Source organism: Abrus precatorius, unplaced genomic scaffold, assembly GCF_003935025.1.
Source record: "Abrus precatorius isolate BTA unplaced genomic scaffold, Abrus_2018 Scaffold6, whole genome shotgun sequence".
Lineage (NCBI taxonomy): Eukaryota > Viridiplantae > Streptophyta > Magnoliopsida > Fabales > Fabaceae > Abrus > Abrus precatorius.
Genome location: NW_020874406.1, coordinates 16,288,203 through 16,355,425, shown reverse-complemented (window position 1 = coordinate 16,355,425; position 67,223 = coordinate 16,288,203). Strand labels below are relative to the sequence as shown.

The window sequence follows — 67,223 nt, the reverse complement described above, 5'->3', positions numbered from 1 at the left end:
AATATATATATATATATATATATATTAATTAATTGAAAATATTTAGTATGTAACTGTATAAAGAATAGTTCAAGAAAAAAAAACTTAATTATTGTGAAAATATAAATCATTATTTTTATTTAAATAAACAAATTCAAACATAAGTGCACATGAGTTTTTAAGTATCTACGTAATCATTAACTATCTTTAATCTTAACTATTTATATATAATTATATAATTTAAAATTCTCATTATCATAAGATAAAAAATGTTATCACTAAATGAATTTTCAATATATGTATGTGAACGTGTGTGGAGGGCAAGGTTGACAGGGAAAAGTTGTTGCATGTAAACGTATTAACCTAGCAAACTTGGTTTCAATGTGGCGGTGGCAAAAGAAGAAAAGATTTGAAGGCATCACAGTATTTATGTACTTGTATTATGTGCCATTAATCAACAAACTAGGAATGTACTTTGCAAATGAAAGGAATCAAAGCCAAGCACGCAAAGGAGATTGTAATTTAATCAATTAATAATTATTTTACATACATCACACTCTCTTATTTTCTTCTGTATGCTATGTCACTAGCCACCATTAAAAACCTTCAACACCCCAATTTGAAAATATTGAGATTGTTGAATGAATATAATTGTCTGGTCTTCAGTCGCATACAGGCATTCAATGCGGTTTCAGTGTACTCTGTCACTGTCCGGTGTCCACGTGAATACGCACCACACCAAACCCCGTTTTTTCCTGTCGCATTTATAAAAGATAAAGATACCAGAGTTCGTACTAATTAAGAAAATAATAAAACTTCATCTGTTTTATACTAAAACAAATATTGGTGTTTAGGATTTTTGTTACAAAATCAAACAATAGTAAATATTTAATTATTGAAATTATTTTATCAAAACATCTTTATCATTCGTTTATCTGTATCATTCTTTTTATAGGTATTTAAAAAAATTGTATTATGAGATACTTTTAATGTTTATGAAGTATTTATTATTATTATTTAATCGATGACTTAATAGAAATTAATTTTAATAAATGTAAATATTGATAACAATGCCAGGTCAGTGTCAGGTTAATGATAGTAGATGATGATAAAATTATAATGTTAGGCTGCTTCTATTTTTATTTATATGTTTTTAATTTGTATGAAAATTAATGTAATATTAATTGTTATTTGATATAAAAAAAAATTGTCCAAATAAAATATTCAATTTTTATTGCCAAATACAGTAAGAAAATATATTAGCAAGATTTTATGCGAATTGCAATATTCAATGGTTAAAAATCATCCAATAACATTTAGGTTTTAACAAAATTTTGCTCTTTATTAAAAATTTATTATGTATTATTGAGTACACGTTAGAAAAATATAAAATATTACTTAAGTAATACAAGTGTTAAAAGAGGACTCACTAACAACAGTTAACTTGAGAAGCTTATTAATTATTTTTAACAAACTGATTTTATTATTTTATCTTTTCATTGTAAATATGTTTCCATCACCAACAGTGTCAAACAATATTGTTTTTTATCGATTAACTTTTAATTTTTTAATATAACATTGGAGTCTATTTGATTTTAATGTTAAGTCATTTGTTGATATTCAACAATGCAAACTTCACCTATCAAATATTTAATTATTGTCATAAAAGATATATTAAAATATTTATATTAATTAAAAAACATAGCTAAAATATTATTTTATAAAGTTTAACCAAATATTTTTCTTATGAAATAGCTTTTATAAATGACACAGATCCATTTATTGGTCGAGCAAGTTTAATTCATGATCATTTTAATTTAAAATATCAAGATTTGACATTTTATTTTCGAGAAAAATTGTTAAAGATATATATTTTTTTCAAAATGAATTTAAACTCGTATCGTCTTAACGATATATTCACTCATTCAGTGATATTTAATATATATTAGAAGAACAACTTTAACGTAATTTCTTAAGCAATTAAAAAAATGATTGACCCGTGTTGGAAATATTGTTTTCATAAGCACAATCTCTTAAATATTAGAAGTAAGAAAAGAGTAACAAAGGCATAAAACTACTCATTGTTTCTTAATTAACCTTGGGGTCACTGCATTGTATTACTTCGCACATATAATATTAATAACAAGTTATTTAATATTTAATTATAAAAACAATAATAATATAATAAATATAATTATAAATAAAAACTGCAAGAAGCACTATTTTATTTAGGTGTTTGTTAATGTGCTTCGAAACTTGAGAAGGTATTAAATATTCTCTTTAAATTATATTAAAATATTAAAAAATATTTATATTTTTTAAAAATATATTATTAATTTTATTATTAAAATAAAAAATTATAATTATTTTATATATATAAAAATATAAAATATTTTATTATTTTTCAGAATATTGTAGAATTTACCTTTAATTTATATACATTATTTGTGAAATAAACAACGCTGACGAATGACGATGGATAATTTGATTTATCCGCCGTTCAAGTTAGACCATTGGCGGCGCTGTCACAATGCCGGAAATCAAACAAATAAGGTGTTTCCTGCTTCTTGGGCCCGCCCAGTGAGTATGGTCCATTTGATCAAACGTCCACATCCGTTAGATTGCATCAAACGGTCCACCTGATGCATCAATAGGGCACCAGAGCCCATAAGACTGGGCCAGTTGGTCCTTCACTTGGGCCCATACATTTTGGAGGCACAAAAAGGTCGCCGAAAGCGTTGTTCCTTCGTCATCTTGCGTTTGCTTTGGTTTGACGCAGTGAATTACACGACGGAAAGAAGTAAAAGAAGTATAAAAGAAGATAATTGTTATGATAAAAAAAAATAAGTTTAATAAATGTTTTAATCTTATAAATATTAAAATATTTTATAATAAATTTTTATAAAATTTTTTGTCAAAATTTAATCTTAAAAAATTAATAAATTAAAATTTAATTTTTTATTGTTAATTTTTCTTTATAACGTATCCTACTACGTCATTTATTTTATAATACTTTATTATTAAAATAAATATTTATAAAAATATTTTTAACATATTTGTAAAGAAAGCCTTGTTCGTCGTCCTCAACCTCCTCTTCCAAAGCACCCGCGTGAACGTTCCTCTTCCATCACCCACTCACTCTTTCTTTTTTATTTTTTTACTCTTAAACGACAATAGCCACAACAAAAGATAATCAGAGAACGCTCAGCATTTCATGGACCCTAACATTGTCAATATTTCTCCCCCACTTCACTACCTTTCACAATTTGATGATTAGAAAAAGGCACTTTGTTCCCATCCATTCAAAAGTTTTAAATTTCTTTCGAATTCATGGATGTTTCATTTAATCGTAGTGTTGATTGTCTAATCAACATTTTATTGCTAGATCTTTATAACTGGCTAAATCATTAATTTGGGACAATGTTAGATGCAAAATTATTTAAAAAAAAGGTTTGGAGTTGGGAGGAGATGGATGGAAGAGGGATTTAGGAAAATTTTTGGGATTGAGAGAGGGGAGGACAAGGGAAGGTGGATGGGAGAAGGGGTTAGAGATGGAGGTTGGGAGGAGGTGGTGCTCCCGAGGAGGAGGTTAAGGGTGGGGCTCGAGAAGGAAGAAGAATTTTTTTACAAATATGTAAAATATATTTAAATTTTTTTTATAAATATTAATTTTAAATAATAAAATATTATAAAATAAATTATGTAGCATGACGTGTAACAGTGATAAACTGATTTTTTATTTGTTAACTCAATACTTAAGATAAAAGATTGAAAACAGAGATTAAATTTTAATTTTTTAAGAACTAAATTATAACAAAAAAATTTATAAGAGCTCTAAATATTTATAAGAATAAAAAATATAATTAAAATTAAAAAATTAAAAAAAATAAGAATATTACATAAACTTATTTTATAAATAATATAAGAATTATAATGACAATAGAAATATTGTTTATATTGCCATCTAATTGTATATTATCACAAAAATTTATAATTTATGTATTAATTAATATAAAAGTTATATTTATGCTCTATTTTAATTATTTGGTGATATACAAAAATGTATATTGACAATATATCAAAATTAAATTTATAATATAATTTTTTTTATAGTTTAGGGTGTGTTTGGATTGATTATTTTTCTTGATCATGTGAAAAAAAAGTTTTAAAAAATGCTATTCACCATTATTTGATAAGTTTTAAAAAATGACTTATGATATTTTATTAATTCTTTTATAGAAAGAGCAATTTGTTTAAGATAAGCAAACTTTTAAAAATTATTATTAAAATTTATAAATTCATAAATTTGTTTTTTTATTTTATCATTGATAATTTAACATTTTAAATGTAAAACTAACTATTATACTTATTATGTATAGTTTTTTGAAATTTACCATGGAAAAATTAATTATTTTCTACAATTTAGACATAATTAATTGCTTCAAAACTTACATATCCAAATATAAAACTTATTTCATATAAATAATTTTCACAGTAATTAATTATAAATACAATAAATTATTAAAACAATATATTATTCTATAATTAATTCAAACACACATTTAGATTTATAGTGACGAGTATTTTAAAAGATTTTGATTTCAAAATTAAAATATAACTTCAGAAACTTCGTAGATGAATTTCGGTCAAGGTCCATTTCACAGTGACATAATAGTGGCCTGGTAATGATCGGCTATATGAGCCCAATTGATGTGCAGCGGAGTAAAAAAAGATCAGAGTGTGGTTGCATTTTCACCATCTAGTTTTTCAGAATTTATTTTTGAAAATGAATAATAACTTATAAAATTTTATTTTTAGAATATATATAAAAAAGAACAATGTAGTTAACAAAAGAGTAAAAACTGTCACAGAGCCTAATTACTCCAGTTCAGATTTATAGAATGGGCTCGCTCTTCCACACAAACCCAAACGGGCCTTGTAACCAAACTAAATAGTACCAAATTTTTCGTAATTAACTCATTTGTTTTATTGATCGAAAGAGAAAATGCTGTCTTGAGAAACAAGAAACAAAGGGCAGAAAATGCTCTATGCTGTGCATGGCTCCAAGATTCACCAAAATTCTCTAGAAAATTAAGTTCATTTAAACTCAAGTCCTCACCAAAATACAAAAGTCATGCACTATTAGGAATATTCGCTTCATTGTTTTACAATATTTGCTTATGTATTGCGTTCCTAATTAAGAAGAGTTTTTCTGGGGTTTCATTTTACATTTTAGATTATTGCTGGACCAAAAAGAAGGGAGATTGCAGAATATAGCTAGCTAGTCTGCGCTTGCGATTACGTATTGATTCGATGATATTTTAAACTCGCTCCAAAAGGATTTTGTGTATATTCTTCAGTAATGAATTAAACTAATGAAATGGAACTTGAGTGTACTGTACATAGTCACAATTCATGTTTTGATTAACTATGTACTGTGCGCAGAAAAGACTAAAAATATGGTCTATTAAAAATTTCTAGCCAGATAGGACGTAGGAATTAGGAAACATTATTTAAGCATTCCTAGAATTCCGCTAAGAACTGGGCTAAGACATTTTACCTTATCGTGATTATGAGCACTTTTGTCCTTCATACTTAGCAATTCTGAAAAAATTAGATGAATGAGGAAAACCGAAGTATATATATCATATCAGACCAATAACAAGACAACAAAAGCTGTCAAGACCCTTGACATATGCTCAGTGCCTCAAGAATCTGGTAAAGTAATCAATAATATTCAGATTAATACTGAGATATTTGCTTAAGATATGTTATTATTAGTATGTCCAAAAAATGCTAAAGTGAAAAAGTTGTCAAATGAACAGATAAAAAGGCAATTTTAGGAATAGTGTCCTTTTCAAGAGAGAAAAAGCGTGCGTGTGTGTGTGTTGTGTGCTTTTTTAACTGTATATTTAATCAAACCAAAGTAACCATACAGCATGCTGCAACTTGCAACTTTTATAAGATGAAGCACGAGTGTTTGTCCCCGTGTACAACCAAACCCTATAAAAAGTAGAAAAGGGTTGTGTTTTGAGAAATCTACAAAACAACTAGCTTTGCACTTTGAATTAGCGAAAACGGGTGTCACCTGTGGGGTCGGATTCCACAGGTGTTTGGCTTTGGCTTAAACTACCATAACGGCCGTCACAAGAAGAAGGAAAAGGTATCTATTTAGTACCACCTGTATTACTGGTTAGGTTGTGGCCTCTCACCTCTCACCTTCAACGTCAACTGGAATCATCACTTGCATGTCTTGTTCGTCAGGCCTAATTGTTGATGTTGAGTCTGGAAATATACTCTTGGCTTAATATTTAGAGTTTTTTCCTGAGATAAAATTTTGTTATATGCTCATGAATTTTTAGACTAAAAATTATACTTTAATTCACATTAATCAATTATATATATATATATATATAATTCTAAATAAACAGTTTATTTAAATAAATTATTACATTTTTTTATACACCTCATTTGGATCATGAATTAATTTGTTTATATTAAAAATTAAAATATTGTAATTTATAAAAAAATATTAGATATTTCTGACATATACAAATCATACCATTTGATAGCTTAAGAGTTAAAATAAAATTAATTAATTAGTTTTTAATTTTAATAATATAATTAAATTAATTATTTATATTATTTTCCTAAACAGGTAAATAAAAATGAAGATTTAATAGATCCATATATACATGCAAACATTAATTTAATTCAAATCAATAAAGCTTAGAAATAAAAAATAGTTTGGGAGATATAAAAGCAACGTTGTAAAAAGTCTCTGTGCACGAGTATGGAATCTTTAATCTTATATAGTAGCTGCCAAGTTATCTCTATGTACTCTTAATTGGTTAAAAATCATTATTAATTGATGAATATATTCCAATCTCAGCTGCTGGTGTATATGAACGTAGCCATCTTCACGCACTGTGCAGGGATGTGATCCATGATTCCGATAGAATCGCAGCGCCAATTCATACCAAAAACAATGAAAACTGATAGAAGGATAGAGTTGTTGACTTTGATAGTTTGCTTCTGTCACTCATGAAATTTCTTTTTGCCTTTATTTTCTTTTTCCTGATGTTCGCCTTTCACTTGCACGATTATATTCAAGAAGGAAACGAAAACATTACTTACTTGTTTTCCTTTTTTCTTTTAATGAAATTCTAAAAGAAAATAAACGCATTTCCTTAAACTTACTTATATATTCACTATTCTTTAATTAAAATTTTGTTCCGATAACTCACAAAAACTTTTATACTAAAAATTAATATAAATCATTAAAATAAAACTTTAATTAAAGAATTATATCAAAAACACTTAGTGTTTACCTAAGAGTTGTTTTATATTTTAATTATATGTCACTTTTTAGTTAAAGAGTGGAAAATGACCAATAAAGACACGTTATTTCAATTCGTAGGATTAGAGATGAAAATAAATCAAATTAAATTAGACTTTATTAGTTTTAAGCTTAACTTAACTCTTGAATTTAGAGTCTAAATCTATTTTATTTACTTGATATGACAATTTTTAAGGTCTAACTAGCATTTTTACAAGTCTTGTGACTGATTTCATTTAAAAAATTATTTTATTAAAAAAAATTTAAATAGGTTAAAAAATTGCCTTTAAATAAGTTAATATATTTAAATTTAATTATATAAACTAATCATCTTAGATATTTAAATAAAATAAATATATAATATTTAAATATACACTAATAACAATAATAATAAGCCAGATTATTAAATCTAAAAAACCTGAAACTTAACTTTTTAAAATAAATAAGTTTTTTTACTGTTAATATAACTTATTTAATAAACAAATCTTGCCTGATCTAACTCCAAAATAAGCCAGGCCATAGATCCTGACATGCAGACTAACCTATTTCCACTCTTATTAATTACAAGACAGGTAATGGCTGTAATGGACGCTTCATTCCTGAATTTAAATTGTCTTTGTATCTAGAGAGCCAAAAAGAACTGCCACACAAACAGATTGGATGCATGATGAAAAGATCGATCAATTATAAACATTGAAATGAAATCCAGTGTGATACATTAACTAGATATAGATGTAAGAGAAAAACATTTCTCAAACTAACCTAACTGTTTTTCTCTCTTCATCTGAGCTGGTACATAGTTCATCAGCTATAAATAAAATGCTGCATTTCATAGTGTATTCATGATTTTCTAAGTGTATATGTACGTTCATGTGTATAGGGCACCGAGATTTGCCGTAGTCAAAATCATTGCGGTGAATAATCTAATACAACATAAATAAATCATTGGATATATTTACACTCATTCATCCAACATTTAATGTTGTGTATCATATCATTGAATGTAATAAATGCGTCTTAATTTGACTGCAGGAAATCTGGGTCCATGTTAAGAAACTAGAAAGCCTTGCTAGTTATATTAATTGTTGATGGAATGACCAACACCTGGACTATGACCAGGGGAAGTGGGCCTAAAATCGTCTGCTTCGTAATCTACTCGCCTTTTTTGTTCTTGATGTGTATCACTGCTTCCACGATCACCAACACCATCAATTATTACAACATTTCTGATGTTTTCACCATAATTTGAGCACCCTTTGCACAACCGAGACCTAAAATTCCTCCCTTCAACATAGAGATCTTGCTGATGGTATAAAATAAAACACAAGAGGATAACACATGCAACAACTTGGAGGTTAGTTCTTGCCATGATCAATTTAATGTAATTCGAAGAGAGAATTGAAGTAGGGTGTGCCAACTATTGCAACAAAGGGGAAGAGGGAAGTTGTTGGCCGGTACCGAAAGCGCTTACATCTATGTTGATATTTATATGAGTTTAAGAACAAAAATGAATTGGTCGTCCTGGAATCAGTTCCAAGACATACATTGTGAGCATATGGATGTGCTCTTTATATTGAGTTTTATTTTCTTATTCCCTTTCTTCCTCATATAACTTAGTTAAAATAAGATTATTATTTTTTATGTGTCTCTCCCTAAAAAGAATGAATATGGTATAGTTATTTAGTTTTCGACCATAGCATGTGATGTCTTTCACTCCTGATCGTTGGGAAAAGATTCCGAGGAGACATCCTATGAACAATAGTGGATGGCGTGTATTGACTGTTGAAGCCCAACCTATCGACTAATAAAAGGTCGTGGTATCTCATTTGCTTTGTCTGATTGCATTATTCTTTCTGTCTGTCTATCTGCTAAGAAAAACTATATATTCATATACAAAAAATATAATAATGTATATCATATAAATAAGAAAGATATTTTAAAAACATGAGATAAAATGAATAATATGAACAAAATTATGTATATTATTGTATAATTTTATTGTATAAGCCATTGACTTATTATGCTTACACTAATAATATATACAATATTAGTGTAAGTACTGATCTATTATGTTATTATTAGCATAAATTTTATAATAACTATATTAATCAATCAATTTTTATCCTACATATATACTCTACCAACATGAGCTGGCCAATCAATTAACTTCTGATATATGAATTATTTTACTGTTGAAAAACATTTAAGAAATTAGTCACTTTGGGCTATTAATTATTCATGTAAGTTTAAAATGTAAATGAAACTAAAATATGTATATTTTTAAAAAGGTATTGAGTTGAAGCTTGTAGAGAATTTTTTAACGAAATCATATTAAGATTGGGAAAATTATTTCCTAATTTGTTTTTACAGAATTTATCTCCAAGAAGCTAACGGCATATAAGTTAATGAATTGAAATAATGCTATTAAAAATGTTAAGTAGAAAAGAGCAGTATTTTGAAAACTTAAAATCATCAACTTAACAGTTTTTTTTTAAAATAATTAGAATTGTTTTAAAAAATAATTTGATATGAGTAATAAAAATATTACTTTGGCTACGTACGGATGTTATTTACTCTTTCCTTTGTGTTAGTAGTTCAGCATATATATAAGGATAAAGATGTATTTATACTAGTGTAAGTCTACAAACTCTTACATTCAATTTGAACATTTCATTTAGCTTACATTTAACAGTCGGTGAAGTAATAAATTATAACTCATTAGATTTAAGTTAAATGAAAAGTTTAGATTAAGTGTAAGAGCTTTTAGACTTACGCTAGATGCAAGTTTTCTTACATTAGCGTAAGTCTAAAAATTCTTACACTCGATCTGAACTTTTCATTTAACTTACATCTAAGGGTTAGTAAAGTAATAAATTATAATCTATTAGATATAAGTTAAATAAAAAACTCAGATTAAGTGTAAAATTTTTTAAACTTATACTAATGTGAGAATATCTTTTTTCACATATATATCATCGACGCCTGTATGGGGCAGAATTTAGTCTAAAAACTCTTACACTTGATCTAAGCTTTTTATTTAACTTACATGTAATGAGTTATAATTTATTATTTTACTGTTAGATGTAAGTTAAATAAAATACTCAAATTGAGTGTAAGAGTTTTTAAACTTATATTAGTGTGAGAAGATCTATCTTATATATATATATGTGTGTGTGTGTGTGGCGGGATCTTCTTACATCAGTGTAAGTCTAAAAACTCTTACACTCAATCTGAACTTTTTATTTAACTTAAATCTAACAGTTTATAATTTATTACTTTACTAGCCGTTAAAGTTAAATAAAAGGCTCAGATTGGGTGTAAGAATTTTTAGACTTACATCGGTGTAAGAAGATACTTCTCTCCCCCCTCTCTCTCTCTCTCTCTATATATATATATATATATATATATATATATATATATAATTGCATTTTTATGTACATGCTTAAAGTTTTTGGAGACCCGCGTTCTACCGAACTAAACTAAGAGTGTTTTATTCTCATAAATTATTTTATATGATCCCTTATTATTGCTAATATGATAAATGATATCATATAATAAGTAATAGTTAGTGATAGGGATGACATGATTTTATTTTACTAATTTTTAAATGTAAGTTAAATAAAATGTTTAAATTAAGTGTAAATTTTTTTATTATTTAATATATAACTGCATTTTTTCCCGTACGTGCTTAAATTTTTTTATACACGGGCGAAAGCTCAAGTTCTAAATGGCTACTTTTGGATTGTGATTCTCAGAAACGGAAAACTCACTGCATCAACTCCAATTTTAATCTTAATTATTTATTGTAATATTTATTATTTTTTAAATGAAAAATAATTTATTTCAATCACTAAAATCTTTTCTAATAATAATAATGTCGCTGTTGAAGATCACTGTGTTCTGTGGGGAATGGAGTAGAAATAATGTAATCCGCTGCTACTTAACACAAAGTAGGCTTTGAAAACTATTATAATAGCTCTACCAATTAATTGTTTTTGCTTAACACAAAGGTTGCGACCTATTATAATAGCTCGACCGGTGAATTACTTTTGCTTGCTCGTGTGAAAATTAATGCTTTTGCCTTTAATGTATTTGATTATCCTTTTGTTATGTCTTGAACAATGTATTTAATGTAATTGGGTTGAATATTCCCTGAGTAAATTTTTGTCTGCCTATTATATATATATATATATATATGCATGGTGGTATGCACGTATATATTTATTAGTTCAATGTGGACTCAAAACAGTGACTTTTTCCCATCATACAATTGAAGGGTTGCTTCTAAACATTTTTGAAAGGGTACTTATTCTGTCACTGCCTCCGTCCGCATGCCCCATCCCACCAACGATTCTATTTCTAAATTAATTCATTTGGTTTAGGGTACTTATGTTTGATGATAAGTTAATAATATTATTATTTTTTAAATGAATGCACATTTATATATTATGTACGTGTGACTACCATTCATTTTTGGTTTAATTTCAGAGTCCAAATACCCAAATAAATAAATTAATTAATAAAAGCAAGAGAAAAACGAAAAATCAAAGATTCCCTTGCCTTCTAAAATAAATAACTTATAAAGAACGAAGTGGATCCTCTGATCAGTTTTAGTGATCATGTGTTTTTAATTACCCGCATGCATATGAAATTGCTTTAGAATATTGCATCAGATTGCCCTCCTGTTCATCTAGTTCTGCACTGAGTACTTGTTTGTGTTAATTTTTAGGCTTAAACAAGTTTTTCGTGTGGGTACACACACACGCAAGTAAATGAATAAAAAATTATGTACAATATTAATTATTTGATATTAATATAATTTAAGTGTATTTTTTTTATATTTGGCCATTTGCTTTAATTGAAGAGTATATATATATATATAGCGATTTGTGATTGATGGCACATAAGTCATTCGATGAGTGTGGTTTTTTTTGTCAACTTTTAAATTGTGTTACGTAATTATTACTTTGTTCTGTTATTGAACTGTTCTACACTCTTCGTAGCTGGAAAGAACAGGCCTACAACGAATTAAACTTGAAAGTTAGTACATCGAATTGAGAAACATATACCCTGTCAAACATATTCTGTTGATGAAATGGTTTCCAAGCTAGCTGTGTGGCATATTCTTATCGTGACCTAGCCTAGGTAAATGAAACCATGTGGATCAACTTGTACAGAAAAGGATACTTTTTGCAACTTGTTTTAATTACGATTTTCTTAATATGTGATTAAAGAAACATATAATGATAACTCATGTATTGTTAAAAATTATAGTATTTAATATTATTAAATCTTGAATTCAATGATATCATTTAATTTTTAGCAAAAATTATTATACATAAACTTTTATTATATGTTATTGTATACATATTAAAAAAATTAGTTAATATATATTCACGTCATTGATTCAGTTTTTTTACTACATTAGTTAGCATATATGTTACGTCATGAATATCATAATCCAAAGAAAATATAGTAGAACGTAGTATCAATTTAGTCCATAAAAAAAAAATGGAAAATGGACCTCAACATTCATCAGTTGGAAACAAATGCTATGTTACAGAATACTAAATGTATTCTAAAGTCTTCTAGAGTATTCTTAGCATTCTATAATGTAGCATTTGCTTCCAGCTGATGAATGTGAAGGTCCATCTTCAGAATTTTTTGTGGGTTGAATTTATACTATGTTCTTTTATCCTCCTATAAGTTGGAAGTAGGAATATGTTGACAAGCTTCAACTTAGATAGATTGAGATTAAATAACTTAGGAGGAAGGGCTTTAGTATCTGTCAACTGATTTGTTGAAGAAATAAGAAGGAGACGCATTAGGCCCTTTTGTAATTTCTCTTGGACAAGATGGCAATCGATCTCAAGATGTTTGGTCCATTCATGGAAGACTGAGTTAGCAGCGATGTGAAGTGCGCTCTGATTATCAAAGTATAAAACAAACTGCCGCATGCTAGGAATGTGTAGGTCACAAAGAAGATAAGTGAGCCATTGTAGCTCACAAGTTGCAGAAGCGAGTGCCCTGTACTCAACTTCAGAAGAAGAACAAACGGTGGGTTGCTTCTTAGTCCGCCATGAGATCAAAGAGTTGCCAAGAAAAAAATAGTATCCAAAAACATAACGTCATGAATTCAAATAGAACATTGTGAATCAACATGTGTTTAAGAAAAATATCTTTTAAGAATAAAAATATTTTTCTAAAAATTAGAGGAGTCGTCACCAAAGTTTATTTTAAGAAAACCTTGGAAAAACTTAAAAAATAATATGATCTTTTAAACCAAAAATGAGTTCGAGAATCATTTACGTGTAAGGGAGGTATTAACACCTTACAACGTCCATTTAAAAAAGGTTACCTTAAATTAATTGTGCAAATTATCTTTATTTTGAAAAATATTTATTTAATCCCTAAACAATAATTATTTGTTATTTTCATTTTAGAAGAAGAAAAATTATTGAGATATTGTTTGGGTATCTTAACAAAGAAAAAATTTATTTTGAAAATTGTTTTGACTCGACTGTTCGATTCTCGCTCCTACGTATCTCTTAGTGCAATAGAGAACTTAAAGTCACGTAGTTCTACCTATAAATTATGAAGTTGGTTAATTAAAAGTAAATTTAGTAAAAAAAATTATTTTGAGATTAAAATTAATTTATAAGATAATATGTTTAGGATACAAGATAATGCGGTTATACATGTATCTTACAAGAAACAATACAAAAGGTGAAGGAAGATCACACAACTATATTATAAATCGGTAAAAATATTTTATTCATAAACAAAGTATTTGAATTTGAATTTTGATTATGATTAATGTTGAAAAAAAATTTAAGATAGCGTAAGTTATACATAAACCTCTTATAATTTATTTGACAATCAAAGGCAATATAAATTACACATCGATGCTGCAAAAATTTATATAATAAAATGAAGAGATGATTGGTTATTTAATTTATCAAAAATAGAAATATGATTTAAAAAATTTAAAATATGAAATTAATTCTATTTAGTGAAAAGAATAAATATATTTAAATTGATTGAAAAAATTATTTAATGAAAAAAGATTAAAATTTTGTTTGATAAATTTATGTTGTATAGAACCTAAGGTAACGTTGGTACATATAGGTTCTAACAATTTATAATGCGTAAAGGTAGAGTCGCTACACATTAGCATTATAAATTATTGTGTTAATAAAATAATTTATATTTAAATTGATTGATTAGTAAAATAGCGATTATAGAGAATACATTTTGATTGATTATTAAGATAATTTTATAATTAATTAAAGATAACATATGATAAATTAATGTTGCCTAAAGCTTTAGTAACGTAAGTACACATAAACTTTATCAATTTATAATAGTAGAGAAGCTACACGCTAATGCTAATGCAAATATTATGTTATATTATTTACTTATTAAATTGAAAACATTATTTATTCATCATCAAATATTCAAAATTATATAATACAATAAATGATAATAATAAAAAGTACATAAAATAAATAAATTAATTAAGATGTAAATGATGAAATAGAAAAATAAATAAATAATATATATTAAGATTAAGTCAATTATGATCATTCCTTATTATTATGCTAATTATGATTACTAAAAAAAATCAATAAATGAGGTATAAAAATTAAATAAAAATGAAAATGAAATAATAAAAATAAATAAATAGTAAAATATTGCATTTGAGATAAAATAAATAAATATGAGAAATAAGAATCTTATTTTTTAAACAAAAATAATAATAGTAATTTGAATTAAAAAATAATAATAAAAATGCTCAATAATAATAATAATAATAAAATAAGTAAAAATAAGAGTACTATGTTTAATTAGCCATTTTTATATAATACTTTCTATTTTTTAACTCTTATTTAATATTTGTTATTAAATCATTTAGATTAGAAAGAAAAGTAAAAAAAAAAAAGTAACGTAAAGCAAAATTTAATATGATTTGATAGATACAAGGCGTATGAGATATTTCAGTTGAGGTGAGACGCTGCAGAGCATTGAGCCTTTTGCTTTTTTTTTTTTTAAATGTTATGTTATAATTTTTAAATAGATAACTAAACAAAAGTTATTCTATAACTGCATAGAGCATCTCTCTTAATCTCACTTTTTGCATTCACACATAGCCCAAAAAATCAAGCCTTGGAGCAACAAATAGATGTAAGTCTTATGCTAAGAAAAGAATAGAGTATTTGGACTCAATAGAAGAAGATAACAAAATGGTAAAAATAATTTTTCTCTTCTTTTCCTTCTTTTATTTTGGATCTTCCTACAAAGAAATTTGTTGTTTCCTCTAGAAAATTTGCCCCCTCTTCTAAAAATTTTTGAAAATTTATTGATGCTGCTTCTAAAATTTTTTTGCTCCCTCTTCAAAAACTAGTTTTTCCTTTTCTCAGATCTCTCAAAATTTTTGAAAAAATTTGTTGCTTCCCACTCTAAAAAGTTCCTCTCCTTAGATCCCTTGCTTGTATATTATATGAATCGTTTAGGTTTTTTTTTTTGCAAAATGCCAAAAGTTCTGAGTTTTCCGTTCTTGTGCTTAAGAACTGGTTTTTGATATTGAGGTATAAGCTTGTGTAATGCAGGCTTCTATTTCTGGGAAGCAAAATTGTTTCTTTCAAAAAAATTTCATTTTTTTTGTAAAACAAATATTATTTTATTTATTTAAAAAAAATTGGAGCAAGAAAATTAGTTTTCACACTGGTGAAGGGACACGGCTAATGAAATAAACCGTATGTTTAATAGCATATGACCAATAATGAGTGGGAATATGACTAAAAAAGAAGTGTCCTTGCCACACTGAGAATATGTTAATGTTTACATTCAACTTAAGCATTTTGTTGAGAGATGTTAACACAACTTGTTTGATGTAAAATCTCTTTAGATGAGAATTTTTTTAATGAAAATTCAAGATATTATTGGATCTAATGCATTTAACTTTTGTTTCAAATTGATTTTCAATTAGGGTGATGAAATTTTGAACATGCAATTGGAACTCTCCTTTCGTTTTTAATAACACCACCCAAGTATATGTACTACAATCATCTACAATGGTTAAAAAATAATGATGATCATGAATTAAAATTTTTGGTGATGACCTCCCATATGCAATAAGTGAAAGGAATTGGAAGCTCTATTATCACCCATAGAATAAGACAATTTCTTTTGTTTTGCCAATTCACAAATATCACAAACTTCATTAAAATTTATTGGAATAAAGGGAAATTGTTTGTGTAGGACATCAAGATGTTTACTAGATAAATGTCTTAATCTATAGTACCAAAGGTTACTTTGATTGAGAGAATTGATAGGGGTAAAATTGATGGATGGTGAAAACGTAGATTTGTAATGGTCCTTCTTGTGGATTTCTAGATGGTATAGGCCTTTGGTGAGCTTAGCTAGTCCAATCATCTAGATGGACTTCATATCTTCTATGAAATATAACAAAGAAAATGAGTGTATAATGAAGACTGAAAATTAACTTTGAAATAGATAATAAGTTGAAATGAAAATTTGAGACGTAAAGGACATTATGGAGAATAAAAGTTGGTGAAAATTGAATAGATCCAAAAATTTTGGCAGTAACCAAGTTTCCATTGGGTATTTTTATTTTGACAGGAATAATCTTATTAAAAATAAAAAATCATCAAGACAACATGCTATATGATCTGTAGCTCCAGAATCAACAAAACATGTGAGATGGTGAAACATAAAATAAAAGGGGTACCCAAATTTGAACCAGAATAGAGGCCTGATAAGGCCCAGTTAAAGAAAGATTAGCTAAATTGGGCTAATTAGTATCATTTGGGCCCATGTTACTAGTCTGAAGAAGATTAATAAGCTGCTGGAATTGGGCCTTTGTTAGGTTAAGCCCAATTGAGCTATTCCCTTCATCTTTGTTGGCAGCTTCGATGTAGAGGTTGAAACGCGATCTCCCTTGTTAACATGGATGTCCAACTGGTAGCCAAATTTGGAATAACATACATGCACGGTATGGCTAGGGAGATTGCAGTACGAGCACCATTTGGTTTGGAAGCTAGCGCGAGGGCCACCACCAAGTCCACCAGGTCTGCCAGGAGCTCCAGAATGTGTCTTGTTCAAGGCAACATTAGCGAAGAGGTTGGGTTCATCAACAGTAGGAGAATAATTGTGTTGCTGGTGCTCATGTTGAATCACCATTGAAAAGACACAGTTGATGGTAGGTAGAGGGTCCATGAGAAGAACCTTAGAACAAACTATCACAAAATGGCCATCCAGTCATTTGAGGGACCGAATGATGAAGTCATGAGAATGATATTCCTTGGCAGAGCAAGTGCATACGGGAAAGGGGCGATAATTGTCAAGTTCTTCCTATACAGATTTCAGGCCGGTAAAGTATTCTGAGACAAAAAGATTGTTTTGTTTGTAGGCATAAATTTCTTCTTTGAGCTCTGCGATGCATAGTAAGTCACTCTGAGAGAATCGTTCATGAAGATCGATCCAGATAACAACGACCTTCTCTAGAAAAATGACACTCTGTGCAATAAATGGAGATAATGAGTTAAGCAATCAGGACATGAGGAGGGTGTTGCAACACTCCTGAGCTGTATGAAGTGGGTCTGTAGCAGCTGGAGTGGGAATGAAATCATTTAGGAAACCCATTTTGTTTTTGGACACAAGGGCCATTTTGAAGAAACGAGACCAGGAGTGGTAGTTATTACCCGTGAGTGTGGGTGTGACATTGATGGAAGAAGGATTATCACTAGGATGAATATGATAGGGACTAGACGAGTTCTGTGTGGGTCATGGGTAGGTGTATTGTTTTGCTGATGTGTGGGATCATGGATAGGTTCATGATTTTGATGATGGACCTAGAAATTTGCATTTTTTTACAGTAATCGAAGAGGGAAAAGACAATATTGGCTGAAAAGCTCTATATTGAATGAGGGCAATCAAATGCTAATATATACACAAGATTTCCATTGAAAAAAAAATACAAAAATAGTACAAGGTAAAAAATAAATCACTATTTACAATTAATGACAGCTAAATATATTCTAAAGTCTTCTAGAGTATTCCTAACATTCTATAATATAGTATAGTATTTATATGTAATTAAAAAAACATATAATAATAACTCATGTATTGTTAAAAATTATAGTATTTAATATTATTAAATCTTAAATTCAATGATATCATTTGATTTTTAATAAAAATTATTATACATAAATTTTTATCATATGTTGTTATATACATATTAAAAAAATTAGTTAATATATATTCACCTCATTGATTGAGTTCTCTTACTACATTAGTTAGCATGTATGTTACGTTAAGAATATCATAATTCAAAGAAAAAATAGTACTGTATAAAAAATGGCTCCAGCTAAGAAATAAACAAAGAAAGAAAATACTAACTACCTTGCATTGATTAAAAAGAGGGGACTAGATTGGTTAAAGTACAAATTTAAACCAGTTGTTTTATTTTTAAATTTATTTTTTAATTTGACTAAAATATTTTTAGGGAATTAAAAAATCAATATTAAGTTACAAACCAACAGTACTGTATAAAAAATCAATATTAAAAAAATCCAGCTATTAATATATTCGTGATAGATTTGTTATAGTGTAAGATCATATTATTATTTTTTATTATGGAAGACATCTAATATTAGAATTATATATTATTTGAAAATCCTATCTAACTCATTTTCTTATAATTTCATATTAATTGATATTACAATGTACATAATTTATGGATGAAAAAGGTTAATTGGGTGTCAAACTTTGCTCTATGGACATAAGTTTGTCTAAACGATGTAACTTATTATTTCTTACAATATAATACATTGATAATATATATATATATATATATATATATATATGTATATATATATTCTATATTAATAAAATGTTATTAATATGATATATTGTAATTTTAATATAGTGGTTATAATCTATACTAATAACTTATTTTTTATTAGATAAAAGAATATATCAAGAAAGCAAGCTGAGCATCTATTTTCTTTCTGTTAATATATGTCATTTCTTTTATAATGTTATATTTACTATGTTATATAATTAAACTTGCGTGCATTTAGTTATCATTGGTTGAACTATCATTATTTGATTGTGGTAGGACTAATAAATTATGAATCATGTCATCGTGTATTTAATGGCTGATCGATTTATGTTTAAAATATTAGTACCCATTGATTAATGGATTTTAATTTTTTTTATGCTTACTTTTTCTTATCTTTTATTTATATATTTTTTATTTTTTATTTTTCCCTTTTTTATTATCATATTGTATATCATTATATTTTTTTCACCCATTTCACATCTCATAAAGGGGTGTGAGACAAATATTTCTGTTGATTAATTACATTAATTAGTCTTTTTAAGTACCCAGCCATGCCTTGCCATGCTAAACACATGCATATGTGATATTGTTAGGTTTTGCACTTTGCGTTGAAGTTGTTTGGTTATTTTCGTTTATCAGAAGCTCACTGATCAATGCTTCGTAAGATCATGTTTAGTTCCCCTCGCCCCGCCTAATTCTTTTTTTCACTCTTCCCAATATTTCACTAAAGCATCCTAAATTCAGCTGTTATTTGTAATTTACTAGAAAAAAAAAAGGTATTGTAGTTATTCTAGCTAGATTAAAAAAGGGACGTGAGATTGCAAGTTTCAACTGTTCTCATCATTTTTCAACAACTTATGAATTATATGGCAGAAGATTTAATTGATTTATTTATTAAGAAAAACATTGTACCAATAAATTCATAAGCATATTTAATAATGCTTAGATTTTTTAAATATTCTTTTGAAATAAATAATTATTTCTTTAAAAATTAAACATACGTCAAATTTACTTGCACAAAGCTGTTTAATTAATAGAAAGCTAGTACAGAAAGATATAGGAGGGTGGCGATTGGCGAAACATGATATTTATGTAGAATACAAGAAACATATGCTATTTATCATCAATTTGGATCCGCTCGAGGAATTACATGTAGCAGGAAGAACAAATACATATATGATTATTATGGCTCCCACTTCGCAGTGAGCTTATTACAAAATTAATGCATTATGCATGACAAGAACTAAAGCATAGGATAGATATATGGATTACTGCGAACACAGAACATGTCTAACGCTAACATCGAAATGAAATATCACTAATATAACGATAACAACTTAGATATAACTATTACGGGTGCTTATGTAACCTGTTGCATAATATTGCATTTGCATTTATTACTTATAGATTAATTGTTATCAGAATGGCCAACACCAGGACTATGTCCAGGAGTTGTTGGTCGAAAAGCTTCAACATATCCCTTCAAATTTGCGGCAATAGTCTGCAACTGGCTTGGGTTTGCATCAGCACTTTTTGTTGTGCTCATTGCCTTGAGTGAGGCAGATATTGATGACTCAGTGCTTTCTCTCAAACTCCTCCCTTCTGTGCAAAATAGTTCATATGAAAGAAACAACACAACAAAGATAAAACAAGTGCGAGTTAAATGTGCCATGGTCAAATTCAAAGGCTCAAATGTGGGGATGAGAGAGTGAAAATGAAGGCTAAAGAATGTGCGTGTTTGAGGAGAAGATTGATATATGAACGACCACTACTTCAATGGTATTTAATATTTATAGACCATGAAAAGCAGAAGCATGTGCTCCAAACACCGAGGGAAGATTGAATTAAAAATAACAGAAGAAACGAATGGAGAGCCAAGCATCAAGGGAAGATTCCACTGCCTTACATATTCGCCAATTCAACTATATATAAATAGTCTATAGGAAAAAGAATAAATAAAACAATATTAAAAAGTGAGCAACCTTGGTGGTTCGGTGAAAGGAAGGGAGTTATGGGCCACAAGTTTTTCTACTCATGCAACTTTAGTGCAACTTTTAAAGTTTAAACCAAAGTTAAGAGTAAAAAGTGAAGTAACACCATGGACGTTGCTCGGGAGATATCAGAAAGCTTCAAGTTTAGAATGTCAATGCTTCATTTTCCTATTTTCTTTCTCTGCTTCAGGGAGAAGCTAGGGGTAAGGGCTTTTGTTACAAGGTTGATCATATTTTTAATGGAGTGTAGACAATTTCGCAAAAAAAAAAAGCATACGTAGAACCATTAATTGTGCTTACACTATACAATGGCCAGATAGTATGTAAAGAATAATAAATATGCACCATTCTTTACGTTAGCGTTTACTGTAAGTGACTAATTGCCTTGTGGTTCATACATTTCAAGATCAGAAGATACGCATGATGTATCTAAAGACTAGCAAATCACCTATCAACTATAGATTTGATTATACAGTAATTTTTGTTTAGCTAATTTGCGCAATTTGGACCCATCAGGGTGAAATTCCAGCGAGTTTGACGTTTGTGTATAAGTAGTGCATTTATGATACATAAAACACCATAGATGGATCATAAATAAATAATTCAATATATACGTATAATGGCAAATTATTTAGCTTTAGGGTTAAGAAGACTTTTATAAAATATTTACGAACAGTTTCACTGCTGACAGTGAAACTTCAATTTTTTCCCCTTTCGTGACAGTTTTTATTGAAAATAATAAAAAAATGTTAACACTAATTCTTAAAAGTGATTATGAAAATATAAAAATAATAAATAGAATCTGCATAGTTAAACATAACCGCAAAGGAAGATATGTGATGGAACTTGCATTGTGTCTGAACCTCAACTATGCTGAGACTGTCTAAAAACCAGTGACGCCCATGGTGGGAGATTTGACTCTTGTAAGGTCCTGCAAATTGTCCTTTTTTGGAGTCCTTTTGGCATTGGAACAATAAGTTAAGCGAGGAGAGCAATATTTAAACCAATCAATAAGGAATCTAGCTTTCCCCATAGCCTAATAGGATCCAGTCTTTCAAATTTGCGGCTCCTCCAAATTACCACAATAGCCATATCAATATATAGTTTCTTTGTTTCTATTATTTGAATTATTCAAAATTAATATTATATAATTATTTTAAAATATTAATTATAAAACTAAATATTAAAGTTTTATTTTAAAAATATTACTCCCTTCATAGTCCTCATATTTTGTTATTTAAAAGTTTAATAGATAAGTTAATTTTTTTTAAGTCGATGCATGTAATATATTATTATATTTTGATTAAGATACTCTCATTTATGCTCAATTATTTTATTTATTCTTCTCTAACTTCTCACAATTAAATAAGGGTACAAGAAAAAAAATTAAATAAATCTTGAAAATAAACAAGACTAAAATGTTATCACAAATATATTCCTACAGCAAAATGTTTCCCAGATCAATTATTTTAGTTTGTTGTGATTAGGGTCTCATTCTATTACGCTAATATTTTATCATCAATTTTCTTAACATCAGTTTTATCTAATAATATAAAAATATAACAATTATTTTTTAAATAAAATCTTCGTATTATTTTAAAATTAAACATAAAAACTGATATTAACATTTTTTATTTTCTATTGTTGCCTTGCATGTGCATATAGGTACTGGTGTGGTAGCTGTATTGGAGCTTTTCCTTTTCGTTTTCTCGAATACATTTATGTTAAGACTTTTATATATTTTTACACCCAATAAATCAGTGCTAAATGAGTGAACAGAAAAGTTAAACATACAAAAAAAAAGTGAAAAAAAGATGAATGTGATTGATAATATAATGAAAATAAAAAAGTAAAAAGGAAGAAAAATAAATGTAAAAAGATATATGTATACAAATATAATTAAGAAAATGTTAACAAATGTTGACACTGATTTAAAAAGTAGAAATATTTTATTAATAAAATAAAAAAAATCATTTTTATAATTTTTAATTCGTTTTAATATAATTTTAAATAAAATAATACTATTTATTATTTTTTCAAGAATTTAATTTTGATGTTATCAATAAAATAAAATATATCATGAATATTTTATATTATATATTACAAAAATTGACTATTTTTATTAATATATTAAATCATAATTATAAGACATTATAAATGTCAGTGTATTTAAATTAAATTTATTTTTAATTAATGTCTTAAAAATATTAGCCAGAAAGACTCGTATATTTTTTTGTTAATTTCTATTAGGAGGAATGTTTTCTTGAATAGTATATCATGGGTACGTGCCAGTTTCAAATTCATCCAATGGTTTAATGTGGGTAGAAGAATATATATATATATATATATATATGAATGATAAAAAAAGAGAAATATATGAAAATTAAAAATATAAGTAAGAAAAGAGACTCAAAATTCGAACCTTTATGTTAGAAGGTGCATGATTGGGTGCTTTATTTTCTGTTGTATTAATTTGTTTTTTCATCATAAATCTTGGGGCTGTATTTTATGTTAGGCCATTGTATTTTTTGGGGGGATTAATTACGATTACATATATGGATATTTCCTACCCCTTTAAAAAAATAAAATAAAAAATACGTCAATCTTAGCTGCTGATTTAATTTCAAAGTTTGGGGATTTTAATTAACACTTTGACTTGTTATATTTGTGTATATGCAAATTTTGTTGCTTTTGGAAACCCAGGTTCATATCCACAATTACATAAATAAAATACCATTTAACTCGTTATAAGAATTTTTTTCATTTATTAACGATTTAATATTAAATTAACTTTTATTACCGTATATTTTTTTACAAAATTTAAGCTATTAGCATAAATATTATAAGGTTATACTAATAACATAATTAATAAATAAATTTGTAAGCTCAAAATATAAATATATACTGTTAATATATCAAATATCAGTATATATATATAATACATTATATATTAGTAAACTTTCAAAATTTATATTTATAATTAATAACAAATTTTACCTAAATATTAAATAATATTTATTATTAATGAATTGTAAAAAAACTTCAGTGACTTTTTCAATAAAATAAACAAAATATATATTTATTGAAAAAAAGAATTTAAGATAAAAAAAAAATATGTGATAGTTTATTCTATCTTATTTTATTTTAATTTTAGTTAAACAACAAGATATAATAATTTATTTTGTTAAGTTATTTTATCATATTTTCATAATTCAAATCCTTATTTAGAGAGGGTGATGAGTTAAGAAATATTATAATAGGATTTTTTTTCTACTACTTTCTCACTCATATTTTGTACCATTTTTAATATTTTATAAAAATATTATTTAAGAAATATTATATTTTTATAAAAATATTATATGAATATTTTTTTGATAAAAATATTTTACAAATTTTATTACATATAATTTTAAATTTTAAAAAATTGTTTTAATTATAATTTTTGCCATAAAATAAATTTTAACTAAATAAATCATAGAAATTATTAATTTCAAATTATAATATTAAATGTACACAAAAATATTTTAAATTTTAATATCCTTAATTTTTTATAAAATAATAATTTTATAATTTAACTATAATTTATATTTTATTCATTAATTTCAAATACTAAATAAAATAATATAGTATTATTCGTTGTAGTCTATACTATTAGTATTCTAATATACATCAAACATAAAACATGATGATATTTATTTTTATTATTATATTTTATTTTTACTTAACCTTTTATTCTATTATTTTTAATTTTATTACGTTCATCAAATAGACTTTAAGGGGAAAAAATAAACTTTTGTTTTACCCATTTTTTTCATAAATATATTTATTTAAAGACACAAACAGATCCATGTATATATCTTGAGTAAAGGGCTATGCTAAATTTTTAAAAATTTACCCTTTAAAATATTTTAAAATTTATTTTGGACTTAATTAAACTGCACAAGCACTTTTTCAGTTTATTTTTACAAATAAAATTAACTCTGCCCCAGTTTAAATAGAAAATTATTGTGACAGAAATAAAAAAGTTATAAATATTATTAAAGCTGAACATAATTGTTAAATAAATATTTACTTAATTAAGTATGTTGATCATGTATAAAAAGAATTTTTTAAAAGAGATTGTATCTATTTTAGTAATTTTTTATATTAAAAATTTAGTGTTTGTTTGGTTTATAGAATTGAGTATAGAATCAGATGTTAGAATTGGAATGATATTTAAGAATTTTAATTATTATGTTTTCATGTCTATCTAAAAATGAGATTATAATTCCATGAACTAATTCTATAGAATTTTATAATAACTAAATCTGATCTACTTCAATTCTTAACTTACATATTAGGAATTTAAATTCTTAATATCATAATTCGCAAATATATTCTCACATGTTGTGTCTCCTTCTTGTCTCTGTGATTCTTTGTCTTCGTGGTTATTGTTCTTCTTCAAATAATTTTTTTTTCTCTTCCTTTATTACCTCTTTTACTTATGCATCTTTCTTTCTCTTTTTATGTTCTCTGTATTCTTTTCTCTTTTTAACTCCACTTATACATTGATTATTAATGCCACTCTTTTTTTTATGTTCTCTTATTTTTCTCTATTTTCTTCTTCTTTGTTTTACATTAATTATTAATAAAAGTATTTTTTTTTTCTATTCCTCTTTCTCTTGTTCTTTCTATTCTTCTTTTATGTCTTCTTCTTTTTTTTTCTCTTTTTTTTAATTTGTTACATGTTTAACATGTTTTTTTACTGTGTCATATTACTAACTTACTACAAATTATATTGAATAGTTATTCAGCACTTCTTACACTGGCCGCAAACTATATTATTTATATCAATTGTTTAATACTTTTCTTGAATTGTAAGATGTCAGAGTAAATATTAGAAATTAATTTAAGAACCATTGAGAGTACAAAAGAATCAAAAAAGAGAAAACTAGTGCTAGATACAAAAGAGTAATAAAGATATAATAAAAAAAATATAATTATGAAGCGATTATATAATGAGACTGATAAAAATTGCTATAATCAATTACGTCTTACTTATCATATAAGCGCAAGCGTAGAAAAATCTTTTGCAATATTTCTACTTATTTTAACTCATGGTCTCAAAATGAGAATTCTCGGAAGCACTTATATTCAATTTATATTTTTAATTTTAATAATTAAATTATATTTGTGAGTATTTATATATTTCATCTAATTTACGAGAAAGATAAGTTCATAACATAATATTAAATTTTAATGATAAATTAAACATAAAAATAAATTTACTGTGCCATGATTTTTAAAAAAGAAATATTAAATTTTAACAATTTATTTAATAATTATTTTATATTTTTAATTAACATATTATTTTTGAAAAAATTATTAAATAAAGTTTTAATGCAAAATTGAATTATTATTTAAAAATTTAGATATTACACGACACTGTAAAATTTGTTTTCAACTTAAAATTTTAATTTTATATTCTAATTCTTTAAGTACGTAAAATGTAAAATTATAATTCTGAACAAATTCTAATTATGATAAGATTAAAATTAAAATTATAATTCTAAATGTCAATTCTGATTTCATGCACCAAATAAGTCTTATAAATAAGAAAATAAATGCTTTTGTGTTTCTCCAAAAACAAAAAGATTCTATAGTTTCTAAGTTGCTAACTTTTTTTTATGGTCATTGGTCACCCCTCAAATCATTTTACTTTCAATTTCACATATCAGAAGCCATCCTCTTTTGATTAAAACAAGAAGAGGAGATAGCCTTTACGGTTGAATAACACACATCATTAGAAGATTAATTATATTAGAAGATTTGATGAAATTAATTATATTAGTAGATTTCCAATTATAGAATTACAGTAATCTTTTATACTTTTGATTTTCAAGAACCAGTAATTGTTGCTATATTTTTAATTTTATACTTATTCAAGCTTCCCTAGTGTCAAGCAGTAGGACGAAAAATTCGCATCAAAGATAAAATTACATATCAAACCAACAAAAAACACTCCCCAGAAGTGATCCATCAATTTGTATAAACAACATCATTACTATATTTTATTCTGCATTTTGCATTACATAAAGTTTAAAGCCCTAACTTATGTGCCACATGCATAGTGGTCTGAGGCAAGACAAAGGTACACAACGAAGCAACTGAGAACATCATTACCTTACTACACACAAATATAACTGAGCAAATTAAATGCATAACTTATTTTACATATATGACGTAGAATTAAGTTGCACTGGAAAATTAACTTTGAGGTTTGAGCACATCTTACTAGTTACTAATCAATTTAGCTTTCCATTTTTGTTTGCATGAGGATGGCCAACACCGGGGCTGTCACCTGTCTGTGTGGGTCTAAAATTGCTTTTCACTATTCCTTCTTCAACCACAGAAACTTTAACTTCTGGAATCTGACCTAATACCCCCATCACTTTCATATCTTTATTTTCTCCTTCAAATTTTCGATGATGACCAACACCAGGACTGTTTCCTGTTGTTTTAGGTTGAAAAGCATTTACATAGCTTACACCTGATTCTACAGACTTAACATCAGCAACGTCGTGTTTTGGCATAATTGGTGTGCCAACTACTGCTGAAGGTGTAGGAACACTAATGCTTATTCTGGGTGGAGCCAATTTTGTGTTTTTTGAGGAAAGTTGGTTCAATGGTTTTATTTGCCTTCCATGAGTAAAAGTCGAACCATGGATGGCAACTAGTGCAAGAAATATAGCAAAATATTTGTGCATGGCTTGGAACTCACCCATGACTAGAGAAGCAAGAGGTGATTTACGGGTATTTTTGTGTAAGTAGAGAGTGACTTGTGGGAAATTTTGGCTTGTATGCAAATGTAAAGGATCGATGTGATGACAATGGTTTAGAAATCTTCATGTATTTATAATGTTTTCTTGATAATTATCACCGTCAATTATGAAATTGTTTGATCAACTATACATATGTGAACTGTGTACATTTGAACACAAACATTTACTTAGATACCTTTTCTAAAAACATGATCAACTAAATATGAGACTGCATTTTTTACTGTTTATTATACCATATTTTTAAAATAAAATAAGATAAATGATGATTTTATAACTAAAAGTAAAATATTTTCTAAAATCAAACAGTTTTTAATAAATTATTATTTTTTCTTAACTATAAAATCTTATATATTGTAAGCAAACTTCATAAAAAGTTATTAAATATTTTTTATGTTTCCAAAATAACAAGTGTATTTATTTTTTAATTAATAATTAAAAATATTATGAAAAATATAATAAAATACAAAGCAATCATTGTAATTAATTATAAAGAAAATCATTATATATGTATATATATATATATATATATATATATATATATTTTATGAAGGTCTGCAGTGATTTTATTTCTTCATTTGATATCTCATTCCTAGGTATTCAACAAAATAAAAATCTCCTAACTTTGGGTCATTACGATGGACAGAGATATATCGACACAAGTTTTGATTTTCATTCAAATAGAATTTTCTTGTTACTGAACAATAGAAGAGGGTTTTTTGAAAATTAGGGAAGTGGTAGTTGTTTTTTTAAATGGATTGATACAGTTGTTAAGTGATGAATAATATTTTAAGATATGCCCCCTTTAAAGGGTTGAATGTAATTTAAAAAGAAAAGTAAATAGTAATGGTAATTTAAAAGTTAATGATTTAAATTGTAATAAAATATATGTACAAATAAAATAAATTATGGTTTTTTTTTTATTTTAATAGTTAATTTCTCAATGAACGGTTGTGATTCCACGTTTTGTTTTAAAGTATATCCAATATTTCAGAAGACTCTGATTATTTTTTAAATATTTTAATGAATAATAATTTTTTTGGGTGTAAACCATCAAGTTATATTTTTCTGAATTTGATGTTATCTGTTGTCTTAATCATTACTATTAAAAAAATATATTAACAATAAGATATATTGTATTAATAATTAATTTTTTATTGATATATATATATATATATATATATATATATGGTATTTTTGCAGTGTACTAAAAGTACCCCAAAAAAATCTAACAATTGTGGTTATTTGTTTGGTATCTTCATCATATTGTTAAAAGTTGTTCAGCATGACCATCTGTCATGTATGATTTTTTTTCTTTTCAGTGCAACACACAATTATGATAATATATTACCAATGCATCGTCGTGTTAGTATTATTGGCATATACCCATACAATATTTAAAATAATAATAATAATAATAATTTTTGTCAAATAATATTCATATAAATATAAACTTAATTAATGGCTGCCATCTTTTGGTTAGCATATGAAATATTTTATGCAGCGGATATATGAAGGATTTTTTTATACTGTTATAAATCTAAAAAAATTTATTCTTAATTTAAATTTTTTATCTAATAAGTTATAATTTATTATTTTAGTTATCGTTAAAAAGTATAGAAGGAGAATGTGGCAAGCAGTGATATATCTGAATAAAAAAAAAGTTTATTGCTTTAACATTATTGAGAATTAAGCACAGCAATAATTTGACTGAAGTCCACCAATACTGCGAGTGGCATAATTTGCAATTGGACAAGCCATCATTCGGTGTATCCAAATTGATTCAACATGGATTTCTCGAATTATTGTCAAAGTCGATCATCACTTCCACATTTGTTCATAAGCTGAGGAAAATTTATATTCCTACCTATACTATCTTCATAGTATGTATGTAGTTTGTTGGAACTATTTAATTTTTTAATAAATATTAATAATCCTATATAAAAAGATGGAGTCTTATTTAATTTTATCAAGCCGTTAAATTTTTCTTAACATTTTAGTGATTGTTCCTTCTCTATATATACAATACTTCAAATATATACTATTAACAGTACAAAATTTTTCATTTATTTATAAACAGAAAATATAAACCCGACCATATATACTTAAAATTATTGTGTCTGTTGACGGTTTTATTTTTCTCTGTGTGCGCGCATTTGAGCCCACCACATTACGACACATAAATAAATGATGGTGGTGTAAGCATGACACAGTCTTAGATTTTTTTTAAAAGGATATTATTTTTTGTACTCTTTTAATTATAATTCTTTTGTATCTTCTAAAAATAAGAACCCAAAAGCTATTAACTTATATTTAAAAATTAAATTCCGGAATAAAAAAGTCAAATTTAATGTTCAGTGGCAAAAGTAGTGTATGTTAATGGCGTCCCTCGTATCCTAAATGCATATGTTTTTAACCCCATTTAACGTAATTTTTGGATCTTCTGAACGCAAGTTTATTACTTCATAAACACGCAACAAGTCATGCGCGTAATAGCTTTTTTTTTAAAAGCGCTTTGACATTCTATAAGTACGAATACACTAGTTATTATAAAGCAATAAAATAGTTTTTTTTTTTTTTGTTTTTTGGTCAACGATAGTTGGTCTACTGTTGGGGATTCTCCTGTTGTTTTAATTTATCTCCACTTCAAAGTGTGGTGTGAACTATACCATAAGTGAACGCCTTTGTTCAATCCCAAAAATCTTTCTAAGTTGACAAGTTCAAGTGAAGCACACATCTGTGATCTGCCTATAGGCAATATCACAAATATAATTTGTTTATGGGATAACCAAGTTCAAATGGGTTGCATGATTCAGCTGCAACAAGTTCAAATGTCAAGAAACCTACCTTGTTCCCTTTTTTTTTTTCTATTATTTGCACCAATATTTGATACTTTACGTTTAGATAACAGTCTAATTGAATATTTATTTAATGAGTTTTTACTGTCTAAATGTTTATACTATAAATTTAGTTATAAAATATGTTTGCATAAATTAAAAATGTTTATAAACTATTTTTCTAATTTTTTATAAACTTTTTTAAAAGAAAATATATTTATGGTCTACTTAATTGGGAAATGGATATGATAGAAGGAAAAGTGAGAGACCAAAATTTGGCATCGCTGACCAAACCGCTTTCTGGTTGGCCCGTATCACAGTTGAGCTGCATTTGTATATGTATGTACCTGTTCTTCTGCACCACCGTCCAAAACAAAAAATAAAACCCATTTCATAAATATTAAAATAGCTGGGGTGATCACTGATCAGAGCTATATATATAGATATACTGAAAGTAGCAACCCACCAGAGTATCTTTGCTACTTTAGATTATCCTTGACATTTGACAATGAGAATGATGTTACATAGGTGGCTTTTTTTTATGTTACAACTCAATCCAAAATTTTAATCTAATTATTCATCCGTCCAGATGTTAATTAGCTTAAAATACACAGGTTTTCTCTGTTGTTTTTGCTTGAATTTGGTCGTTAATGTATCAGTTTTATTATGAATTAGATATCAAATATAATATTATGTATAATTTTTTTAATTTAAGTTTTAATATACATATAATTAAAATATGTTAGATAAAGGAAAAAAGAAATATTACCTTTAACTCTGAGAATTACCCTTCTAACAAAGAAACTGTTCAAAAACTGAAAAAAAAATTATGACCATTATTTAATGATAACTAGAAAATAATATTATGTAAAAATCTTTAAACATATATCAGTTTTATTATGAATTAGATATAAAATATAATATTATGTATAATTTTTTTAATTTATTTTTTAATATACATATAATTAAAATATGTTAGATAAAGGAAAAAAGAAATATTACCTTTTAACTCTGAGAATTATCCTTCTAACAAAGAAACTCTGTTCAAAAACTGGAAAAAAAAAAAATTACGACCATTATTTAATGACAACCAAAGAATAATACTATGTAAAAATCTTTAAACATATAGACTACTCTCTTTTACCCTAATAACATCCACACTCTTCAAAACAAGTAATTAAATTAAATCTTACAATACTATAATACAAAAGTATAAGAAAAGTTAAATACAAATTTAAAGTATTTTTAACTGAAATGTCTTGATATCATAAACTCAAGTTCATTATATAGCCTTATTCATCCACTCCTTTGTTCATCATAAGTAATGTGAGATTTCTTTCAACATATCTTGAACAATGTGAAATTTTTAAAATGTACTATCATGACAATCCTAACAAAATATGCACACCAAAATCAAAAGAGCTGTCTTTGTTGGTTTCTTACACTCTTTATGTTCAAAAAATAATATTCTTATTGTCTTATATATCTTAATCTTACATAAATTGAAATACATATGTTTTTTTTATATTAGTTTAAACCAATTTAAATTTTGGTTCTTATACTTTATCTTTGATAGTTTTTCAAATTCTATGTTTAAGTTGTTAGAATTTAATTTCTTTTTTGTTTTCATTCATATATATAGTTTTATTTTGGTTAAGTTTTGTTTCCTTCTTACCTTAATACATTTGGATATTGTTCCAAAATTTGAAATGTACGTGCTGCAAAAGATATCTGTATTGACATAATGTTGGTAGCAAAAACTAAAACCAGACTTGTTAAAATTATAGAGATGGGAAAGCAGATTTTAAAAATATAAAGAATATAACTAAAATCAAAGTAAACTATAGAAAACTATTGTATTTAAACTTTTCACATAGCAATAAAATGGTTGTTCAAGAATAAGGGTGCATTCATGTAAAAAAATTTTATTAAATATAATTAAGAATAAAAATAAGTTAAACTTTATATAAATAAATATAATTTATTAAATTTAATGTATTGTCTGTTATAAATTTTTAATTAAGTTTAGTCTAATTTTTTTAAAAGTGTAACTTTATTTATTATGTTTTTAATGACTTACTTTATATTAAAATGTTAATATGTGATTAAACTTTTTATAAATTTATAAATAGATATGTTTTATAAAAATTATAAGATTTAAATTTTAATAATTCATAAAAAATAGTTTAATACTTTAAATATTTATAATAAAATTATATATTTTTATTTATTATTTTTAGATTAAATATTTAATTTAAATAAATAAATTACTAAACATACAACAATATCAGTCTATAAATCATTAGACAAATTTAATAGTATAAAATTTCACACTTTAAATTAATAAATATAATATAATTAAATAAATTTTAGATTTCAAATTAATAAATTTAATAAATCAATATCTAAAGTACACAAATATCAACATTGTTTCATAATAAAATATATAGACATGAATAAAAAAGATACATTTAAAAACAATAATACAAAAGATTTTAGTAAATGTGTTTTTTTAGAAGTTATTTAATAGAAATATTTTTCAATTTCAACAAAAAAATATTAAAATTTCTAATTTAAAATTTTATTTATTTTAAAATTAAATTTATTTAATATAATATAATATTATAAATTTTTCTATAAATTTATTTAATATATTATTATAAAATTTATAAATCTTAAATAAGTCATTTTAATAGATTTTAATTTTTAAACTAAAGTTTTACATATTTAATTAATTAAATCTTTCTAAATATTTAAATTAAATTTATTATTTAAATAAATTAAATCAAACTAAATTTTAAAAAATTATATCGTAAACCTACTCTATTTTTATCTAATTATAAAAAAGATAATCATATTCCTTGTTAATAATATTTCAACATCTTTTTAATTACTAAAAAGATAAAGCAATAAAAATTTTAATTTAAACAATATTTCATGATTTTTAAAATAATAATAATACTATTTATATATAAAAAAAATGTTTACATAAGGGTCACCTCCACATGAGAGTCAACGTTTGACTTAGCCACCATAGTTTACAATATGGAGGAGGCAGATACGCATTTCCTTTTATTCAAATTTGAATTTGACTATGCCTTGTGTTGATTCATCATATCAGGCATTGAATATTTTCTGCCTCGTTTTTTTAAATAATATTTTTTAATTAAATTATGCAGATTAAAAATTTGTTGAAAGTAATTAATACATTATTTACAAAAACTAATTTAATATTTTAAATTTAATAGTTAATTTATATTGTTATATTAATTGTTAAGCCATTAAATTTTTTTAAAATAGTTTATATTAAAGCTAACAAAATTTTAAGAAAGGTTTATAATTAAAGAAAATGTTAATTTTAATCATGTTAAATTTTAAAAAGAAATAGTGAAATTTTAATTAAAAAACAGTATTTATCATATTTTTATATTTTTAATGTAATTAATATTTGTAAATAAAAAAATTACTTTAACCTCAAATTTATAAGTTGCAGTTAATAATTAAATATTTTATTAATATAATTTTACTATTAACATATCTCAATGTAGTTTTAAATTTTAACTAGTATTTTCAATATATTGCTAACAAACTTAATTGAAAACATAAATTTGCCTTGTTTGGGCCTCCTTCTAACTGAAAATAAAAATTGTTAACACAGTGTCTAGGTTGCGTGAAGAGTAACTATGCTCATTTACCCCTGTTAAGTAAACTAAGATGTAATATGCTATTATTTAGTGTTAATACTACCGTTTAATAGATTTTTATCATATAGGGGTGAAACAAAGAGAAAATTAAAAAAAAAAGCATATAAAAATTAAATAGTTCGTATAAATTTTTTATAATAATATAAAAAATTAATTTAATTAAAATCTAAAACTTTTAATATAACAATTTTTCTATGTAACTTTATGTTTAAAATTTTTAAATATTTTTTATTATTTTAAAATATTTAACGCTAAAATAAACTAAAAAAAATTCAGGCCCTAATTTTACCGTTCAAATCACAGCTAAAGAAGAACAAAAATAATATTCCCAGGTTCCTCTTTTCTTTTACTTAAAAATCAAAACATTCAAATAAGTAAAATGTGTTTATGTAAAATCAGATTTTTCAATTGTTTTCCTTTTAAAATAACTTTTCTTAAACACACCCTTAAAGTCAAGGTTGAATATTTTTTCTAAAAAAATATCACATTAAAAATATACAAATATAATAAATAATATATTATAAAATTATATAAGTCAATTTTTTTTAAATTTTAATTTTTATAATATTGTTAATAACATATTTTGTTGATATTAATCTCAGTTAAATCATATAAGTTAATGAGATAATATGTAAATAAATAAATAAAATACGTTATTAAAATTAGTAACAGAGAAACCAAATAAAAAATAAAAAGTAAATTAAAATTTTTTAATAAGCTAAATACAAAAATTTTAAAATAAAACTTTATTTAAGACATTCTTAAATTATATATAAATGGATTACAACCCATGACAACGATAAATATGTTTTTGATTAATCAAATGCACCAAGCTGAAAAGGGGTCAAAAGCCATAAGCAGCATAGCTAGCTGCACAGTCTCTACCATTTGCATTGGTCACCCACCTTGCCATTGTATTCACAAAACTTCATCAAACAAGAGCGAAAGCAATTTTAACTCAAACATTTAAATAGTATTAATACTTTTTATTTTTTTTTCTTGTAATCTTATTAATTATCATTATCCATCATACTTCATATTTATTTTATTTTTTTAATTTCTTTCTCTTTTTAAACATAAGACATTTTTGCATACACTAGGTAGGGAAAACTTGTTCCGTTGAAGTGGCAGAGTCATATGGTGCCAATTTAGGCTCCAGTAACCTAAACCACTCACACTCAGTAGTTCAGTTCTAGTGGAAATAAAATATCTTCTGAAAAGATGGCTCCTCGGATTCGGGAACTCGTACTTTACTTCACATTAAATTATTAAAGAATATTGCTAACCACTACAATTAGAGTAATTTGTTAAAAAATTAAATGTTAAATGTTTTATTTAAAAATTTGTTAATTGTATTAAAAATTATGTATACATATTTTGATAAAATAATAATATTTTTAATTTCTTAACATACTCTTAGCATTTATCATTATTAAAGAGGGATAAAAGGGTAGGATCATGTATTGTTTTCAAATAATAAAACATAATTAAGCCAATAGAATATTCTTTTTTAATTATGCCACTAACCTTGCATGCACTCACTTTGATTAATTAATTAATCTTAATTTGTAAAAGAAAAACTTAAACAAAATTTTTAAATAAATTTACATTATACAATATCTAAGTTATCATCGTTATAAATTGCTACGTAAATTGATGTTTTTTTAAAATCTTAACCCATACTTACCGTGGCCTGACAATACATACATGCAGCGTATGAGGATGATTACACTCCGCGTCTACATTGTTAATTCATAATATTGTTTGACTTCATAATTCTATTTTGATTAGATTAAAATTATTAATGAAGATAATTGGAATGCTTAACTTTTTTTTGTCAGTATATTATAACGTTTTTAGTGTTAATTTCATTTTATTGTACAGCACTAGAATGTGTCCATATTTAATATATGTTCCTCTGCTGCTACATCAATTTATTAGAGACATGTTTGGAAATATATAAATTTTGAAGAAAAAAAACTAAAAATCTATCAAAAGTTTTGAAAAATTACATTTTACAATAAGTTAAACTACAACACACACTAATACTAGACACATAAAGTTACTATTGTTACGTGCATAATAAAAAATACTTACAAGCTGCTACGTGTATCTCAAATCTAGAACCATGGTACACAATCAAAACCTCTTAAGACTAATCCTAACACACTGGAGGTATATTACCTTGTCACTCTTTTCCTTGAATAAGAAACATATATAGTGCCTCTTCAAAAAGAAACATATATATAGTGAAATTCAATCCGTAGCCAATAATGCCGCACGCACTAAATCTTCTGCCTAATAATTTAGCATATGCTTTGTTTGGCCTCATAAAGCCTTGGACGTGATTATATTTAAAGTGATACTCATAGCAATGTTGGATTTATATTTAAATACACTAACATTAATTTCTGCATTAAATTCAACATATATCAAAACATTACACTAAAAATAGCTTATGCAATGGAGACGTAAGTATATCTTAGACAAGAAATAAAAAAAACACGGTTAGTTGTGAACGGAGTGTCCAACTCCAGGGCTATGGCCAGGTGCTGTGGGCCTGAAATTATCAACGTCGTGACCCGGAGCCGGCGGCGACCCACCAACCGCTTCGGTGGGTGGCGTTGGCGGAGACAGGTCTGTGATTGCGGCGGCATCTGTTGTTGAAAAAATGCCAATATGCATTTTATGTTGCATTATTTCATCAGACTTCAGATACCTTATTCCCTCAATGGACTGAAACCCTTGACAGAATATTATCAATGCAAGCAAAATCAGAGAGAAAAAGGACTTGTTTTGACGCATATTGGGGGGATAATAATCAAGTAATAGTTAGTAAGCAGTGTTGAACTAGAATTTTCTTAGCAAGCAAGTGGGAGTTCAGTTGTGTTGGTTTGACATTTTAATAGATCCCATGAGGGGGTTTTTATAGAGCTCAAGCACAAGGAATAGCGCGCGGGGTGCCTACACGTGTCGTCTCCTAAGTAGTGAGAAGTTTTTGTAACGGGTATATAATATTCAGAAAGAAAATAAAAAATATATATAATATGACATGATAAAAAAAATATACATTTTTGCAATTCTTTATTATATCATCATACAATGTTATTAAACTTAGTCAAAAACTAAATTTTTAAAAAAGTTAATTAATCAAAATATTTCTTTTGCTATTTTATTTAAATTTCTTGAGTTTTTTTATTCCGTCATACAATTTATTTTTCTCCAAAACCCATTTCCACAGCAAAAAGTAAAAATTTTATATAAATATCATCATCATTCCATTAAACAAATGCGCCTTTTAGTGGCCCGTTTAGCCTGTCATATGCATGTCTCATGCTAATTAAATGGCGGCTATGCATTTTTGCACCGTCTACTTTACAATTCAACAGAAATTCACATGACCTAGCAATTCTTGTTGGATATTCAAGGTGTTTAAGGTTGTAATGAGTAATGTATGTATAAGGGACCACAGCTGTAAAATACTAGTTGAAGCATCATAATGTATGAATCGTGCAGGTATGGTGTCAGCTTTAATTTCTTATAATAATATGGTTATGGCAAGTTGGGATGGCACCGGCAGTGAGGTTCACTTCGCTATTGCTGCAGTATAATGCTATTTTATTTACTATATTGTAATAGTTGACAAAAATGTTTTTTTAATCAATACTGTATTATGTCTGTTCATACTTGTTTTGGAATAACAGTATGTATTTTTTATTAGAGAAGGTTTATTATATGAAAAACATAAGGGTCGTTTATGCTTTTTAAAGTAATTGAAACTTTTAATATGATTTATGTAATGCACTTCAATCAGTGCCCATAAACATATGTTTAGCACTAATAAATTTATAATCTTTAATATAAAATTTATAACCATTCCCCATCATTATAAAATTAATTATAAAGTCACAAACAGTTAAAAAAAGACGATATATTTTTATTAACAGTTATAAAATTTAAAATTATTAAGTTTATATTAAACAATACAAACTCATAAAAATTGAGCTATGTTATCAAGTTTTGTCTTTATCAAGTTTTAGACAACACATTTAAAAAGAAAAATATGTAAAATAACTTATTTATTCGCGTTTTAGGTTTAGAAATGAAATTTGGAATTGATAACAATTATTTTGTTGATAATATTTTTTCTAAATTATAAATATTATTCAAATGTTAAAATTCTTCTTATAAATATTTAATACAATTATATATTTAAAATATAAATTTTAAATGATTAATTAAATTAAAAAAATTTCATATAAGTGAATGTATGTGTTATAATAAAACAATAATTATTATCAAAACAAAGTTTTTTGTCTAATTTTCTAACCTACCGATAAGTAAAACTTATTAACCTAAGCGGCCCATCCATAGGTACTATTGTATTATCAAGCTAAAAACGAAAACCAAATTCTAATAATAGGACTAATATTTTGACGAAGAAAAAAAATTTAAAAAAATACAAATTAATTTTCATAGAAATTTATAAATAATGAAGTGAAAAAGTTCGTTCCCTTCAGTCAATTATTCTTTTATTTTTAATTCATTTACTTTTTAAGGATAACTTTTTGTTACGTATTCATAATCATATTGTATAAAAGCTTTCGTATCAAATAGTGTTATTGTTTTATGAAATAAGAAAAGTTGAAGCTATCTTGATGATTCTATTATTTAATTTAGATTAATTACATTTTGTCACTCTGTATTATCAATTTATAAAACTGATTGGGTATATTCTTCTTGATTAAATAAATGAGATTTATTAACGGGGCAAATGGCTTTTAAAAGGAGATTTGAATTAATTATGTCAAAAGTAATGGTGCTGTGTCTTCTATTGTAACTTTTTTTGAAAAGTTTCTTACGAGGTATCATATTTATTCGAATCTATGATATTATTAGTAAAACTTGGTTTATTGGTGTTTTCGATTTCTTATCACTTAGGTTTTGTTTAAAAATTTAGAGGAATAAAAAATTTAAAAGATAAAAGAGCAAAAAGGGCGTTAAACTTTGTTTAAATGTTAAAAATAAAATAACTCGAAAATTTTACAGGACATTTAAAAATATCAAACGAATCGAACTTTCAAAAGCGTTTATTTTACAAACGTACAGAATCAATTCCTTCCAGCATGAAATACGTGCATTTGAATACAATGACAAAATCTGTCATTATTAAAATTTATGTGTCTGTGTGTGTGTTTTATCGAAGTTACTTCTATCTAATTTTAGAACAAATAAGACGTAAGCCCTTGTAGGAATGACCACTTTTTTTTTTCAATGTTGAAAGGACAAACTATTTTTTAAAAACATTTGTAAAGGTTATTGAAACTTGATTTAATAATATACCGTTCATATTCGTAGATTCCTAAAAAAAATATTTCTTTTTACATCGTTAATCTTATTTAAATTTAAAAAAGGTTAATATTAATTTTAATGTAAATCGATCATAAGTGGCTATGAAATTGCAATTACAATACTCACTATATGCATACAATTTTCATATATCTATTTAGTACAATGTTTCGCGTTTTACTTTTTTATGTTTATTTTTAATGTTTGTTGTTTCACTGCTCTGCGGACAGTGGGTCTCTCCTTAGGATTTTCACTTAGAAAAGTAAACTTTCCAACTAGATTGCAACTTGGAGGTGAATATTTTCCAGCGTCATGGTTAATAGATTTTGTGCTGTAGTTGCAACTTGCTTTTGCTGTTAATGCAGCTTTTTGCCGTAGGCACATCGAATACCAATGTAATGTAGCCTCACTTTTGTGGAGGCTACAACTGAATTTATTTTAAGCTTCACTTTACTTCCGCTCGTGTTTTATTATTGTCGCTTTAATTTAAACAGTGTCAGTAAATGATTTTTAAATTTGTAAAATAATAAAAAGATGCACTGAGACTCCTTTGGCAAGTAACTCACCTGAACCTTTTTTATTATAAAATCCTGCTAATGAATATAGTTAAGGTACACGTTAGAGAATTGATAATAAAAATAGTGGGGAAAACTATAAAGGGTAACCAAGATCCGTATTGGGTTGCTTAGAGGCCCACACATAGCTCTTACCTCCTCCTTTGTGGGAGAGTGAATCTCCCCAACGTTGTAGGATACTAGGATCCTATGTAGTATTGCATCTTTGTTTGGGAGCATTATTGCTGGGCCTTGTTTGTTGTTTTGGGCTTCTCTGGACTGCCAGTTCAAAAATAACTCATACTGTTGGAAAAAAATTTCTTTAATTTTTGATGCACCGTGACCATAAGAAGAAGCTAAGACAATTACTCGGTAGCCATATTGTTCAATTGTTTTCTGGCAGGCGCAAGTAATTACCGTGAAGTATTCAAGAACATATTTTAATCAATTAGGAGACAGATAAATATATATAAACAACAAAAAGTTATTTCAAGACAGAAATTTTACTTCTGTATATTTTACAAAACCTACTTCATTACCTTAAAACGTTTTTCCTTATAGTTATCTAAAACTATGGGTTAAAAACAAACAAAATCACAGAAGAGTAAAACAAATGCTCAACTTTACTTAAATTAATTAGCTGGTAGTGACATATACATGATCGCTAAGGAAATAAAAATAAAAGGGACTACAAACGAAAAAAAGGCATTCATTTCATCAATGGTGTTAGTTGATTAGGAGAGAAATCAATGCACTAGAACACCGAGAAAGTGTTCAAGAACCAAAACCAAAATCAAAACCAAAACTTTCAAACTCAGGCTTTCCTGAAGTAAAAGATCAGTGAAGTTGGTATTTACACCTTCTCCAACAGTTAGAAGAGAATACACCTAGTAGTCAGCTTCAAGGAAACTCTCATAAACGGTTCCTTTCAGCGTCTTGTTAACGTCATCCCAGTTCTGAATGTGATCTGACAATGGTCCTCTATGTATCTTAACCTGACGGCTCGTTAACTCCATCTGTGGCAATCCTAAAAACTCTTGCACTTCTTTTAGCTTCTGCATGAAACACAAACAGTGAATCCAATAATGAAATCAAAAGTGAAAAACTAAGAACTTTACCCTTAAAAGTGAGTGCATGAAGATTGAGTTGGACTTGAATATGTGTTAATAAAATTAAAGTTTCTTCCGATATTATCATATTTTGCAACAGCAATGCAGCTAAACTCAATATGAAACTTTCTTGCAACCTTTTAAATGATTTAGGAGTTTATGCTAAGGCCCTTACAGTGTGATTTCTCATAAGATCCTCGTAGTACAAGATCATATGCCGGGTGCTGTTGAAGTATTCTAAAGCCTTTGCAGCTCTCATCTCCATATCCTTCAAGTCGTCCAGCAATGATGTTGAATTTATGAAGGGCTTGTATTTTGAAAGAATATCAGCCTGAAAGAAACCAAACGTGAGCTTCATTCCATGACTATAGAAATCAATGGAGAGACGGATGAAGAGACCTCTTCTGGTGAGTGTACATGAGACTTGTGTGTTCCATTCAATAGCTTAGCATAACGATCATAGGAATTGGCTAGAATTGATACCATCCTGCGGAGTAAATTTCTCCGGAAAAGAAATATGACAGAAACTCTTCTACGGTTGAAGTATTCTGCTATTTCCTTATGGTGTTCCATTAACCCCTGCATAATCCAGACAATGTATTGATTCTTCTGTAACTAGCTCATAATACTAAGTCAGATCAACCATCAACATAAACTTTATGGAAGTAAACAGAGTGATAGAGAGAGGGGAGAAAGAGTAGGTAAATGAGAGGTATACAGCATATGTCGAATTCCATCAATTTAATAGGCAAAGAGAATTCCAGTCCAGAATCCTATCACTAAAGGTGACTACTTCAACATTTGTTTCCTGATCCCAAAGGTACTGCAGAAGTTCATTTTAAGCACAAGATGACTATATGTCAAAGAAATAAGTAAAGCAAAACCAATCTGTCAGACCGGCATCTTTGAATTTTAGAACTTATGATACATAACTGCTATATCTTAACCCTAAATATTCTTAATACTATTTCTTGAAACTACCAAAATTCTTGGGAGAGACATAGGAGAATGTAACACTGACACTTTGTTTGGAAGTTTGGAGATTGAGGGAAGGAAGGAAATATTTTGAAGAGTAAAGGAGATTGCAGACAGACTAAACATCTCCTATGTTTGGATGTTAATTTTACTACAACCCCTGGAAATTTTAAAATTTCATGTGAGAGCTGTTTTGGAGTGCTTATAAAATTCCCTTACTCCTTCCCCTCCATTTTTATTAACTCCAAAATCACTGCCAAATGAATCCCCCTTCTCTGTCTTTTATTCCTCAAACATAGATAACAAAAGCATAAGCTCAAGTGAACTTGATATTCAGACTTTAGGCGTTAAGTTTAAACTGACAACAAGGTAGTACACTACATAGTATTTTGTGATTGGCATGTGATACTCTAATGTAGATTTGAGGTGAGGGGGGAAAAACTTTGGAATGGTTTTGTGAAAACTCTAGATAAACTTAAAGGCTAATACATGTTCATCTGCAGAAACTAACACACACAACAGCATAAACCTACCAAATCACTATAATCAACCCAAGATTCGTAACAGTCTCTTCAGAAAAAAAAGCCACAACTAGATTAGCAATAATTCCAGTGAATGTGTGGGAGTGTTGAGTACACTACTCTAAAAAGCTTTAACAAATCGAACTTGTACCTGATTAAGCATCCACTTCAAGCCAGTTGCAGCAGAGCACTCATTCTTGGAAGCACTATTGAACCAGTCCAAATTGTAAACTTTATCTAAAGTCTGTAACATTGAAGAAACATTTTGCCTTCTCTCTCTAATGCTAAATATCTCCCCATTTGAGCTTACATTAACGTGGCTATTCAAAAGGGTCTCGAACCACCCACTACCTGATCTCTGATTTGACAATATGGCAAAGAATAGTACAGGATTATGAGCACACTCGTTCCTGGCAAAGAGCAAAGCAATCAATTAGTGGCTAATTAAAGCCAACAGCTAATGATTACCATAAACTTCCCATTACCTGCTAAAGGATGTTGGTTTGGGATAATGTAGTAGGTGAGGAGTATTCACTAGTTTCTGTCTAGTCTGAGAAGGCTTGTTAATGACTTTCACGTCCACAAATGTAGTACTTGCTTGGGTGCTTATCTGCTTTAGACATACAGAGAAGATAAAAATGCCACAAACCATTGAAAACATTACTACTGCTGTCCTTAACAACATTGGTGATTTCTTTGGAGGCTTTATAACAAGAATATCCTGCGATCACATGTGAGGAGAAAGTTACTAGAATGCCAGTAACGAGACAACTTTCATTGCAAGGAAGGAAGTCAAAATCGGTAAACTCATACAGCCTTCCCCTTCCCCAAATTCCAGAAATAGGACATTCACATTAACAAATTATCAAATTGGTGTTAAACCTAATACCAAATATATAGATTTTTTCCCAAAAAAAAAAAAAGAAAAAGAAAAAAATGTTAATCCGGGCTTTATTCTAAATTGAAATTAAAAAAAAAACACAACAAAAGAAAAAAATATAAAGGCATGAAGGCTAGACCATTAAAGGGTTCGAATAATGAGCCCCAAATTCAGATAATAATAACCCAGATCGAAACATGCAAATCGTTTAAAGGGTTCATCTTTAAACCCATATCAGAGTTAAAGCACCAAAATTTGAGGACAAAGTACCGATAAACCCTCAAAATCAACTTTTTTTTAAGTAAAAGAACGAAAATCCCTTAAATATGAAACAAAGTTGAAACGTTTCAGCAAAATATTACAGAGTAGCAGCTTAGAATAATTGCAAAATAAGGGAAGCACATTGTCTCAGATAACAAATAGGAAGTAGGAAGTACCTTGTAGACGAAACACATGTCTTCTACCATTGCTGTTCTAGAGAGGGAGAGAAAGAGAGAGAGAGAGGAAGAGGGAGAGCGAGAGCGAGAGGTGAGAAAAAGGGGTCAGCTTTTGGAGCTTGAACACCTGAGAGCGCCAACCCCAGATGGTATTCAAAGCCCTAAAGCCAACCCAATCCAAACTCCAAATGAGACGAACAATACGAGAAGAACAACACCACCAACAAGAACAGAGTGCTCTCTTCCCTATGCTCCTTGTCTTGTTACTTGTTTCTTCTCTTTTCTCAAAATATACTTTTACTTAACCTTCTTCTTTTTTGTTTGTTTTTTACTAATATTGTTATTGTTGTTAAGATGAAACTAATTTGCCGCGTGTAACGGCGATTTTTGTAATCTGCAAATGCAGGGTGGAGACCCACAAAGCAAAACGAGGCGTGTGATGGAGAGGAGTGACAAAAATAAAAGAAAGGAAAAAAGCTACTCCTACTTGCTTACTTGGACCAGATCTTTTGACTTTGCCTTAGTGACAATGATTTCTTAACCAATTTTAGATAAAGTTATTTGTTTCCCCATTCAATCTTTAGCTTTGGATTCTAACTTTGTTGGTGTTTTGATCAAAATTATATTATTTAAACAATTATTTTTCAAAAGAATATTAAAAAATAAATTACTTGTAAATGATGAATTTTGACAATTTAATAGTTGACATGGTTAAAAATATGTTAAGCCCATGTAATTCTTTGCAAGACGTCACCTAGATTATCATTATTCTTGATAAAAAATAAAAAAAAAGGACTATACTTTTGTCATTATATAATTTTTTTGTTTATCTTTTATAAGAACTCGTAAATCATTAATTATTTTCAAAAATCATAGGAACCTAGTGATAAATAAGTGACAAATGAGTGAGAGGCTTAAGGCTTCGGAAAGGTAGTGACAGAGAATAGAGTAGATTAATGTAAAATAGTAAGAGTATGCTAATATCATTTTTTTTAACACAATTTTTATAATATATACTTTATAATTAGTTAAATTTTATTAAAATTATAAAGGTTACGCAAAGAAAATTTCTCATTTTTAAATTAATATTTTTTATATTTTATTAATTTTCAATAAATTTTAGCGTATTTTGAAAAATATAAGTATAGAAACTATTTTGTTAGCCTTCCTCAAATGGGAATTATCCTGTACTTACGTTACCATGTAGACGCTATTTTAGCGAAAATGCTTATAATATTAGAAATGAATAGAAAAAGACATTTAAAACTCAAGTTCGGTAGTTATTAGAAATGTCAATAACAATTACCACTAAAAGTAACACCATTTTCAATAGAGTTATAATAGTTTTACAAAAAAAACACACTCTAACAATTTTTATCCTTCCTTGTCAATATTTCTACATAAATATTTATAATAGAACGCAGAATAAAAATATAAAAGATTTTCTAAAACTAAAAGAGTCTCTTATATTCTAAAGACATTAGATATATTTTAACCTAGCTATTTAATATTTAGAAGTTTAAAAGAGAAGATGACAAATCTATAATAATGAATGCACGTAAGGAGTAAATGACGGATGTGGTCGAAAATACCCCACCCAACTGCACTGGTTGTGACTTGTCAGATTCCATGAATTATAAGCGTCTTATTATGGGGAAGAAGTGAACAGATGAAGAATTGGATATGAGAATGAGATAAACTAAGCTCTATAGTCTATATATGGCTATTGGCTTCATTCCTTAAAACGGAGACACACGTAACAAAGAGGTCATTGCATGATAGATACCCCACAAAAAGGACCTAAAATGTGACCACTAAGCTCTAACTCAGTGCCGTCGTTGGGAAGAGACGACTCATTTTGAAACTCATAATAACGTCAGATAGATAAAATTATGGACCAGTGGAAACGTGAGTAATTAACTTTTTATAGCAATAGGTTTTTTTACCGTGGTTATAAATAGATAAAATTTGATTTTTTAATTTTGTTCTCTAGCTCTTTTTTTTTTTTTTACTTTTATCTTTAAATTTTATTTTTTTAAGATAAAATTCAATTTTTCAATTCTGTTTTTAACTTTTTTTTTTATCTTTGAATTTTTTTTAAGTTAATTATTTCTCTTGACTCCATTACATAATGTAACATATATATACACTAGGCGACGATAAAATAATTTTAGCGCTGTTTATTTAATTAAATTTAAACTTTCTTGTTTAAAAAATAGTAAATTTTTTTTTTATGTTTATTTTCTCACTTCTTTCTCATCAACCTTAACTTTATCTCCTTCTCTCATAGTTCTTTTTTTTCTTTACACTTTTTTCTCTCATTTTTTCTAACAGTTCTCTCCTTTCTCTTAACTCACTAACTTTATCTCTTAGTTAATTTTGTAGAAATTAGAGAAAATTAAATATTAATTTCTTTTGGAACTATTTAACTAACAGAATTTTATTAACTAAAATTAAATAATAATTTATTTTTTTCTTGTTACATACTCACATATTATAACATTTTCATTGTTTCTTCCATTACTAGTTTAATATTATTTTTATTATTTGAACTTGTAAAATTTTATTGAGTTTCATTTTTGGAAAAATAAAAATGAGGTAAATGATTTCTAATGAAAAAGTTATTTAGCAATGAGCTTTTTCTATTAGATTCAAGGACTCATGTGTCTATTTTTAAATGTTTTAGTTGAACTTGTTTTTGTAGAGGGAGTAATGTATAAAACTTGATTTTAAATTTTAAAACTAGTTTAAAATTAATTTTAAAAAATTATAATTAGATTTTAAACAAAGTTAAATTAATTCTGTATCATATACATTGATCATCTCATTACATTTATTTTAAATAACATTAGCCTGTATAACCCTTGAATGCCTTCCTCATGTGCAATTCTCCTTAATGCGAATAGCGTGCTCTTATATGGTACAACACTAGGTTTCATTCCTTGCATTAAAAAGGGCAACAAACATAGTGTCTCACATGAACACTGATAAGTGATACTAAGGTAAAAAAAAAATCCTCTAATTCTATTGTCTCTTGTGGATGAGTGAGCTTCGGGAAGGAAAAAGAAAGGAAAAGGAAAACTTCACTATTTTTTAATAATTTTTTAAAAGAAGTTTAGGTTGAATAAAATAAACGGTGTTAAAATTATCTCAGTCACTTAGAATATCTCTATTAAGTTATGTAATACAGTTAATGAAAAGAATTAACTTGAGAAAAAAATTAAAGACAAAAATGAAAATGTTAAAGGATAAAATTAAATTTTATCTTAAAATTAAGAGATGGAAAGACTAATTTTATTCTAAAAATATATATTAAAAAATATTACATATTTTAAATTAATATGGAAGGTAAATATAATTTTTTTATAATTTTGAAACAATATATATTTTATTTTAATTTTTTAATATGTATTATTAGACACACATTCAGAAAATAATACACAATTGATTATTTTTTGATTATTTCTAAAACATGTTTGTTTATAAATTTTAACACTACATTTATTGATACTCATATTTTTAAGAAATAGTTTAATGTATTATTCTTTTTTCAGAATGATTACGGCTTATAAAGTTTTAATGTATTTTAAACTAGGTATTGCTTTTAAAAAGTTAAAAAATGTTTTTTTTTTTAATTTGCTTGCTTATAATGATTTTGTTTTTTTGCACTGAATAAAATAAAAAAATCTAATTTTTTATGGAAATTAAATAATATTATCTAGTAAAAAATTGTTCTTAAAATTGAAAACATTGAATGAATATTAATTTTGGTATAAATCTTTAATTTTTGTATGAATTTATTATTTTTTCAAAAAAAGAAAAATATAAAATCAAATATGTTTTATCTTTTGAAATATTACATGTATTTTAAAAATGTTACAATGAAAAATTAGATCAAAATAATGTTTTCCTTTTATAGAAAGAAGGGTGCAAAATTTAGAGGCATTTAACAATTACAAAAAAGATGAATTAATAATTAACAGCATTAAGTAAAGTAGAATTCCCATTCTTTTCCAGAAGAGATGTTCATAATGCGTTTTCATCATTAATCATTATATCCTTTTTGGAGAAAAGGCTTATTTAATAATCATAGATACTGCTCGCATGGCACAGCAAATCATACGCGTTGCACCAACTACGGTTAAATTGTTGGATTAGAAAGACTCAGTACTTGTGTTACAACTCAGTCAACTTTTAAAATAACATCAAAACATTTTTAATAAGTATATATTATATATATTAAGATTTTTTTATACTATAAAATTTTTACGCTCAATCTTTTATTTAACTTAAATTTAATGAATATTATATATATATATATATATAAATTATAAATTATAAGTGTTCAAAAATATACCTAAGTCATTTTAAATGGTTAAAATAAAAAAGTATAGTTTATAATTTAATTCAATCATCGTATTTAAAATTGAATTATAAACACATAATTTTATTATTTTTATTTTATTATCAAGTAAATTTTAATTTAAACTATAATTTATCAAATGTATATATATATATATATATATATATATATATATATTAAAAATAAGATAAATTTGATATATATTTTTTAACTTAAATTAGGTTATGACGATTAAATTCAACCATCGAAACCTTTTTAAAGATTTAATATTTTTTAAAATCACAACTATCCTCTAAAGATAAGGCAAAACTTTTTGAGCTAGCACTGTTATATATCATATTTAATTTAATAATTTATTTATTTAAATACAAAAATAGTTATCCAAATAAGTTATGTAATAATTTTAGACTATATTCATACTTTAATTAGTAAAACTTTATTTATGTATCAATCAGAATTTTTAAGTTATGTTTCTTAAAAAAACAAACAAAAATCCAAACCCTAAGATATCAATTCAAATAGGTTTACTTTAATATTATTCATAAATAAATTTAAACAGGGCTATAAATTTTATTTGTAATCAGCTTAATTTTTTTACTTTAAATTCAATTCGAAACAAATTGTGAGCACCCTTACTAGATTTTTTGAAAAATTACTCATAATCTGAGTGTTAATTAAATAAATTCAGCCTTATCATTTTTAACTGAGTTTAATTTGGTTTTAAATTGATTAATGACCGATCCAAAATTGAATTCATTTTTTATTTGGACGAAATATATATTTCAAATATTATGCATAATTTAATTATAAAATTAAGACATTTTAGTTAGTATGCTATCTGATAGTTTTGATAAAACTATATTGAACCCTAACAAACTAGGGTTTCACAAGATTTGAAGCGATTTTTTCAATCCTTTGAACGTAACTCTTACCCCCTTTGAGTTTGCATTTCTTTTTCTTTATAAATTTGGGAAAGTGTTATATATATATTTTTTAATGGCTATAATTTTTTTAATATCTAAAAAATTAAATAATATTTATATATTTTTAAATAAACAATTAATTCTATTATATATTAATATAAAATTAACAGTAATTATTTTACATGTAAGATTACAGAATGCTTTTTTAATTTACAAGCTAATGTAGAATTTTTTTTTGGCGCACCACTTAGAATGGGTCAATCGGGCCATTCTTTCCTTATAATGTGGATACATTTAAATAATCAATTTAAAGCCCAGTCCTTATCGCCTAACAAGTCGAACAGCCAAGCTTGTGGACTCTTTTCGTTGACCTTTATTATTCTGAACCTTCGGTCAAAGAGTAAAAACAATGCCAAGTTCGTAGTTTATGTAATTTTGACTTTAAAATAAAATGTTTTATAATCTTATTAAAATTATTAGATTTAAAAAATACATAAAATATTTTAAGGATGACCTTGTGCACATTCAAAGTCTACACGAGTTTAATATTTCCTATGATGCATCCGTTTGAATTAAAGTCGGGCAAAATTTTGAATCATTAAGTTTAATTAATTAAAACATATGCAAATATTTATTTGAATTGCACATTTTATTAAAAAAACAAAAAAAATTAAAATTTCAACTTTTAAACAAACAAACAGCCAAATCTTATAAAATGCCAACAACTCCTCAATTTTTTGAAAAAATGTCCCTTTCGTAATAATACCCTCCATTGGAATTACATAGTCACGATGACGTGACTTCGTTATCTTATGTTATTGAATATGTGAACGATGGCAATCGCAAATGTTTTTTTTTTAATCCTTGGAGTGAGTTAAATAAAACACTCTGCAGCTATCATGATTTGGCTATAAGAGGCCATAATTAATTATCCTTTATCTTAATTAGTTTCTTAATCAGATAAAAATATTTTTATATTAGTCTAAGTCTAAAAACTCTTATATTAACTTTTTATTTAATAATCAATCAGTAAAGTAATTAAATAAAAATTATAAATTAAATAAAAAACTTAAATTGAGTTATAAAAAAAATCAGTTTATTCTTAAATAGTCAAGTTTATAACACAAAACTGTTGATCTAACTTGTACAACTGCAACAAGCACCATCGTTGCTCTCGAATTTATTTAACCAATGTCTTCATATACATACATGCTGCGCATTATCTCTATGGAGTGTGAGGATTATCGTCCAAGACTGAATCAAAGAAAAAAAAAATTGAATCTTCATTATCGTAATGTAATGTAGGGATTTCATTAATCAAGTGGAATATCTACATGGTCACGTTGCAATATTATATGTGGGCACTTGTCACAGCATATGGTTGACATACACGATTGCACCCTCAAGGGTATTAACAATGTACTCTTTAATGCATTTTTATTATTAGTTAATTTTCTTAAAATTATAAAAGTATGATAAAAAAATATTAATTAGTTTAAGAATAAAAAAGTGAGATTTATATAATTTTATTAAATTTTAGCTAATAACCAAGTAGCTATAGTTAAGTTATAACAAATGCCAATAATTGGTGGAAGGGCAGGTTTTGCTCTACCTGCCTCTACTCTCGCTAAGAATCAGGGAAGGTTCAGGGTTTGATATGAGCAAGTGAGGATGAAAAAACTGAACACATTATCATTTCACACACTAATTTATTCTTAATTCAATTGATTATATTTTTAGTGTGTTATAATAATATTTTTCGTAAATAATTTTAAGTAATATTTTAAGGATGTATACTGTTTTTTTCATCTTGAATTAGGAGTGTTCAAAACTGAATTTAAATAATTTTAAATTATTAAACTGATAAAAATATAAAAAATGAACAAATTGTTAACAACAAAACCCCTAGTTAGTAAAAGTTACAATTTGTACTTGGGTTGGTTCAATTTTTAGTTTTTATGTGCAAATTAATAAAAAAAAAACTGAATCTTAAGCATACTAAACTAAAATTACTTTCCTTGCTATTTCTCAAATATACCATACCTTAAAAGTTGGTATATTGTTAAGATTGTTACCTTTGTGCATAAAATATGAATCTTAATTTTGAAATAAAAACATTCTTAAGAATGGTCTTAAACATGTAGTTTTCAGGAGTTATTTTTCTTTGTCGACTTTTTTCTGATTTAATATCTACTTTTTTATGATTAATTTTAAGTTAAGTTTTAATTTTTCATAATTTTTTTAATTTAAAGTTTTTTATCTCTTTTCAAATAGATAAAAATTAAATTATTTTTTTACGATGAAATTAAATAATTCTATTTTAAAATTAATTTAAATCGAAATACAGAAACACGTGATATTAAACTTAAAGTTAATGTTGAAAATGTCATCTTCTAGTAACACTCATAATTAAATTTAGCAGTGGGATATATATAAAAACAATATGACCGGTTAACTCTGGTTCCACAATTTTATATTTTATTTTTTATCAATTCTAGTTTCACATCGGTAGTTATGCTAATCAAACTACCTTATTATTTTTTATTTATGACTTTATATTTGACAGATAAGTGTATATATATATAATGCTTGTGTTAATTATACTCAACACTATTAAGCAATATAAAAATGAGCATAATTTATATCGGCATAATTTGATCTTAATCATATATTAAATATTTATTTTCATAGGAAAATTACAAATTTATTGTTGATAAGTAAATTTATAAATGAAAATTACAAATATTTTTTAAACTCACAAATGTATTAAAATCAGATTCTATACAAAGTAACGAATGAAAGGGTGATGCTTCTGAGCGAACAAGTCTGAATGGCCCGTTGACCCGGGCAATAAGATAAACAACCTTTTTTTTTTCAAATGATAACAAGTAGGGAAATTTGAAGAACTCGTATTTATTACAATTTTATTAAAAATGATTTATTTTTATTCTATGTGATACGTACATGGTTATTATGTTATTCTATAATTTCTCTATTAGTTGTTTTTGAATTTTTATTTATTTTCATATAAATTGTTTTTGTACTATTTGGGCATCTTTTTTTTTTTTCTTTCTTTAGCATCACCTTATACATGTATTATTTTTTCTCTCCCTCTTTCATTTTTATCTCTCTATTTCCTTTCAAGGGATCCCTTCAAGGAGCATACCATCTTTTTATACTAAAACAAAACAAGTAATGTTGAAATATTTTTTTGATGTTGGTGAGATTTCTGAAAGAGACATTTCTTGTTTATTACTACTACAAGCAATTTCAACAATAGTTTCCAGAGTTTTAGACGTTGTAAACTGAGGTGGAGATATTATAAATTAAGGGAGCATTCCACCATATAAGTTATAAGAAATATGTTTAATAACCAATGAAGCAACAACTAGCTGTGAATGGGTGTAATGGATAAGGTGTATATAATTGTATAATAGAAACACAGACTTCGTCTAGCTAGAGAGATGAGAAAGTTATCGGTTTTTTCATTTGGCTAAACTCTTAGGTTATGTTTGTACAAGAGAATTCAAAATTAATATAATTTATATATTTGAATAATAAAAAATAATTTTGAAATATTATTAAATTTTAATTAGATAATTTGTATATCAAATAAAAATAATTTTAATAATTTTTTTAAAAAGAATTTAAAAATCTTTCCATCATTCTTAAATTTTTTTTTATATATCTTTCATAACTACTCTCATACTTAACTTTTATTCTAAGCATCTCTCATTATTATTATTTTTAGTTTTTAAAATTTTCCATTCAAGCATAATCTTAAATCCCACGTCAACAACATTTTTCATCATTAATTTGATGCTAATTGTTTTTTTTTTCATCAATATTAATTATTATTATCAACATTTTAACTAGTCTTATTATGGTTTCACATAAATATATAAGTTTTTCTAGAATAAACTGATCTGGATAATATTATGGCCCAATGATTATTAAACTGAAAAACGAAGTTATACAAAAAAAAAAAAATTTGAAGTAAAACCTAGTAAATGACGAAGTTTTTTAATTGCCACTATCCCATGGCTTGCGTGAAATATATGTATTCAATTAAACACCATTTGTCTGGTTTTAATTTTTATTAGGTTATAGCTCAATTTTTTTGGTTATAATCAAAATCAACACCGAAATGCTAGACAAGATACAGCACTGAAAATTATATATAGTATACGTATAGTCTTGTGGGTGCCTCTGCCTCCATCCATATATACTCATCCCTTGATAATCATTTTAATTTGTTGATTTTAATTAGTTTTCATTCAGCAATGGAAAATCCACCTGCTTCTGGAATTCTGGCTCCAATACATGATGATTTAATTACGGTTCTTAGCATTGATGGTGGGGGCATTCGAGGAATCATTCCTGGTGTTATTCTTGCCTACCTTGAGTCTCAACTTCAGGTTGATGTATATGCAAGCAAAAATTGCACTCAGCACTCACATATTCTTAAAATGGATTCTAATGATTTTATTTCAGTTATTTAAACGTTTGAAAATTGAAATATTATGCGATACTGTATATAATTATTTTTATTTATCATTTAACTTTTATCTCTTTTTGTACATATTTATGTTTAAAATATACCCAAAAAGTAATAAATGGGACAACTTAAAGTTATTTAAAAAACATTTATTCTAATGATTTTGGAGGTGTATGTTTGTAGGAGTTAGATGGTGAGGATGCAAGGCTTGTAGATTACTTTGATGTAATTGCGGGGACAAGTACAGGGGGTCTCGTTGCTTCCATGTTAGCAGCTCCCAGTCCAAAGGCCAAAAATCGCCCTTTATTTGCTGCTAATGAAATTGTGCCGTTTTACCTACAAAACTCTTCACAAATATTTCCCCAGTCAAGGTCTATAATATATTACGTACTAATAATACTATCGTCACATAGCCCATATATATATATAAATATGATTACTATGCTTTTTATACACATTTCTTATGTGTAGTGCAAGTATCTAGAACTAACCAATTACATGGTATGTGTGTATCTTTTGGTTACTCTTGAATTTCACGCGCAGGGGATTATTAGCTCCTGTCATAAACATAGGGAAAGCTTTGATAGGACCTAAGTATGACGGGAAGTATCTCCATGAGGCGATTAGAAAGAGGTTAGGGGACACCATGTTACACCAAACCTTGACCAACGTTGTTATTCCGACGTTTGACATCAAGAATCTTCAACCTACCATCTTTTCCTCGTATCAGGTAGGTCATTAATTCTTTTATAGAGGTCTTAACTTCTTTTTTTATTATTATTATTCGATCTATATGGAATCATGATGATTAAGAAAATTTTTCTACGCTTGTGACTGGTCATTAAAATTGTTAATTTAATCATCTTATGCAGATAGCAATGGAACCAGCTTTAGATGTACCACTGTCAGATATTTGCATAGCCACTTCGGCTGCTCCAACTTATCTTCCGGGTCATTATTTTACAAAACAAGACGAACAAGGGAAAGTGATAAAAGAATTCAACCTTGTTGATGGTGGCGTGGCTGCTAATAATCCGGTAAGCTTCTTGACACAAGCTACTAAATTATAATTGAATAAATATTTAATTTAGTTCCTCAAATTATAGCATCAATTATTTTAATCTCTAATTTTACACAATTCTCAATTTAATTTTTAATGTTATACAATCATTTAGTCAATTTCTTTTATATAAAATGATAACAAAAAGGGACTAAAATAATTTTTTTAAAATATCAAAAATTAAAGATTAAATTAATCGATGTTTACAATTTTAAAGATTAAAATGAGTATTTATTAAATTTGTAATTTATAGTCAACCATTTGATTGGCATCAAGACTCAATTTGCGTCTTCATCTGCAGACTTTGGTTGCAATAAGAGAAGTGACCAAGCAACTCATAAGGAACCCAAATAGGAGCAGTGTTAGCCCTCTGGACTATGATCGTTTTCTGGTTCTCTCTTTAGGTACAGGAACAAACAGAAGCGAACACAAATACGACGCTAAGATGGTGTCCAAATGGGGAATTTTCAGTTGGCTATACAACTCTGGATCAACTCCTATTATAGATTGTTTCAGTGAAGCAAGCACTGATATGGTTGACTACCACAACTGTGTGGTTTTTAGTGCGCTTCAGTCTGAAGATAACTATTTTCGAATTCAAGTAAGTTACCTTAATTATAATACTACTTTGGCACAATTTTCTTTAAATTTCGTGGCAGTACAAAATGAAATTAACCTAAAAAATATGATCACGAATAAAATCAATTATTGAATTGCTGGTATATAGTTGTTCTAAAAAAGTTGCAATTTAATTCTTTGTAGTTAAAGAACTCTTGATGTAGGGAATCTTGATGTAGCCAAGATTAGTGCTTGCATAACCATGTGGGCATTTTCTAAATCGATGACTGGTGTTTTTTTATGAAAAGAATTGCAACAAATGAACACCAGCAATAACAGTATTCATTTAACGCTTTTTTTTTTTATTACATTAGATATTCATCATATTTATCATTGAAAAAAGATATCGGTACAATAAATGTTTACATTTTTTAATAAATTAAAGAGAAATGAAAAAAATAAAAGAGAGAATGAAGAGTAAAAATGAGTGATATATATGATTGAAAAATTAATATAAATTTATTGTTGCAAAAATTTGTTATACAAATAGTATAACTCTTTATCATTAATCTCCCTTTTATTTCTCTCTCAAGAAATGGAGTATCTACTAAATATTTTCATTATATAAAGAACAACTAAATTGAAGGCATGTACAGCTTTTTTTGTGTGGTTCTATTTAATAATTGTGGTAATTAAATTGTTAAAAACATAAAATGGTTGCTTCCAACAGGATGATACATTAAAGGGAGATTTAGCATCTGTGGATGTAGCTACTAAAGAGAATTTGGATAATCTGGTAAAAGTGGGCGAGCAATTACTGAAGAAAACAGTTACACGAGTGAATTTAGACACAGGTCTATATGAACCAGTTCCGGATAGAGGCACCAATGAGGAAGAACTAAAAAGGTTATATTTATTATCTATTTACTTTATTCAGTAGCAGTTTAGCAAGGTAAAACTCCTCTAATTGACTTATTCTTGCAGGTTTGCAAAATCACTCTCAGACGTAAGAAAGCTGAGAAAATCAAATTCACAAGATGGGAAATAAACGTTATAAAATTTAAAAATACGAGGAATTGTATTTTATATATGAAAAATAATTTTTTCACACTAATATAAATTTAAAAATATTTACATTCAATGTAAACTTTTTACTTAATTTATATTTAACCGTCAGTAAAATAATAAATTATAACTTATTAAATATAAATTAAATTAAAGATTAAATTGAATATAAATTTTTTAAACTTATATTAGTGTGAAAAAATCTTCCTCTTTTTATATATATATATATATATATATATATATATATATATAAAGTTGTATTATTTCGTTGAAATAAGAAGTTACCTAGTTTTACATTGAAAAGTTATTTTGTTTCATGTAAGTTGAAAATTTGTCTTAATTCAAAGTAAGGGATGTAATGTTTTGTGTAAATAAGTAAATAAAAGGATATATCTTACGTGAAAAGATAGTAAAATACTAATCAAATGTGTATAATTAAAGTAATATGTTTGAGTATAAAATCATAAGTTAAAACAAAAGTGAGTCTTTCACATAAGATAGCAAGTGAAAAAAAAAGGTTAGAATAGATATTAATGTATGTTTAGATAATATGAAAATAGGGAGAGAGAGAAAAAATAATAGAAGGGAAGATGAAAAATTCTTTGTTTGGATGTTATGGAGGAAGGGAGAAGACGAATATCTTTTCGTGAGTCTCATAAGAAAGAAAAACCTCTCATTTTGGGGAGAAATGAATAGGAAAAGAATAGTTAAGGGAAAATGATTTTTGTTTTTAAATTTTATTTTAATTTTAAAAATATAAAAATTATAAAAGATATTAAGGAAAAATATTATAATAAAAATTAAATATTAGAATAATTTATTTTTTTTATAAATATATTTAATATAATTTTTAATCTTTTTTACTCATGTATATAAATAAGTATAAATAATTTTTTTAAAAATTTTTTCCTCTTATTTCAAATTATCTAAATATTAAGTATTTTTTCTCTCTATTTTTATTCTTTTCTCCATTATTTTTGTATTTTATCTTTCATTTAAACAAGGTCTAAGTATTTATAAAAATAATTATTCTCTGTGCATAATATATTCAATTCTCATTTTATTTTTTGAAATTATTGACAATCATTTACTTTTATTTTTTTTACACATGAGATAATTAAAAAAAATCATTTTTAAAAGGTATTATTATCATAGCTTTAGTTTTAGAAGTACAAAATATATCTTCTTAGATTCTAGATAAAAATCAAACCTTTTTTGTACTCAAATTTTATTATTAATAGAGGTGAATTACATCTAAAATAATATTATCATACCATTTAAGTATTAAGGGTTGCTTAAAAGTATTAATTAGGATTTCTCATGATGCTTTTGTATCTCAAAAGAATGGTGTTCTTGTAAGTAATACTCTAATATATATATATATATATATATATATATATATATAGAGAGAGAGAGAGAGAGAGAGAGAGAGAGAAGTATTAATTGAGTTGAATTGTTATGTGTACTTACTATAATCGTTTAAGCACAAAAGTGCATGTTGGCAATGTATCAAAAATGTTAAAAGTTATCTAGTAGAAGAGTATTAACGTAATAATTAAAGCTTGAGATCACAACTAAATATAAAATAAACATAGATAATGGTTTATTTGAGGTGAGTAGATGATCAGTAGTTGATGTGAAGTTTATAACTGTGGTTGATTATAGTAAGGTGATTTAATTGGTTCAAGTATTTGACTTTGCATAAAAATTTAATTAAAAGTAATTTTTATCATGTGAATCTATTTTTTGTATTTATTTTTCCATAAAGTCCATAAAGAAATATTTAATATTCTTGAAAAATATATATTCACTTGTATATTTAATTTATTGTTTGGTATATATATTTCTACTGTTGTGATCTATACTATTTGTAACCCTTTGGAATGCAATTAATTGTCACTCAGACTTTTTTTTTGTTTATTTTTTAAAAGAATTAGTTTTAATGTATTGACATTGTAAAAATTTTATATTTTCAACCAATTAAAAAACAATATAGATATAATTTTATATTAATTCTTACAAAAATAAATAATTCTTACTAGTATGTTTATGATTAGATGATTTTACACTGTCACTATATTTAAATTAAACTCTTTCCTAAATCAGCCTTTCTATTTATTCTAATCAAACCATTTACAGTCATTTTACACCTAACTAACATACATTCATTTATCTTCTAACCGATCTTGAGGTGTAACATCTACTTGTTTTTACTTTAATCTTGAAATATACCACTAGAAAACAAAACAAAAACGAAAGAGACATTTGATAGTTTTTAGTTTAAGGCCCATCATCGCCGCAATTGCTCAAACCACAATCTCTGTCTCTCTTTTTTTTTTTTTTACCAATAAGACCTCAAATCTTTTTTTCTGACAAAAGAAAAACCTCAAACTTTTGACTTTCCCAAGACCAAACACACTTTAGTACAATTGTTCTTCTCCGTGTTCCTTCGTTCCCTTCGCTATTCGTTTTCCCTTCAAGGCACGAACCACCACCATGCAATTTGGCATTTCCATTGTGCCTAGCCATTGCAATCCACTGTCAACTATATTGGCAATCACCAACTTGACTCCATGCGTCTGCGGTCTGTGAGTAAAGAGGTCTTCAATAGAGGATGCTCTACAGGGCAACAACTTCACCTTATAACTTTTATACATAACTAGCGTAAATATAATTTTGAGCACTCACCACCAAAATTGGTCACAGGAACTAAAGACTATATGCCGAACTGGCTATAGGAAGTTGGATGCTTTTGTGAACTGTTGCACCCATTCTCACTTTGTACACCTTAAAAGGCACCTTCTCCTCAATGCAAGTGTCTTAGTAACACCACCCTAACAGTTTTTTTTTCTTCTTGTCATTGAAGGAGAGAAATGTGAGAATTTGCTAGATTCACGATTCGAACCCTGATTATGGTGCTTACCTCTTGCTAACTCTCCCCACTGAATTATCACTACAAGCCACACGGAGCACAACCCTAACAGTTAAAGACTAAAAGGAAAAAAGAAAATCCATTTTCTTTGGGATTCAATAGAACCCAATCAACCTATGATTGGGGCAGTGCAACGGGCTACGCCTGAAATTTATGCACCACACCTGATGGCAGTCCCTGTAGCTCTTAAAAAATAAAAAAATGAAAAAATCGATAGCGGTCCTATGATAGTTGATGCTGATACACAGTGAACGCCGAGAGTGACTCACGTATTGCACCAATCATGTGCGCGAGTCTATAGCAAGTATTTCCTATCTGACAACGCCTCAACTGAATAAACTGCACTTCAAGCGAACAAAATTATATTTTCTGTCTATCCAAAATATAAACCTATGTACCTAAGTACTAATTATACACCCACAGCTATTCATTATCTAAAACCACACCCTACACCTTTTCTCCACTCCAGAAGAATAAAAAGAAATGAAAGAATATGCATCAAGTATTAACTGGAGCACGGAAGACAGTATAAATTATGTTACAAATACAATACAATAGGCAAAAGAAATAACATCAACAAAAATGAAAGAGTTCCTCCTTGTGGGACCCTCCAAGTTCCTGCAAAAGCTTCTTCATCAGGAACTGGAAGTAATCAAATCAATTGCACCTAAATAAAGTTTCTCCATGTGGGCTATCCACTAATTTAAACTTTTGCATCTGTTAGCATCGAGTCATAATCTCAGCCCCATCAGGGGTTATCAGAATGGTGTGTTCAAACTGTGCTGAAAGGCTTCCATCTTCCGTTACAACTGTCCAGTTGTCATTCCACATCACTGGATTGATGCTGCCCATAGTCAGCATTGGTTCTGTAAAATTTACCATGTGCAGGAAAGTTACACTTAGTGATATAACAAAACTTATCTAATATTTTTACACTTATGTAATTTAAAAGGATGTTATTATGTTCATGACTGACTCATAACAACGCATATATTACCATATTATGACATCTATTTCCACTGTACAGAACCCTTATCATCTTAGCTGGTTGAATAGAAATGAAATTTTACAGTTCAATTATACATAGCACCTCCAAATGTAATTGGCCTTAAAGTCAACTATGAGCCTTCATATTTGAAATTCATTCTCTATCACAATTTCTCTTATAAATCTTGTGATGAAACAAAATAGCTTAATGGAGTGGGTTAAAAATTTGGGATAGAAATCAATTTGTATGTGCTTGCAATAGAAACATCTGAGGTGGTTAAAAGTGGAATGTTGTGAGATCAATTTTGCTTTGGATCCATGATTTCTGGCCGCTTGTCCTATAACTATAATTTTTTCATCAGTATCTACATTCCCTACATTTCACTCACACCAAGAGTGAAAATTAAATTTAGTCATTTTCATTTTCTCTACCAATCCCTTAGGGAGTCAAACTCAAAAGCTTTCCAGCTCAATCCATTTTCACAGCCCTCTATTTCCTTCCACTTCAAAACATCTACCTTCTCCATAAGGCAGAGCCAAAACAGTAAGCAGCATTCAAATATTACCTATTGAAAGTTGAAATTTTATATGAATCACAAATGCCCCTTAGCTCCCTCCTCCCGAGTTGTTGTATTGCTGTGATAAATTGGTAAGTTAAACATACCTCATCTAATGAGATTCAAGAGCTATGATACATCAATACTCCAAAAACCAGGGTATACCCATTTCCTATTGTGTATCCATAAGCAGATACTTGTATCAGACAGCAGCTGCCATAGTTTGGCAATAAATGAAAATGTTCAACTACCATGTTTTTCAAGCTATGGAAGGAGGGCAATTTCAAGTGGGAATTTCAAGGGAGGGAGAAATGATGAATGATAACATTTTGCTAATTTTGAATTGTGATTTTAGGAATAAGTATGAATTATAAAATATTATTACATATTTCAATATTATGTTGAAAATTTTAGAATACCATGCAATGCCCATAATTTTTTTTAAATGTCGTACTGACATCATATCAGAATGATAATAGAACACGTTCCATGCAACATAATCAAGGGGCAAAGGCATACACAGTTTCTAACTCCACAAATGGAAAATCATAAGCATGAGAGCTCATAACAATCTGTATTGTACAAACTGAAATTACCGATCGTAAAGGTTTGATTTAGCATCATCCGTCCACCTTCATTGTTTCCTGAAGATAATAATAGTAATGGTTACAAAAAACAGTGATTAAATACAATGACAGATATATGAAACATTTTTAACATAAACACAAGAGTGACAATAAACAACCTTAGAAACACTAATAATCTCCTGACCAAACAAGTAGCTCAAAACTCAACTGCTAAATTAAGTCATATTTGCAGATAGCGGCAGAAGTTATGTGAAAGTTAACAGGGACACTCATCTGTTATTATTCTGTTTTGGCATACTGTTTTAGAGATGGAAGAAACATGAACATAAAATATAAGATTTATGAGTTAAATTGCTAAGACGGTTGTATTACTATAGTGAAGAATAACTGGATCAGCATGAAAAAGACGTCCAACTCCATGGCCAACAAACTGCCGGACAACACCATAACGATATTCATCTGCATGATCACTAGAGAAAGAAATTACATCAACTATGAATCATTATATAATCAGGAACCAAAATTAATTTGAATTACAGTCATAAAAAACAAGCCCATATTAATTTGAGTGACTGTTAAGGTAATTGCTTAGATACTGTTTTGTTTCCTTAAAATTATTTAAAGGAAACAAATTCAATCGTCACTTTGAAAGGAGACGTTAAGGCCCAGGGAGGAAAAGTTCCAGATGGATGCGCTTGAGGGAAACATGGGGAGAGTACACTCCTCCTCTCTTCTGGTTTTCTAATGCAGAGTTCACCTATGAAAAATGCTATAAATGAGATGGAGCAACTGTGAGTCTGAAGAGTGAACCCCATGAGACGATGAGGTTGATTATTGAAGGTCCCATGTGAGACATTGATGTTAGAAAAAAAACACAACTTATTCATAAAAATCATTTAGGTTAAATAGCATCACTATCATGAGAATACGAAAATTGGAGCTGAATGGGTCATCATCACATGGAAATTTTCCTTTATACTCTAAGGGTGTGCTAGGGAGTTAGGTTTTGGAGAAGAGGATAACTTTTTTATTTCTAATTAACATTCTCTAATTTCGTATCTTAAAAAAAAAACTATTAAATAATAGATTAATATAAACTTAATGTATTAATATTTTATTTACTTTAATATATAAATCTTTATGTTTGAAAAAAAATTGTCCTCCTCTCCCTTCTCTAAAATCCAATTCCCTAACACCTTAAAAGGAATATTCACAATGGTTAATATTTGATCTAATTTTAATTGTGAACATTTTCTATTAATACAATAGCATCCTTAAATAATTAACACTCTGGCAGGGATGATTATTTTTTAAATAAAGTTATAATTTGAGGGATAATTCAAATAAGCATATTATAGGAACTAAAAAAAATTAAGAATGGAAAAAGTAGCTCTGTGGAGCCTAAAATATTCAAGGCTGGTTATGCATAAAGTTAAGGGGCATAGTCTAAAGCAATGCAGCTATTAACTTATTGTTAATTATATATAATCTTATTGCCATAGGGTTTCTGTCATTATGCAGTACAGCAAAAATGAAGAAACGAGACATAACAGATGATAGAAACATCTTACTGAATTGTTTTGCCAATTTTTTTGAATTCCACTCCTGGTGCACATATTGATATTGCTTTATCCAGGCATTCTTTAGTTACCTGTAAGCACAAAACAAATGACAATATCTGAATTCACAACAAAAACAATACTTCACAAAAATCCGAGCCAAGTAAGAGACTTCTAGAACAGGACTTCAACCAGAAGCAAGGTAGTTAAAATCGGAATTTTACTTTAAATCGTAAAGGAGAGTGAAAATTCGTAAATCGAATCGCAAGATTTTATAAAATTTGTATATGTAATATAAGTTCATATTATTCATATAAAAATATTATAAATCAGGGGAAAAAACCTTTAAATTAGTAAAAGCACTTAAACAAAGTAACACTCACAAATCATAATCTATTCCATAAAAATGTAATGCATTGACGTGAGTAAAAAATAGACTAGAACAGAAAAGATGCAGGAACAGCAGTACTAGACTTGAGCTCAGAGCAGCACCCTGTTGGGTTTAGTTGTAGACTAGGGTGCACGCACTAGGAGAACTGTTGAATGTTGACAATGATGTTAGGGTTCAAAGCTGCTAGAGGCAAATTGGATTCAATAAAAAGGAGATATATGAAAGCAGCATCAGCTACGATAGAGTTTTTGTGAGGATTTTTAAAAATCGAAGTGAAATCGTGAAATCCCACAATTTGAGAGATTTTACGATTTAAATCAAAATTTTACTACAATTTTGCCCACAATTTAAATCAATAAGACTTCCAAAATTGTAAATCATAGGATTTTACAATTCAAATCAGGATTTTAACTACCTTGACTAGAAGCATAACAAAAATAGCAGTAATATTCAAATTCACTATGGCCAACAAAAGGTTAGATATGATGGATTTTACGGGGATATATCACTTATAAGAGTAAGTGGGATATTGCCATGAGACCCAATAATAACAGTAATATTCTTCGCCATGCATCCTGAACATTATTTCACCAATTAAAATAAAAAACTAAACATTATTACACCAATTATCAATGCCTAACGAATTTAGACCACTTCATTGTCAGTCCATTCTTTTAAGAATGAACACCAATGCAGAAAAACAATAAGCATTCTAGGCCAAGTAATAAAAAATTGAAATTCCTACCTAACCAGTAACACCATAGTTAAAGCAAGCAAATTTTATCCTGTTGGTTTTCACATGTCATTAATAGTGAATATAGATTTTCACCCCTAGGGAAAGAATACCCCTAGGGAAAGAATAGAAAGATTCTATGCCAAAAAATATAGAAAGAAAGAAATAATAGAAAAAGAACATCACAATAACAAACAGATTAAAGTGATGAATTAACAAGAGGGTGCCAAACTATGAAGATGCAAAAACAACAAAAACACATTCATTGTTGGCACAAAGACAAATTGGTACCTGAACTAGTTGCCTAGCCTCGTCATCAACATCTCCACAAAAGAAAGTTGCTGATGTATCACCATGACAGCCCTACAACTCACATCTTTACATTTTATTTGCCATATTAAAGCTTTGAAAAATGCAACTGCAAACAGACGGGCTGATAATATTGATACAGTACCAAGTTAAAAGTAATAATAATAAAACAGATTTAGGCGCATATAACAAAAATTCTTTGCTTCCATCATCTCCTACAATATAGCAGAGGGCATAAACCTTGTAAACACTAAACAGAGACATTGCTGATAAGATAATCAGGAATAGGATGGCTTAAGCAAACAAAATTTGTAAAGGGACCATGCAAAATACATCGTAAATGAAGTGTCATGGCTATTCTGTTCCCAACCCTAACAAAATCAGAATCCACACACAGAGAGAAACACAAAAAAAAACTTACATTTAGATAAACAGTAACATCAATGTTGATTATATCACCATCCTGCAAATAAAAGAATGCATCAACAATTTTATTTTCTTCCAGAGGATGTTTAATTTCAGAAGAACTTGTATAGGACCACCTCAAGTGCATGGGAATCTGGGATTCCATGGCAAATGCATTCATTTACAGAAGTGCAGACACTCTTAGGAAAACCACCATAGCCAAGTGGAGATGGATATGCACCATTATCAATTATCATTTGGTGAACTGCTTGGTCAATTTCATCTGTTGTTACGCCTGGCTGTCAAAAAAGGACATTATATCACTCACAAAGCATTAATAAATTGTTTTATTACATCATAAATTCATAGTAAGCAGCCAAGATTTTATGCAGAAAACATACAATTAGAGAATGTGCAATTGAATGGCAAAAAAGATGTAAAGAACTCACCTTGACTAAGGTGCCAGCATATTGAAGAACCTGTGCTGCAAGCCTTCCAGAAGCTCTCATACATTCTATCCCTTTCTCGTCATGCACTTCAGGTCCACTCACAATCCCTGCAGGACTCTTAGATTTTACATAAGAAGGCCTCAGTATATTCTTCGGCACCTGTCGACGTGGAGAAACTTTTCCAGGTCTCAGACGTTTACGGTTGCTGTTAGGCAATTCATCCAGATTTCTGCAAAGTCATCATCCAAAAGCTTAACCAAAAGACACACATTGGGAGATATACAGAGAGTGCATTTTGAAGAAATAACTCGGGCTTTTAGAAGTGACTTATGACTTTTTTTATAAGCTCTTTTTAACTCATTCCAATAACTTATACTTAACAAGAACATATTGAATGAACACTTGATTAATCTATTTATCAAACACACCTAAAGTCCCCTTATTCAGGAGTTTAAGCTAAATTAACTAGCGTCAGCTGCTACAACAAATAGCAATAGTAATTGAGAAAATGGAACTCTTTGAGAATATCAATTATATCACAGCAGAAACATAACTAGTCGCATTCGTTCTTTTTGCAGAAGACGTGAAGACGCAGAAACGGAACGTAGCGCAGTATACCTTCGATTAAATAAGAAATTGGTAAAGCCAGAAAGTGTTCGAGATAACTGCATCGAAACATGCTTGATTCCTGTCACGAGTGAATTAAATAAAAAAAAAAAAAAAAAAGGGAAACTTAGAAGATCGAAAATGAGAATGACTGGGAAGAAGAAGGAGGAGAAAGAGAGAAAAGAAGAACCAGGATTGTAACGGTAACGGAATAGTTGAGGAAGAGGTTGGTGGCTTGAGCAGCGTCGGAGATTCTCTCCAACGAAAGAGGACTTTAACCTCATTTGCAGTTGCCATGACACGCCACTCGCCATTCTTCTTCCTTTCTCCCTCTCCTTTTATCCGTTCGCCTTCGGGTATGCGTTTTCTTCCTTCTGTTTTCCTTCCTTTTAACATTTTTTTTTTCTGTTCTAAAACAGAAATATTAGGGCCCAGGCCCAAAAATGCTCAACACTGTCAAAACCAATCCCTTCGGAGACTGGCCCATTCATTCAAAATATGGAACCAAAGTTCGTCGGCCTTATGGAACGAAAGAAAAAAGACACTAGTTTCATTTTTCTATCTGTTTATTTTAAAAGATAACTCATAAATTACGAAATATAATTAACATCTTTGTTTATGTTATTTATATTTTGCCTTATGTCCAACCATGTTCCTTAATCCCAATTAAAAAATAGTTTTTAAAATTAAATGATAATAATAATATAAAGAATATTTAAACTAAAAGGTTCTTATCAATTTAATGATTAACAAAATTAGAATATATTAAAAATTACAATAAAAGTGAATTTATTTAAAATTTTAATAAAGAATAAGTTTAAATTTTTAATTAATATCTTTAAAACACCATTCAATATTTCTCAAACTTAAATTTTTACTAAT

General features: G+C 27.4%; 4 protein-coding genes across 6 annotated transcripts; 1 reads left to right on the top strand and 3 right to left on the bottom strand.

Annotated features, from left to right (window-relative positions):
• Positions 1 to 37,042: 37,042 nt before the first annotated feature.
• Positions 37,043 to 37,339, bottom strand: LOC113870263 (precursor of CEP3-like). Its single transcript, XM_027506855.1, has one exon. The coding sequence runs from the start codon at positions 37,337 to 37,339 to the stop codon at positions 37,043 to 37,045; it is 297 nt and encodes a 98-aa protein (XP_027362656.1).
• Positions 37,340 to 41,047: 3,708 nt separating this feature from the next.
• LOC113869306 (nodulation protein H-like) lies at positions 41,048 to 44,789 on the bottom strand. 2 transcript variants are annotated; one of them, XM_027505569.1, is made up of 6 exons: positions 44,360 to 44,787; positions 43,528 to 43,763; positions 43,194 to 43,452; positions 41,946 to 42,125; positions 41,722 to 41,877; positions 41,048 to 41,492 (listed from the first exon to the last, which is right to left on the bottom strand). In XM_027505569.1, the coding sequence occupies exons 1-6, from the start codon at positions 44,387 to 44,389 to the stop codon at positions 41,325 to 41,327; spliced, it is 1,029 nt and encodes a 342-aa protein (XP_027361370.1). In that variant the 5' UTR covers positions 44,390 to 44,787; the 3' UTR covers positions 41,048 to 41,324. The 2 variants fall into 2 exon arrangements, with proteins under 2 accessions (XP_027361370.1, XP_027361371.1); XM_027505570.1 differs by having other exon boundaries at positions 41,094 to 41,489; positions 44,360 to 44,789.
• Positions 44,790 to 53,928: 9,139 nt separating this feature from the next.
• LOC113870262 (patatin-like protein 3) lies at positions 53,929 to 56,809 on the top strand. Its single transcript, XM_027506854.1, has 7 exons — positions 53,929 to 54,063; positions 54,327 to 54,514; positions 54,687 to 54,873; positions 55,016 to 55,180; positions 55,505 to 55,804; positions 56,492 to 56,667; positions 56,746 to 56,809. The coding sequence occupies exons 1-7, from the start codon at positions 53,929 to 53,931 to the stop codon at positions 56,807 to 56,809; spliced, it is 1,215 nt and encodes a 404-aa protein (XP_027362655.1).
• A 3,283-nt stretch (positions 56,810 to 60,092) lies between these two features.
• On the bottom strand, positions 60,093 to 66,724 carry LOC113868671 (methionine aminopeptidase 1D, chloroplastic/mitochondrial). 2 transcript variants are annotated; one of them, XM_027504476.1, is made up of 11 exons: positions 66,532 to 66,724; positions 66,354 to 66,423; positions 65,736 to 65,964; positions 65,424 to 65,585; positions 65,303 to 65,344; positions 64,864 to 64,935; positions 63,461 to 63,540; positions 62,262 to 62,359; positions 61,899 to 61,946; positions 61,312 to 61,381; positions 60,155 to 60,624 (listed from the first exon to the last, which is right to left on the bottom strand). In XM_027504476.1, exons 1-11 carry the CDS (start codon positions 66,653 to 66,655, stop codon positions 60,579 to 60,581), a joined length of 1,041 nt encoding a protein of 346 aa, XP_027360277.1. In that variant the 5' UTR covers positions 66,656 to 66,724; the 3' UTR covers positions 60,155 to 60,578. The 2 variants fall into 2 exon arrangements, with proteins under 2 accessions (XP_027360276.1, XP_027360277.1); XM_027504475.1 differs by lacking the exon at positions 61,312 to 61,381 and having other exon boundaries at positions 60,093 to 60,624; positions 66,532 to 66,709.
• Between the last annotated feature and the right edge of the window lie 499 nt (positions 66,725 to 67,223).

Coding starts and splice junctions, on each gene's coding strand:
- LOC113870263 (XM_027506855.1), bottom strand. CDS start 37,339: ATGCGTCAAAACAAGTCCTTTTTCTCTCTGATTTTGCTTGCATTGATA.
- LOC113869306 (XM_027505569.1), bottom strand. CDS start 44,389: ATGGTAGAAGACATGTGTTTCGTCTACAAG. Junction 43,764..44,359: donor ACATGTGTTTCGTCTACAAG/GTACTTCCTACT, acceptor ATGTGATCGCAG/GATATTCTTGTTATAAAGCC. Junction 42,126..43,193: donor TGAAGTGGATGCTTAATCAG/GTACAAGTTCGA, acceptor TGGATTATGCAG/GGGTTAATGGAACACCATAA.
- LOC113870262 (XM_027506854.1), top strand. CDS start 53,929: ATGGAAAATCCACCTGCTTCTGGAATTCTGGCTCCAATACATGATGAT. Junction 54,874..55,015: donor CCATCTTTTCCTCGTATCAG/GTAGGTCATTAA, acceptor CATCTTATGCAG/ATAGCAATGGAACCAGCTTT. Junction 55,805..56,491: donor ATAACTATTTTCGAATTCAA/GTAAGTTACCTT, acceptor TGCTTCCAACAG/GATGATACATTAAAGGGAGA.
- LOC113868671 (XM_027504475.1), bottom strand. CDS start 66,655: ATGGCGAGTGGCGTGTCATGGCAACTGCAAATGAGGTTAAAGTCCTCT. Junction 66,424..66,531: donor CCGTTACCGTTACAATCCTG/GTTCTTCTTTTC, acceptor CACTCGTGACAG/GAATCAAGCATGTTTCGATG. Junction 62,360..63,460: donor AAAATTGGCAAAACAATTCA/GTAAGATGTTTC, acceptor TTCTTTCTCTAG/TGATCATGCAGATGAATATC.